General features: G+C 40.9%; 1 non-coding gene across 1 annotated transcript; it reads left to right on the top strand.

Annotated features, from left to right (window-relative positions):
* The first annotated feature begins 42,318 nt into the window (after positions 1-42,318).
* Positions 42,319-42,459, top strand: LOC123461770. Its single transcript, XR_006637838.1, has one exon. It is a non-coding gene; the product is annotated as a U4 spliceosomal RNA (small nuclear RNA).
* Positions 42,460-72,089: the final 29,630 nt, after the last annotated feature.

Below are 72,089 nucleotides of genomic sequence, written 5' to 3'. Positions count from 1 at the left end.
CTCTGTGTCTGTTGCTCTCAAATAAATTAAAAAAAAAAATCTTCATCCTAACACCCATGTTACATCACTTCCTGTTTCCATAAGTGGCTTAGAGGGTTCCTGGCAGTGTTCTGATTTTACTTTTGTAAGCTAGTTGGCATTATTCCATTGCAATTTTTTTTTGGGGGGGGGGTTGGGGTAAGATCACCCTCTGGCCCAGGCTGCCTGGAATTCACTATGTAGTCTCAGGGTGGCCTCGAACCCACCGCGATCCTCCTACCTCTGAGTCCCAAGTGCTAGGATTAAAGGCGTGTGTCACCATGCCTGACTGCATTGTAATTTTTAATACTGTCTCTTTGCTTCCATTTTTGAGGTATTGACCACATAGTGTTATGGAGGGGATCCTCTCTGGTCATTTTGGGGTGAGAAATGTCTCTTGTATTTGGACATCCATTTTTTTCTTCAGATTCAGAAAATTTCTGCTAATTTCACTGAATAGATTCTTTATGCGTTTAGTTTTCATCTGAGCTACCCTTCCATGGTTTCTTCAGTTTGTTCTCCTGACTGTATCTCAGAGTCAGTTGTTGTTGTAGACATGCTTTAAAAAAAAAAAATCTCCTTGTTGATGTTTAAATTTTCTCAGTCTCATCCTATTCCCTGGCATTCTTTCCTTTTTATCTCTTTTCATTATTATTATTAATAATAATGTTTTATATGGCTTCATCATATGTAGTTACCCTCTTTTCCCTCATCCCTGCCCCATTCCACTGGGGACCCTCCTCAGTAAGGTTTCAGGTGTTCCCTATAAGGTGGTGTTGTGAGAGCAGCAATCAATTATTTTGGTTGGGGGGGAGGAATGCCTCTGGGCATAGTGCCTCAACCTGTGGCTCTTACAATCTTTCCACCCCCTCTCCTGTAAAATTCCTTAAGCCGTGGTGGCTGAGTTTTAAGTCTGTTTCAGTGATGAGCTCTTAGGAGCTTCTGGATTTCTGCTGTGGTAAGTGTTGAGTGTCCTCAGGGTCTGTCTCCTTCACCCTGGCACTGACTATCAGGCTCAGCATGGAAGCAGCACTCTTGCTCACCTCCCCAATTCCTCTGTGGATTCAGCTGTGGCTTGGCTGAAGTGTGAGGGGTAGTTTATCTCCTCAGGTCTAGCTACCTTCTGAAAAAGAACAGATTCTCCAATGAAGAATTCTCCAATGAAGTCAGCATAGTTTAAATGGGATAAGTAGTATTAATTTAGGGAGAATTTGATATATGTAACCCCCCTTTTAGCCAAAGACTAGTGAGAGCTGGACGCTGGAGAGCATAAACTTTGTCTCCATAGGATTCTGATGTGGTTCCCAATTCTAGATCTGGGTTCCTTTACACTGAACAGATTTCATAGCCAATCAGAAAGCTATTGGTTACTCACTGAGGCTGTGTGCCACTATTGCACTAGCATGTACATCCTGTCAGGGTGTTTGCTTCTGAGTAGCTTATACTTCTGGTTGCTCAGACCATTGTTGACCACTTTCCCCCAGTAACTCATGTAGTGCTTTCCAGCACTAGAAGTGCTGTTTGAGGGACTGGCTTCCTTCCAGATTACAGCAAGGTCTCTTCATGCTCCATGATGGCAGCATATGATGTCTTCAGCAATAGGGTCTTACCTTTTGCCTCAGGTGGGTAATCAAGTGCTTTGATAAGAAACCTGTCTTTTGGGGGGGAACCTCATAAGTATCCCCTATCAACGACTTATTGTAGGTAGCAACTGATTACTGATACTAGCTTTCGTTACTTGGCCTAAGGTCCAGGTCTTCAATTCTGTTCCATTGGCCTATGTTTCTATTTTTATGCCAGTACCATACTGTTTTTGTTATTATGGCTTTGTAATATAGTTTTTAGATCAGGTATGGTGATACCACCAACGGTGTTTTTTGTATTTTTTTTTTTTTTTTTTTGCTGAGGATATGCGTGGATATCTTAGGCCTGATGTCATTCCATATGAATTTTGAAATCATTTCTCCAATCTCTGTGAAGAATGATGCTGGAATTTTTATTGGTATTGCATTAAATATGTATGGTGCTTTTGGTAGAATTGACATTTTCACAATATTAATCCTATCTATCCAGAAGCATGGGAGTTAATTCCATCTTATCAAGTTCTCAATTTCTTTCTTGAGTTATTTTTTTAAATGTTTTCATTATATAGGTCTTTCACATCCTTGGTTAATGTCATTCCAAGGTTTTTTGTTGTTGTTGTTGTTGTTACCATTGAAAATGAGACACTGTCACTGATTTCTTTCCCTGCATATTTGTCTTTTACATACAGAAAGGCTATTGATTTTGTGTTTTGATTTTGAATCATACAGCTTTTCTGAAGGAAATAATCACCTTTACAAGTTATGAGATGGAGATTTTCAGTTAACTTACATATAGGATCACGTAATCCGTAAATAAAGCTAACCTGACCTCTTCCTTTCCTATTTGAATCTCTTTTATCTCTTTCTCCTGTCTTATTGTTTGGGATAGGACTTCTGGTACTATGTCAAAGAGTAGAGATGAGAGTGGCATCCCTGTCTTGTCCTGGTCTGAATGAGAACTGCTTGAGTCTGTCCCCAGTAACTATTATTTGGGCTTTAGTTACTTTATATAGAGACTTTATTGTGTTTCTATATAAACCCTCCATGCCTATTCTCTCCAGTGTTTTGATCATGAAGTGGTGTTGTATTTTATCAAAGGCCTTCTCTGTATCAACTGAGGTGATCATGTGGTTAAGTTTCTTCATGTGCTGTATGAATTTTACCCTTAGAACTGTCTTCATTGTGTCCCATAAGTTTTGGTAAGTTGTGTTTTCACTATCATTCAATTCTACAAATTTTACGATTAATTTTTTTTTTAAATTTCTTCCACAACCCATTCATTGATTAAAAGTGTGTTATTCAAACTCCAGGAGCTGGTTCAGTTCCTGATGATTTGCTTGTTGTTAATTTGTAGCTTTAAAGCATTGTGATCTGATATGATGTAGGAAGTTACTTCAATTTTCCTAACTTTAAGGATGCATGCTTTATCACATAATATATGGACTATTTTGAAAACAATGCCATGGGCTGCTGAGAAGAATGTGTATTCTGTAGAATTGGGGTGAAATTTTCTGTAAATATAGGTTAGGTTTAGTTGATCTAAGGTGTTGTTGAGCTCTATTATTTTCCTGTTGATTTTCTGCTTAGATAATCTATCTATGGATGATAGTGGAGTACCGAAGTCCGTAACTATGATCGTATTGGTGTTTATTTCTGTTTTATTGTCAAGTAGGTTTTGTTTATAAACTGGGGTGTACCTGTGTGTGGTGCATATTTGGTGCATAGATTTATGATTGTTATGTCCTGTTGTTGGATCATTTCCTTAATGAGTAAGAAGCAGCCTTTGTTCTTTTTGATTACTTTTGTTTTGAAGTCCATTTTATCATATATTAATATAGTGATTACTGTTTGTTTATTATTTCCATTTGCTTGGAATATTATTTTCCATTCTTTCACCTGAGGAAGTGACTGTCTTTAGTGGTGAAGTGGGTTTCTTGAAGACATGAGATAGAAGTGTCCATTTTTCTAATCCACCCTGTTAACTTGTGCCTTTAGATAGGTGAGTTAAACTGTTAATGTTTAAGGTTATAACTGTGAGGTTCAATTTAATCCTTGCCATGATAGGGTGCTTTATGGAGTTTGGTGCTTTCTTATGTTTTGCACTTCTTTGAGCCTGCTCTAGTTTTCATTAATATGACCTTCTTGTAGGCTCTTGAGATTGGACTCTTGTGTGTGGAGTATTCCCTGAGGTTTTCTCTGTAGGTTTGGTTTTGTGTTCACATAATCACAGAGTTTACTTTTTCATGGAAACTTTGCCTTTCACCACCTATTATGAAGGATGCTTTTGCTGGGTACAGTACCTTAGTTTGGAAGCCATTGTTTTTTAGACTTTGAATTGTTCCATTCCAGATCCTTATGGCTTTCAGGGTTTCTGCTGAGAAAGCTGAGGTAATTCTGATGGGACTGCTTTTGAATGTTATGAGTTATTTCTCTCTTCCTGCTTTTAGCACTCTCTCTTTGTTTTCATTGTTAAGTTTTAACTATGATGTGCTTTGGAGAGTTTCTTCTTTGGTCCTGTGTGTGGTGTTCTGTGAGCTCCTTTGAGAGACTGGGAAATATTTCTTCAATACTTTTGTTGAATAAGTTCTCTATGCCTCTGGCCTGGATTTACTCTCTTCTGGTATACCAATGATCTGGATATTTGGTCATCTTATGGTTTCCCATAATTCCCTCATATTCTGCTCACATGATTTTTTAACTGAGCAAAGGCTTTGGATTCCTGACCAATTTCTTCTGTCATGGTCCAGCTCAGAAGTCCTGTCTTCCACATGATTAACACTATTGGTGAGGGGTTCTAGCAAGGTTGCTAAGAGCTCTATTTGATTTTGGTTTTCTTTTTTAAAATTTTTTTGTTTATTTTATTTTTATTTATTTGATAGTGACAGAGAGAGACAAAGAGGCAGATAGGGAAAGAAGAGAGAGAATGGACGCACCAGGGCCTCCAGCCACTGCAAATGAACTCCAGATGCTTGCGCCATCTTGTGCATCTGGCTAATGTGGGACCTGAGGAATCGAGCCTCAAACCGGGATCCTTAGGCTTCACAGGCAAGTGCTTAATTGCTAAGCTATCTCTCCAGCCCTGATTTTGGTTTTCTGTTGTGCTATTTCACATCATGCATCATGCCCATATTTTTTGAGGTACAATTGCAGTTTGAGGTCTTATTTTTGTTATTATTATTAGATATGGACATATTTTGCATGTAAACAACACAGGTTGGTACAATCCTTTCCCTTTCCCTCCTCTATGCCCCTTTTCTGAAGAGACCTTCTCTTTGGGGATGCAGGTCAAGCCAATAGGGATTGTGGGTTATGAATTATGGGGAGAGGGAATATTTCTGTGCAAAATGCCCCAACTTGTGGCTCTAACAATCTTTATGCCCCCTATTCTGCAAAATTCCCTGAGCCAGGATGGGAGCATTTTAAGTCTACTTCAGTGATGAGCAGTCAGTGGGAGCCTCTGGATCACTTTGATTTGTGTTGAATGTCCTCAGTGTCTACTTCTTTCACCCTCATACTGATATCAGGTTCACTGAGAAAGTAGCTCTCTAGCTCATTTCTCCAATTCCTCTGTAGTTTCAGCTGGGGCTGGGGTGGAGTACACTGGGTCATTTATCTCCTCAGGTCCAGTTCCCATCTTTAAAAGAGAAGCGTTCTCCAGCAGAGAATGAAGTCAGCACAGGTTAAATGAGAGAATTAAAAGGGTGTAGACCCTCTTATAGTCTAAGGTCAGTGAGTGCTTAACAATATGAAGCAGAAAATCATTATCTGGATATGATTATGACTTGTTTCCCAGTTCCAGATATGGTTTCCCTTCCACTGAGCAGATCTGTTAGCCAATCCAAGAGAAACTGGTTACCCAACATGGCTGTGTGCCACCATTTCACTTGTGTGAGTATCATGTCAGGTTGTTTGCTTCTGAGTCACTTAGACTTTGAATTGCTTGGACAGATCTTGGCCATTCCCCCCCCCCCCCCCGAAGCACATGTAGCACCTTCCAGCACAAGATGGACTAATTGACTGGAGACTGGCTCTGCTCTGGATTCCAACCAGAACTCTATAATCCATGCCAACAGCATTTGATGTTTTCAGCTGTAGGGTCTTACCATTAACTTCTGGTGGGTAATCAAGTGCTCTGGCAGAAGTTTGTCTTATTTGTTTTGGGAGATGTAGTAGGTCTCTCTGATCAACAGCTCATTGTGGATATGGAACACATCCTGTTACACAGGGCAGCATCAAGGGAAAAGAAAACAGAAAAAGTCAGAAAAGAAAGAGTAATGGGAGAAATTTGAGGTTAGGTTTCATCTCACCCTCTCCATGGACCTTTGATTCAGGTGCTCCCCATAAGTTCCTATTGAGGGTTCCACCTTTTAGTCTGACTTCCAGGATATAGGATTTTATGGTACCAGCTCAATTTAGGTTGGGTTTTGTATCCCCACCACCACCCTTTCCCTTCCCCCAAGCCCTTTACTCCTTGTTGTCCAAGCCTCAAGATACTTTTCAGTTTGTCAGCAACTTGGGCTGATCCAGGTTAGGAGGTGCAGATGAGTGAGATCATGTCATAGTTGTCATTCTGTGATTGTGTAGAATAGTCTGTTCCAAGTTTGACCATATTCCCACAAATTTCAATGTGTCATTCTTTCTTAAAGCTGAATAGAATTCCGCTGTGTAAATATGCCACATCTCATTTATCCATTCATCCAGTGATGAACACTTGGGTTGGTTCCAGTTTTTAGCTATCATGAATTGAGCAGATATAAACATGTTTGAGCAAATATCTCTGATCTGAGATGTGGAGCTTTTAGGGTAAATGCCTAGTAAGGGAATAAGAATCTGTTGGTATCTCTATATTCATCCTTTTCAGGAGTCTCCATATTGATTTCCACAATGGTTATACAAGCTTACATTCCCACCAACAGTAAATGAGTGTTCCTATTTTCCCACAGTCTTGGCAACATTTGTTTACATTTTATATTTTTATGTTTGCTATCCTTCCTGAGATAACTCCCAGTACCAGCATGTGGCTATCATCCACAATGATCTTTCGATCAGAGAGACCTACAAGGTTTCCTAAAAGAAAGATAGATTTCTGTCAGAGTACTTGATGAGCCACCAAAGTTAGTGATAAGACCCTACTGCAATTGTTGAATTTTTTGATGGCTTGCTTCCAGCTCAGCAATTCTTTTGATCGATGTCACACTGGTTGTTATGTTTTCATTTTGGGATTGAATTTTTGTTGATTTCTCCATGACTATACTGGAGGCTTCCATTGTGGGAGTAGCATCATTGGTAGAGATCTCTCAGTTTTCTGACTTCTGTTGGAATTTCTAGGTTGTGGTCTACCCATATTGGGGAAACATTTTATTCTACTGATAAGGAAGAAAGTATTTGTCCTTGTAGGATCTTCAGTGGATGTTCTGTTTTAAATGTGAACCAGATTTGTATAAGATTGGGTTATAACTGCAGATGCGCAGATTTTGGATATTTCAAGTACATCAAATTACATGGTTACTGGGAGGTGGGGAACTGGAAGCTCTGGCCTACTCACTCCACTTGCACTCACTCTTTTTTTTTTCTCTTTTAAATAAACTTTTATTGACAACACATGTACAGTTTACCATGATCATATTCCCTTCCCACAATTCTCCCTTTTCCCCCTCTTTTTTTTATTAATTAGTTTTGAACTCAGCAAATACAGTCAATTTGGTACCATTGTTAGGTTCATCCATGTCCTACCTCCTCCCCCAAGCCCCTCCTTATTGAGGTATATGTGCCATGCATTCTGGAGTTAGCCCACAGTTATGGGTAGGATAAATGTCTCTGCATATCATGACCCATGTGGCTCTGACATTCTTTCCGCCCCCTCTTTCTGCAAAATTTCCCTGAGCCATGTTGGGTTCAATTTTGGTCTGCTTCAGTGATGAGGTGTTGGGGGCCTCTGGGTCTCTGAATATCTGATTTGGTAGGATTTGATTGTTCTCTGTGTTAATCTCCTTCACCCTTGTGCTGGTACCAGGTTCACCAAGAAAACAGCACCCTTGCTTGTTTTGCCAATTGCTCTTAGTTTCATCCAGGGCCCTTTTGAGGTATGATGGGGTGGCTCTCTCCTTAGGATCTACATCTATCTGAAAAAGAGAAGCAGATTCTCCAGTGGAGAGTAAGTTAGCACCAGACAAATGAGATAACCCTTACTTTTTATAGAGAATTTAATAGGTGTAGGCCCTCTTGTAGCCCATGATTGGTGGTAGCTTGATAATGGAGATAATGGACTTATGTTTGGATATGGTTCTGACATGCTTCCTAGATCCAGCTATGGGTCCTGTACCACTGAGGGGATCAGTTAGCCAAATCAAGAGTAGTTGTTTTCCTACCATGGCTGTGTGCCACTATTGAACTTGTGTGGGCATCACAACAGGTTATTTGCTGCTAAGTAGGTTAGACCAGGAGTTGCTTGGACAGATATTGGTCATTTCCCTCAGTCGCTCATGTAGCACCTTCTGGCACTAGATATGCTGACTGTCTGGGGATTGACTCTCTTCCAACTTCCAGCCATGCCATTCCATTTTATGTGTCAACCGCATAAGGTGTCTTCAGCAGTAGTCTTATCACTAACCTTTGGTGGGTCATCAAGTACTCTGACAGAAATCTGTCTTTCTTTTAGGAAACCTTGTTGCACTCACTCTTTAGCAAACAGGGAACAGGGATTGGGGAACCTGGAGATGGGAAACTGAAGAGCCAGGGGCAAGATCCCAGCACCATTTGACCCAGTAAAATAGGGATTTTGTTACCCAGGGGCTAGTCAATCAGGAAGCCTGAGCAAAAGCCTGCTTCTGTTGCCCACAGACAGGGACCAGACTGCACCATGGCAGCAGCAGGGGTACCATGGCCAGGGAACTGGGAGGTGGAAATTGAACCTGGACCTCTGGCCAACTCACCCCATGTACACACCCTCCAGAGCAGGGGATTCAGGATTGGGACCTAGGGGCCATTCAATCTGGAAGCACTGACATTCTTTCCATTGTGCTTTTTTATTTTCAATGTGTTTGTATTTTTTTAAACCACAACTTCTTTAGTGAATTTTTTCTGACTTATTTTTAATGTTTCCATCCAAAGTGCCGATTTTCTCACTTATTTTTCTGACATATTCCTCTATGTTATTGAGCATTCCTGGATTGAATTTGTCTTGTTTTTATTCTTTCACATAATTGAAACTTAACACCTGTAAGCTTTTGAAATCTTCATCGGGCCTTCTTATCTTTGAGTTCAGCAGTTGAAGAGTTCTGAGCCTTTGGAGGAATTGTGTCGCCTGATTTCTCATGTGCCTATGTTTCTGTGTTGGCATCTACACATGCGCTGCTTTGGCTGTTGCCTCTGCATTTATTTTAAACAACTTTATTCATTTATTTAGAGAGAGAATGACAGATATAGACAGAGAAAGAGAGAGAGTAACAATGGGTATTCCAGGACCTCTAGCCACTAAAAATGAGCTGAAGACATGTACTACCTGTGCATCTGGCTTATGTGGGTACCGGGGAATAGAACCTTGCACCTTAGGCTTTATAGGCAAGCACCTTAACCTCTAAGCTATGTCTCCAGACCCCTATTCTGCTTTTATTTGGAGAATCTTCTTACTCAGCAAGGTACCTTTGGAAAGTCACTTCCTCATACCACTCAGAATGGAGAAAACAAACTCATGTAAATCAAGTACATCAAGCCATATATAAGTGGTATATAATTTACAAACAATAAGCTCTTCTTCTTAAAAAGAAGCATAAAAACCAGTAAGACAAAGTCAAGATACAAAAGTATGACAGGAGGGAAAAAAGGAAGCATAAAAAAAATGAAAAATGAAAATGAATTTAAATTTAAATGAATTTGCATTCCTTCTGCCTTTACCTCACAAACACCTGGATCACTATGTGTATCCTTTATCATGACTCTGTTTTGCTTTGTTTTTGTTGTTGTTGTTCTTGTTTTGAGGTAGAGTCTCTCTCCATCCCAGGCTGACCTAGAATTCTTTGTGTAGTCTCAGGCTGGCCTTGAACTCACAGCAATTCTCCTACCTTGGCCCCATGAGTACTGGGATTAAAGGTGTGTGCCACCATGTTTGGCCCCAACTGGATTCCTTTTTGAACTCATTTCTTTATTACACTTCTTATTTTTGCCAGTTGTAGTGGCTCATGCCTGTAATCTGAGAACTCAGGAGGATGAGGCAGAAGGATTTCTTCAAGTTTAAGGCCATCTGCAGCAATATAATGAGCCATCCTAGCATACCTTGCATCAAGAAAACATCAGCAGCTGGTCATGATGGTGCACGCCTTTAATCCCAGCACTTGGGAGGCAGAGGCAGGAGGATCATTGTGAGTTTGAGTCACTCTGAAACTATCTAGTGAATTCCTGGTCAGCCTGGAATAGAGTGAAACCCTACCTCAAAAAACAAAAAGCAAAACAAAAAAATCAGCAATAAAAACTTATTTTGTTCATGTATTTTCTTCCTGATTTCAGTTAGTTGAATGTATTTTATCCTTTCTCACTGAGATTTTTTTAAAATGATTACTATTGATTTTCAGTAAGTTCACTTATCTCCATTTCTGTGAAGTTGGTTTTAGGGCTACATTTGTTTCTTTTGGTGGTGTCAGTTTGCCCGATCATGATCCATGTAACGTTGCCCTGATTTCTGTGCAAATAAAGTAGTAATTCTTTCCCGTATTTACAGGCTAGTTTTGGCAAATTAGCCTTATTTGTTGTTGTTGCTGTTGCTGCAACTCTTCGCTAACATGATTTCCTCACAGTTGGTTTCAACCTTTCCCTGCTAAGGTCTGGGAAATTTCTGCCTAGCAAGGGTCCCACTGGGAGATGAGTCCATTTGAGACTCTGTGGAAGGCTTGCCAACCTGTGTTCCATACTGGATCCTTAATCACCCCTTGGCCTCGCTTGGCTCCTGGCTGAGAGCAGTGCCTGCTGCTCATAGTTGAGTGTGGTTGGGCCCAGCTCTTATAACTGATGCTGAGTTTGTAGTGGACTCTGCAGTTGTTGGGTCTGCTATCAAGGGTTTTAGCTGATTTGGGTTCTGTGTCAGTGCTGGGTAGATGGGACGATTTTTTAAAAAAAGATATTTATTTATATGACAGAGAAAGAGGGAAAGAGAGAGAGAGAGAGCAACTGGGCACACCAGGGCCGCCAGCCACTGTAAACAAACTTCAGAGGCAAACTCCAGACACGTGTGTCCCCTTGTGAATCTGGCCAATCTGGGTCCTGTGGAATCAAACCTGGATCCTTTGGCTTTGCAGGCAAATGCCTTAACAGCTAAGCCATCTCTCCAGCCCCAGGACTATCTTTTGAATCTTTGTGTATGGGGTGAAACTTCAATGAGTATCAGCTTCAAGGTTCACAGATACAAGGGCTCTTAACATATTCACTACAGCTGTGGCTTCTGCTGGATAACTGGGTGGCTTCCTGGGCTGGCTACACTTCTCTGCTGTGACTAAGCGGAGTCCATAGCAAACACCAAGAACTTCAGGCCTGCCTCCAAAGTTAGGGATTAGTGTGCATCCTAGTAGTTCTCCAGGTGAACATAAGTGCTCTCTGACCACGGTTGTGAAGAGGTGGACCCACTACAAAGGGCCATTTCTAGACTCACAATAAGACTAAAGACCAGGCAATCATCCTTGCAGGGACACTGAGGGGCCCTAAGTAGGCAGAAGGGACTTCTCCCAACCTGTAGACTGGAGGCAACAAGGGCTATTTGAACACCTAATAAGAAGCAGAGGTTGGCAAGCCTGCCATAGAGTCTCAAAGAGGCTAATCCCCATTGGGACCATTGCTGGCAAGTCTTCTCCCAGAAATGTTGAAACCAAAATTTAGGGTGATTTTAGTACTTTTTTTTTGTAATATTTTTTGTCCATTATTTATTTATTTATTTGAGAGTGGCAGACATAGAGAGAAAGACAGCTAGAGGGAGAGAGAGCAAATGGGCACGCCAGGGCTTCCAGCCACTGCAAACGAACTCCAGACATGTGTGCCACCTTGTGCATCTGGCTGACGTGGGACCTGGGGAAGCAAGCCTCGAACGGGGGTCCTTAGGCTTCACAGACAAGCACTTAACGGCTAAGCCATCTCTCCAGCCCGATTTTAGTACTTTTTATGAGACTGTTAAGGAAAACCTAATCTGCTGACACCAGTGTGTATAGTTAGCAAAAGATCTCTGTGCAGGCAAGTTTAACCCCACACCACAGCTCAGAGGCCTTAAGAGCTCAGGGACCTCTAACATTCTTCTGTGCAGCACAGGAAAGCAAGATTCTTTGGGTGCACTGTTGCACTTCTCTATGTTCACTGTACAGGTGAGCTGGCTCCAGGGCTTCAGCAGAGAGAGGCTTGTATTAAGACAAGTCCCCTTCAAAACCTAGGGCAGTAGGAGAGAGGCCAACAGGCATGTTCCAGCCGTTCACATGGGCAGGCCTTCCTCTCAGTCCTTAAGCAAGCAGTGCTCAGCCAGAACCATGGCTGCAGCATGTTAAAGACAATTTACCAAATATGCTTGGAGTCCACTGCCAAGGCCAATATCAGTAAGTGGACACACGGTCTGTCTGGACACTAGTGGGTGTGATCTCTCCCAGATCTCTTGTAACTTTAATAGTAAACAAAACCAAATAGGAATGTAGCCAAGTCCTTTGGGGCACAGACTTGCTTCTGAGTCTAAAGCAACAAACACAAGCAGTGTGTCTGCCATCTAGTTGTGCATTCACACTCTCAAAATGACCTTCCTGTGTCCTGGTATCGCTAGGGTTTTATAGCCTCCTACCGAAGACTCTCACAGTAAGTCCGTTCATGAATTAGTGCAGACTTCTTCTCCTTGTGGGAATACAATGGGTGACTTCCTATTCTGTTGTCTTGCTGATTATTTACTAATTTGGTAACAGAATTTTAAAGAGATGAGCTAACAGAAATAAACAGATAAGGCTATTTGCCCGAGGCTAGTCATTCAGCTGACAGGTAAAAGGAACTGGGTATAAACATTAGTGATCAGATCTTCACCCTACATTTACTAATGAGAATTCTAAAAATATAAGATATATATATATATATATATATATATATATATATATATATATATATATATATATACACATATATATGAAATTACAGTCTTTGAATTGGAGAGAGCGTTTCTTTCATTTGTTAATGTGAGTCCATTAAACTATTTATATACATAATCATTTAATATAGTCAACAACTATTTGCTAAGAATATCTGTGTGTATACCAGTTACTGGTAATTAAAAACACAAAACAGTTATTGCCATCAAGGGCATACTCTAATTTTTGAGAAAAATAATTCAAGTTAATGAAATACCATAAACTATATTCTGAATTTTTATGGGGGCCAACAAGAAAGGTACCTGTTGTAGACTGCAAAGGCAGGACTTTCAGAGCTTAGGTAGATAGGAGACGCTGAAGGGATATTTTTTTTTACGTTTTATTTTTTATTACTTATTTCTTTGAGAGAGAGAAAGAGGCAGAGGGAGAGAGAGAGAGAGAGAGAGAGGATATGGGTGTGCTAGGGAAGGCAGCTGCAAACAAACTCCAGAGTCATGTGCCACCTTGTGCATCTGGCTGATGTGGGTCCTGGGGAATTGAACCTGGGTCCTTTGGGTTTACAGGTAAGCACCTTAACTGCTAAGCCATCTCTCCAGACCTGCTGAAGGGACCTTTAAGAATATGTAGGAGTTGAAGCAAGTGAAGGTGGGAAGCCAGTCCAGATGGAGAAAGCCAGAAATGGAAGGCATGATTTGGGTGCCATTTGTCCCTACAGTAACTCATGTTGAAATTTGATTCCCAGTGTGATGGTGCTGAAATCTCACAGGAACTTAAGAGGTGATTAGATTTGGAGGAAGACTTAATACCTCTGGCTCAGGAGTGGGTTTGTTCCTAAGACAGAAGGTATAAAAAGCAAAGCAATCTTGGTGCTTGTCCTCTTCTGAATGTGTCCACATGCCTGTCATCATCTGCCACACTATGATACCTTCACCAAATACTTTTGGACTTTCCAGTCCCCAGAACCATAGGCTGAACAAGCCTCTTTCCTTTATAAATGTATAAATAACCCACCATGAGATATTAACTTATAGCCACAGAAAATGGACTAAGTAGAGAACTTCAAGTAACCACTACAGTGTGACTAAAATTCAGATTTTTTAAATAAAAATTGATGAAAGTGAGAAAGAGAGAATTTGTGCACCAGAGCCTCCAGCCACTGCAATCAAAGTCCCGATGCATGTGCCACCTTGTACACATGTGCAACCTTGCACATTCAAATAACCTTATGTGTCTGGCTTACATGGGATATGTAGAGTTGAACATGAGTCCTCAGGCTTTGCAGGCAAGTGCTTTAACCACTAAGCCACCTCTTCCACCCTAAAAATTTTTACTGAGAATTTTAATGCATAAACATATAATGATTTGACTGTATTCCCATCCTATTACCCTCTTCCATCTCCCATAAAATAAAAGGCTGCTGAGAAGTCAACACGAAATGAAACATCTCTATCACGCCCTCTAAGGCTCAAAAAAAAAATTATGGAATAAGGAGCAGAAAGAATGTAAGGGTGGGAGGGAATACTTTGAGGCACTGCCCTCTGGACAAGAACTGACTGGTGCATTCATGATCTCACAGTCAATGTCATTATCCCCAGAAGACCTGCACAATTCTGAGCCCATCATTTTGACATAGAGGACAGATGAAAACAAAAAGAATGAGACATCAAAACAGAAGAGAGACTACATAAAAAGAGGAGGGAGTTCAGGATTTAATGAGAGCAGAAAGGTAGATGTTGAAAAATGAACTTGGAAAATTAAGTAGGATAAAATCAGTGTCATATGTACTATATAAAGAGCTTGGGTGTTGATATGAAAAGAATGAGGTATGCTTGAAAATCTTCAGCAAAGAAATAACCTAATAATCTTAGGAGAATGAACTAAAGAGAAAGTAGAGAAGGGATAAAGACAGCAAATGATAAAGCCTAGAGCAAAATAAATGGTAGTTAGAGCGGTAATTGGAAAGGTCTGATAAGATGAAAGTCTCTTGTTATGGAGGAGAAAATCTCTTATTTTCTGATTATAGGGGATTAGAATGTGATTGCTGGCACCCATGTCCCCTAACCCAAGATGATAGCAGTCTATGATAGATGACAATGACACCAACATTCAGAAGTAAATAGAAAGGAGAGATGAACAGAATCCTTGTCAACATTAGAAAATGTTTGCTTTACTTAAGCTAACTTGTAGTTCTTGTTTATCTGCTTTGTGACATAAAACCATGTGCCCCTGCATAATACAAACAGAAAAACTCCAGCAGCTACTTTCACCTTGAGGATTGTGAGAAAGCTTGGTCCCATGGAAACCTCAACTCATTAACATTTTAGTTCACTTTCTCTTCTGACACATTCTACTTAGCTCTCAGTTGTCAACATATTAAACTCTATTAAAACACAATAAAGGTGAGTTTCACCATACGCACTCTCTCTAATGTTTATGGCAGCTGTCTTTCCTGTGACCCACTATCTCCTTGTTCCCTCACTTTTCATAGTCAAGCAACACATTCATTTATTTGGCAGTGGTTCATGTAGTGCTTACTATTTAGATACATAGGATATGATGGTGGGAAAAGATGGTGGGAAACAGTTCACATGGAGCTGTATGTTTCAGTGGAGTTGTGCAATGTAGCCAGAAACAGTAAAGAAACTAGGAACCTCCCCTCCATGTACTAGCTAGCTTTCCATTACTGAAACAAAAACAGCTAAGATAACCAATTTAAAGAGAAAAAAAGCTTATTTTGGCTAACAATTTCATGTTTTTCCACCCTTCCATTGTTGCTTGGCTCTGTTGCCTTTGGGCCTGTGGCAAGGCAGCCCATCATGAAGGGAGCACCTGACAGAGGAAGCTTCTGCCTTGGTAGCCAAGAAGCTAAATAGATAGAAGAGAAAGGTCAAGAGTCCTTCAAAGGAACATCCCCCCCTTACCACTCCAATGACCCACCTTCCTCATTTCCCAAATCTCCACTGCCTCCCAAAGTGCCATGGGCTAGGCAGCAGGCCTTCAACATGCGGGGTTCTGGGCCTCTGGAGAACATTCAAGATCCAATGTTCAAACCCCTCCATGAAAAATAGTTGAGTTTCAGGTACATGTTCACATGTTACTCCATTATTCTTGCCTTGAAATGCTGCTCAATGTTTTCTTGGCCCTTTCATTCTACCCCTCTCTCACCTACTCTCACAAATCCTTTAATTTTTGTATATTTCCATGATGATTTATTTCTGTTCCCTCATTTTAAAAATTCTATATTATCTAAATATTCAGCCTTTTAACTCCACGTTATTCATGTTGGGCTTAGCATAGTGATGGACACCTCTCAGCTACGTTGTGAATGACAATGCAGATAAGATGAAGGTGATGAAAAAGTGACTGTGGAGTAGGCTCTAGAAGATACTGAGTCTCTTGGATCAGAGTACAGCCCCATACACTTTCTCTGTCAGGGTAGATAGCAAATATTTTAGGCTTTTCAGGCAATATAAGCTCTGAAATCCTGTGCCCTGCTCAACTCTGCTGTAGTTTTAAGGCAGCCATAGACAATATGTCAACAAATGGTCATAGATTGCCTTCCAATAAAACTTATTTACAAAAAAAAAATTATTGGTCAGATTTGACATAAATACTACAGTTTGTCTATCCCTTGACTGGATTTCAGGGTTTTCAAATGTGGCAGTTTTGTATAACAAATTCAAGCAATCTCAGTCTAAATGTTGATATTTATTTTGGGTTTTCTTTTCTTTTTTTTTTTTTTTTTTTTTTTTTTAGGAAGAGTCTCACTCTAGCCCAGGCTGACCTGGAAATCACTCTGTAGTTCCAGGCTGAACTCAAACTCACAGCAATCCTCCTACTTCTGCCTCTTGCATGCTGGGATTAAAAGTATGTGCTACTATGCCCTGCCAAATAATATTGCATTTGATCAAAAGAAGGAAGGAAAGAAAAACAAGGCTTAAAATCCTACCATAAATCCTAAAAGTAAAAATCATGAGAAATTTTTAAAAAATTAAGTGTTGTTTTTAAAAAACACAAAACCATGTCACCACGAGGTTGTGCTAACAGGTGATGGTAGACAGTGACTGAAACGAAATTTTAGATTCAGAATATAAAATTCTTGCTTTCTGAGATTTAAGAAGGAAGTTATATGTGCCAGCATCAAAGAATATATTTGGAATTTGATAGTTTTTAAATCATAGTGTACACTTACCAAACCATATGTTAATCCATGCTGCCATTTTACTAGAGATACCATCTGTGAATTCAGGGCATATAACATTTCTTGCATGAGGATATTTGTGAATGAAACTTTCATACAATTAGAGTTAGGAATACCCATGTTAGTCAAAAGTTTTTAAGGGGAGTATGCTAATCCTGGTAGCCATGAGTCTTTTAGCTTGTAATATAATGAACTCAATCATGAAGAAAACTTTTCAAAGCTTTAATAAAATGTTCAATAAAATAGCAAGTCCCTTCTATCTGGTTTTATATTCATCAAACCTCCTACTGTTTAGTCACATGTTTCTCCTAGTACTAGACGCACAAAAACATTTTTCTCCCACAAGCTTTAACTGATAAAAAACTTGACCAATACCACTGAATGGAGATTAGAAATGTATCTAGCCCACCATAACAAGGATTTCATTTGGGTTAGATCAATACAACCTGGTGAAGTACAACCATTACTTTTATTTTACAGATGGGGAAAGTGAGAATAAGTAAATTGGCCAAGCTTGTAGGGCTAGGAAGTGATGATCTGAATTTTAATCTTGGATTGATTGATTGACCTTAATGCCATGTTATTAACCACTGCTCATCCTGGTGACAGGAAAGAATAAACCATCTACTGAAAACATTGAAATGGTCCTTCTTATGATAAGCTCAGCTCTCTTGAGCTTGACTAAAATGAATTAGTTGCTAAGTCTATAAATCCAGAACTCATCTTTGAACTCCACATGCCCAGCCAAACATTCCATTAAGCTATATAACTACCAATTTAACTGCACCATTAGAGGAGCTAATTTTGATGATGTTCCTAAAGGGTAAATGCATACAAATTACCAAAATAGCATAATGCTTAGAGCCTAATTACCTGGGATTATACCCCAATTTTCCCACTTACATCTTTGTGACTTTAGAGAAATTACTTAAGCCCAAGTTTATTCATCTATAAAATGGGATTTTTATTTGAATCTAACTCATAAAGTCAGAGAGGATTAGGTGAGTTATTCCATGTGACACACATATCCTGGTACCAAGAACACAGTGGATGAATAATAATTATGATCTTATATAAACACAATTTGGGCATTTGCATAGCCATGTTTAAAAACAGCCTTTCTGATGCACCTCTTCACTGAAATGAAGCCAAATGATTGATTTTCTCTGAGTAATATCCACACTTAGGGCAGAGTACATATCATAGCAAAGTTCCCATTTTTAAAATGTCCCTCATTTTTCCTTTGAGCTTCTCTGTACATTTTAGATAAGAGTAAAATGTAAGCTATCCATTCTCAGGGGTATTTGAAATAGGACACCAAACAGTAGAGATGTGATTAGCCAAGCCAGCTGTCATCCACTCACCAAGGGAGCTAGTTTCCCTGTAAGGCTCATGAGGAAATTTTGATTGCATAAGTAGGTAAATATGGCAGAAACTCCATCACAATTACTTGCTGCAGTCATGGAGACAAGAAGACGAAGGACTGAGCTAAAGCCAAAGGAACTCTATGCAAACTCTCCCTAGAGCTTCATTCAGGAGTGCGCCCTTCCCTCTGAAGCTGACACCACCCTAACTCCACTGGTCAGCTTGACCAAAGTCATCAATACAACAACAGTATCAGACATGCAACTGAAATGAACTTGAAAGCATTCATAAAATAGTGGCCACTTAATCTATCAGCTATGATACCTTGGGGGTCAGTCTTCCAGAGCAATCAGAAATTAACAGCATGAACACTCTAATCTGAACCTAACTTTAATATTTGACTTTTTGTCTACTTCTGACATTTTTCCAAGTGTGTAGTTAGAGATAGCAGTGACAATAAATGGGCCTTGATGTAAGTTCTAGTTTTTCTTTATTCTCCAGATTCTATAGCAGCATTCTAAGTCCTAAAAAGGAAGGTTTACAAAGTAGTTTTGCAAATGAATGAACTTGAAAAGCAGATAAACTTGTGTCATGTGAAGGGATCAGGTGTTCTGTATTCTAACCACAGAATTTAAAATTATCTCCTGGGGCTGAGAAGATGGCTCAGCTGCTAAAGGTTCTCATTCAAGCCATTTTGTATCTGGAGAAGCATGTTGTAAGGAGTCCTTCCCTTCCCTTGGTTCTTACATTCTTTCTGCCACCTCTTCCACAATGGACCCCAAGCCTTGGAAGATGTGATAGAGATATTGCAGTGCTGGGCACTCCCTCTGTCACTTCTCAGCACCATGGTACCTTCTGAGTCATTCCAGAAAAGAGAAGCTTCTCTAACCAAAAGTGAGAGTAGCATTAATATATGGGTATAAACATTATGAGAAGTGCTTACTGGGAAGTTTGGTGAGCATAGTACATACATTTAGCCAGACACCAGCAAGGCATTAAGTTCCTAGGACTCATGACTACCCCTGTTGTGAGTTTGCAGTTTCAAGGATGTATTTGCTTCCATGGAGTGGGCCTCCAGCCCAATTATAGAGTGGTTGGTTTCCCCCATAACAGACATGCCACTATTGCACCCACTGGCTCATTTGGGCTGGCGGGACAAATTTAAGGCTTCCAGTATCCACTGTTGAGTATCTCCACCAGTGATTTCTCTCTCCCATTGAACTGCATGCAGCATAGCTTTTTCCAGTTTCTGTCAGCTGGTCTACACGGAGGAGGTTTTCAGCTCAGCTCCAGCAGGATTTCTCAGGGACCTTCCAGTCCAAGTCTGTTGAGCCTTCAGGAATAGGGTCATACCATCTATTTCTGGTGGGAAACCAACAGCCTCAGCAATGGCCTATAATGTTTTGGGGATATCAGTGACCTCCATGGCCAACAACTCCCTGGAAGGTATTCCATCCCTGGCTCTGAAAATTTTCTAGTAACTATCTATGACTTCTGCAAGTACTCTTGTCCAAAAAAAAAAAGTAGGTTTCCATATGATTTATTTATATCCTCTTAGATTTTTATTAGCCCTCCCATCTTTTCTTTACTCAATCTCTTCCCTGACCTTACTTAGGCTTTTTCACCCCCATTAATCTGTTCTTCTACTTTCATATATACAATACCATCTTATTAAGTCCCCCATCCCTCCCTTTATATTCCCTTTATATCCCCTTTCTAGTTAACTTGCCTCCATTACTGAGTTTTATTTCTACTCACAAAGAAGTCCAATCATTTGTAGCTAAAATCCACACATGAGAGAGAACATGTGACATTTGGTTTTCTGGGCCTGGGTTACTTCACTTAAGTATGATCCTTCCCAGATCCATCCATCTTCCTGCACATTTCATAATTGCATTTTTCTTTACTACTGGGTAGAACTCCATTGTGTAAATGTGCCACATCTTCATTATCCACTCATTAATTGAAGGATATCTAGGCTGGTTCAATTTCCTAGCTATTGTGAATAGAGCAGCAATAATGGTTGAGCAAGTATCTCTAAGGTAGTATTATGAGAGAGAGAGAGAGAGAGAGTGCTCATGGGCCCTCCAGGGCATTTAGCCAATGCAAAAGAACTTCAGACACATGCACTACCTTGTGCATCTGACTTACATGGGTCCCCAGGAATTGAACCTGGGTCTTTTGGCTTCACAAGCAAGCACCTTAACTACTAAGCCATCTACCCAGCCCTAAATATTTTCTGAGTATGTTATATATGCCAGCCATTGTGCTTGTCTACAGATACATGAGTCAAGAGTATAGTTTCTAAGATTATAATTTTAATAGGTAAATAAATGTATTTAATATTAGGTTACATATAAAAGAATTGGCTTATAATATGGATATTGTGTATACTATAGAAGAGCATGAAGTGAGAGAGGTCAACTGTGTCAAAGAGAGTCAAGGAAAGTCTCTGAGAGAAAAAGCCTTTGGCCTGAGTAATAAAACCTGAGCAGTACTTCACTCTAATAGGCTAGGTGAAAAGAGCACAAGGAAATTCCATTGAGACAAAGACTGGCCAAAAAAAAAAAAAAAAAGAAAAGAAAGAAAAGAAAAGAAAAAAAAGCTACACATGGTTTCAAAAGGGGATACAATTTCACCAGTATTCGTCTATTAACCCAGATCCATTACTTCCCTATGGCCAGTTTTTCAGGAACACTGAGGCATACCTTGTTCATACTTGAGTAGAAATGTAGTCACATAAATTCTTGTCTGGATAGGCTCTAAAAGTGAACTATAAATTAATGTTTCAAATATCAGAGTAATTAAATGTGCCTCCAAGTGAGAAATTGTGCTAATATAAGGTGTATTTATTTGGAGGGCATTTCTAAAACTGACAAATCTAATGTTATTTGACATAGAACTGTAAAATTTAACCCTCTGGAAAAAAATATACATAAGAATTTCAAAAATACTCTTTTAATGAAAGATCTTTTCTAACCACTTGGTTGAAAGTGTGTTTTTCCCTCTCTTTTGGAGTAATTTTCCCATAGATAAATAAACCATGTTTTAGTATGTAGAAATTTTACATTTTGTTCATATTTTTGTATTTCAATTGCTAATATGTGGTCCCAAAAATGGTTAATGAAAAGGAAAGTGGAATTAATAACCAATAGACTAAATAAAACAAGTTGAGTTCAATAGCATATAACTAATAAAATCCTATTTTGTGCTGTGTAAAACAAGGGCATTGAAAAAATATAATTTGGAGATGTTGACTTTGGCTAGTTTAATGTGAGCAATGAGGTGGGAGATAGAGTTCTATCATTACAACATTACCTGTTTAGCCTTAAAGTAGTATGATCTGTCACAAAAATTCTTTTATGGCCCCCTATAGTTATTTTGGCCCAATGTTCCTGAACTAAAAATCTGGATATGCTTTCTGATTAAAAAGAATTCTAATGAATGAAAAAGGTGTTTTTAAATGAAGTATAAAATAATTGCACCATCATATTTCATTAGATAATTTCACATTTATCTTCTTTGATACAAGAAAATTTTCTTTAAAAGAAGTATTCCTAGAATAAAAATTTGTATTCAGTGATTTATGACAAAATTGTCCTCCCAAGAAACACAGGATGGGGGGGGGGGAGAGATTGCTCAGTGGTTAAGACTCTTGCCTAGAAAGCCCAATAACCTAGTTTGATTACCAAGTATCCACATAAAGCCATGTGCACAGATTGGTGCATGTATCTGGAGTTCGTTTCAGTGGCTAGAAGTCCTGAATTTCCCATTTCCTCCCTTTCTCTCTCTCCTTGAAAATGAAAGGATATAATTATTTTAAAAAAAAAACAACAAAACAAAACAGGAAGTAGACAGGGACATGAGAATGATGAAGGGGAAAAAGTTAAGTGAGGACCCATTCTCAAAGTCCTCGTGGCATCCAGGGATTTATAGAGTGTGAGTTGCACTTTTAAGTTACCCTGGCGAAGGTAAGGCTTTCAGTTTCCAGCTCCCACTGCACGAGGACCACGAGAACCACGGAAATACAGGGAATCTTCCAGGCATTTGTGGCTCTGTGAGCATGTAGGTAAAGAGCTCTGTGACAGCCTCAGTGAAGTTGACTAAAAAATAGACTTTAATATAGTTTTTAGGTGTCAGAGAGATTGCTTAGTGGTTAAGGCACTTGTCTGCAAAGCTAAAAGATCCAGGTTGGATTCCTCAGAACCCTTGTAAGCCGGATGCACAAGGGGGCAACTGCATCTGGAGTTCGTGTACAGTGGCTGAAAGCCCTGGCAAGCCCCCCCCCCACACCCCATTTTTGGCTCTTTCTCTATCTCTCTTAAATAAATAAGTAAATAAAAATACAGTTTTGAAGATAAAATGAAGGACAAAGAAAGGAAGGAGGGAATCAGGAAGAGAGAGAAGAGAGGGGAGGAGAGAGAATAATAGTGGAAGAAAAAGGAGATTTCAGTGGAGCACCAATATAGGTTCAATGAAATGAGACAAATTAAGAAAATTTCAAGTTGTTTATGATCATTATTTCATTTTTCTTACTTGCCTTTCTTCCTGTTAGAGAAACTATTTGTTAACTTTGTTATCCACAGCACAAAGGGAGACTGAATGACTTAGATGGGACCGGCATGAAGCATAAATCTCCACATTTTATCATTCACATTCTACTCACTCTTCTCTTCTGTGTTTACCCAGGACAGCTTGGCATCTGTAAGTAACATAGTCTAAAGGAATGCTGTCCTAGCCCATTAGCAAAGTCCTATCATAGATTGTGGTTGACTCTTTTTGTCATTTCTTTTTTGAATGCTTGTCTAAATTCAAAATTTTGTAGGCCACGTCGGGCCCTTTTGGCATGTGTGGTGATAAATTAAGCTTCTATGTGAAAAGGTAGGCTTGTAATAGTTTGACTTTTTATGGAGGGGGCTAGAGAGAACTGTAGGGTAATTTGCATGCATCAAGGGGCCATGATTAACTTAAGAGTTATCTATGCCTCCCTTGACATTGATGAAACAAGACTATACCCACAGGCAATGGCTCAAGGTCACACTTTGGATTTCCCTTCAACTTTGATTTCCCTTCATTTGATCCCTGCAAATGTCTGTTGGTAAAGTGAGCTCACTTTGTACTGAATGACTCAGCTAAATGAATACTGATGCTGTGCAGCTTCTCATACACCGAGCTCCGGCAGACATCTCCATGGTAGTCCCTGCACACAGAGCCCATTGGTATATAAGGATTCTAAGTCTTCCTTGCTGCTTTTAGAACAATTTCCATCTTCTTCACTGAGTAGCTTAAAAAGAAACAAATACTATGCTGATAAAGTTCTGTGCCTCAAACCTTTTCTGTTACATTCTCAAAGGGCACATCCTCAAATTTCCATGACCTGTGAAAATGTTACATGCATGTGAGATTCTCAATTGATAAAAATTATTTATAAGCACAAATGTCAAATAAAACAGTAAAATAAAATAGAATGTATTGTGTTTGTGAAACTTTTCAATGAAAAAAATCACTGGCTTAAATATTTTTCAAAAAGCACTTATGTGCACATTGAAAAAGCAAAATAAAATCTTATCTCTCTCACTCTCCAACAGAAAACACCATGGAAGCCTCTTGTGCACTGAACAAGGTCATGTATTATGTGTATTCACATACATATTTGAGGGTTCTAGCTCAGTGGTAGAGCATTTGTCTGCAAATGCATGTTTATATTTCCATGTTTTCTATTTTTGAATAAATATTGCACATATGTTTTAAGTTATTCTATCACTGGTAAATACAACATCCACAATTTACACACTAGCCTATAATATCTATCTTCTTTCTTTTTAAATTTATTTTAATAAGAGAGAAAGAGACAGAGAGAGAGAGAGAGAGAGAGAGAGAATAGATGTACTAGAGTCTCCAGCTACTGCAAGTGAACTCCGGACCCATGTGCTACCTTGTGCATCTGGCTTACATGGGTACTGGGGAATCGAACCTGGGTCCTCAGACTTTAAAAGAAAGTACTTTAACAGCTAAGCCATCTCTCCAGACCCTATCTTATTTTCTTCAAAGACTTCATAATTGTCCATAACACAAAGGAACCGTAATTATTTTTAACAAGTTATAATCATATTACCTGTTTGGTATAACAATGATTCAATTAGCCTAAACCCTTGTACACACACACATATAAATTCTTATTGTGGCTGGGGAGATGGCACAATGGTTAAAGGAGCTTGCTTGAAAGGCATGACTTCCAGGTTCAATTCCCCAGTACCTAGGTAAAGCCAGACACACAAAGTGGCACAAGCACGTGGAGTTTGCAGTGGCAGGAAGCTCTTCTGTCCCCATACTATTCTCCCTCTTTCTCCATATACATCGCAAATAGATAAATAAATTCAGGCTAGATCAAAGAATCAGCACTTTATAAATGTTGAGTATTGCTAACTTGTTTCCCCAAATTGTACCAAATTCCACTTCCCTTACTAGTATCAAATATTACTTTCATCTTTTATTATTGCAAATTTATATTTATCCTTTTTTCTTTTGATTGGAATTTGTATTATTTCTATGAGTTACCTATTTTATGTTTTGCCTTTTTAAAAAAATATAGTAATACAAATTGTACTTTTCAGATTGATGTGTAATAGGTCTTATTTGAGAGAAAGAAAGAGGCAGATAGAGAAAATGGGCAAGCCAGGGCCTCTGGTCAGTACAAACAAACTCTAGACACATGCACCACTTTGAGCATCTTGCTTATGTGGGTACTGGAGAATCAAACATGGGTCCTTAAACTTCCCAGACAAATGCCTTAACCACTAATCCATCACTCCAGTCTCAACTTTCACATTTAAAAATAAATGTTGCACTTTTCAATGCTTTCTCAAAAACTACTTTTGGGTTTGTAGCACCAAGCAGCAAGATAGATCACAGTGCTACAGAAATATCTCTTTAAGCCCGTTTAAGCCTAGAGCTCTACATATCAGGAAACCCCCACTATGAGCAATTGAAGACATTTCCAGCTACCTCTCTCCTTCAGCCATAAGAAAGCAGTTTTCTCTCCACCTACCTATCCTCTTGGTGTATATCTCCAGTTTTTCCAACATTCCTCTGTAACATGATTTTAAGCTCTTTTGGCTTTCTACCATGCCACCCTTTAGTGCTTAGTCCAAAATGCAGCACTCCAGCTTTCTTCTGATTAGCTCCATATCAGAAGCTAAGGCAGCAATGCAGCTATTTGTTGCTGATTGGAAGCAAGGTGCTCTTAACCACCACTGACTCATTTTCTGGTAACAAGCTCCTGCAACTCTTGGAAGGTGGAGTGACAAGGGTACTTTTAAATGCAGATAAACCTGTAAGCCTGTCTATAATTCCAGAATGGGGACTGGTCACTAGACAGACTGAGCCATGATTAGGGAGTTAGAATCTTCAACCTCTAGGGAGAAGATAAAGACTGTAGGTTAAGTTGATCACAAATGGCCATGATTTAACCAGTCAATCATGCCTCCATAACAGGACAGGGTATAGTGGACTTCTGGATAGCTGAACACATGGCATTCCACGGAGAGTAGCCAAAGAAGGCATGGAAGCTCCATGTCCTTTTTCCATACCTCACTTTATGAATCCCTTTTTTTGTTCATCTGTGGACTTTAGAATGTCCTTATGATATGCCACCAAATCTAAGCAAATGTTGATTTGAATTCAGCAGCAAGCTGTTCTAGCAAATTAATCTCAACCAATGTCCAGGAATCCCAGGCTCAAAAGCACTGTGATCATGGTAGCATTCAAGTGGAAGGCAGTCTTGCACCACTGATCCCTCAACCTGTGGTATCTGATGCTATCTCCAGGAAAATGGTGAAAAACAGGGAACATCCTGCCTGCATCCTCTGGAGAATTGCTTGGTTGAAGTGTGGGGAATAAGAACCTTACATGTTGGTTATCAAAAGTGACTGTGAGAGATTAGATGAAGTTTTCCCTATATATAATTCCATAAGGTAAATGTTATAATTATACAGAATTATGGCATTAACATTGGGAAAATACCCTTTGTGGTCCTATATGTCACTAGACAAGGAGGTGAACTTTGAATATCTACATCTAGTTCCAATTTTATCTTCTTTATTTGTTAACTATGGGATTTGGGAAATGTTAATCAAGTTTCTAGTGTCCCAGTAACCTCATCTATAAAATGCAAATCATATAAGGAATAAAGTCCTCATAGCACCTAACTCCTAGGGTTGTTATGGGGATTCAGTGATTAATCCAGGCTATAGCAAGAGAACCCAGCTGGTTACTAGGAAGGCCAGGAAGCATCGGTTATTTACATGTATTTAGATACGTGAGGATTACTGAGAGGGAGTTGGGTAGCTTTGTGAGGCAGTTAGGGTGACTGGGTCCCTGAAAGTACAAGCAGAAATGTCTGCCCTCTGCAATCTGCACTTGCTACAGATCAAAGGATGATCTGACTCCTTATCTCTTGCTTATATCTGTTTTTCCACAAACAACCTGGGCCCCTCCTGAGAGGGAGGTCCCCTTTCTTAGGACATTGTGGTTGCTCAAGTTTAGGCCCTAGAACTTGGTGTCCTCGCTAGCCTCTTCCTGAGACAGTCCCTAGCCCAGACCAACCAGCTGTCTTTCTGACTCACCTGAGCCAGGAAATAGGCTCCACTGCCATAAGGTTATAATTATGTTTTACCAGAGGACGGCAATCTCTCTCTGAGCTGTCTGACCACTTGTGAACCTCCAAGTGCTGGTTAGTTTTCTGAGAGAGGAGAAACCTCTGATCACTATTGCCCACATGGGCTCTTTACCTCTTCCTGCCCTCCACATGGCAGGAGCTCTTTGGACTTTCTTTTTCTTCCTCTCTAACTCTCTTTTTATGGTTTTTCCAGGCCCATCACGTGGGCTCTCAAATCACCTGAGTATGTTTATTTTCCTTCCCTTGGTTTTGTACTTTCCTCAATAAATATGATAATTTAATAATTATCTTTCTCAGTTTAATTTGTGCAGTTCTTTGGCTAGATGCAAACACTAACACATAGCTTGGTGTTCAAGGGTTTTCTTGAAACCTTAACACCCTGTTTCACTACCTCACACCATTCAGGAATTGTCTGATTATATGATAGCTATTTACTGTACATGTACTACAATTTCCTCCCTGTAAAATGGAAACAGTAATCATACCAACCCCATAGGCTTATGACAAAGGCTGCATGGAACAGTAGTACAGGTGAAACATTGAGGACAGTGCCCGTACACAGGAATCACTGAAGTATAGCGTCATTGCTGTAATTGTCATTTATAGCATCACTGACTCCATTTCATGTCCTGTGCATCATTCCTACTGCTAGTTTAAATTATTCAGGCTTTTATTTTCAAAGCTGAACTCTTTGACAAACATTGAAATGAATCTTTGGTTCTTTGAAGTAAATAAGATGAAATAAAATTTTAAAATTTTCAGGTATAACGCCCCATCAATTTAAATATTTTCTTCTACAATAGACTCCTAAATATATTGCTTAGAATAATATTCAAAGTGTTAGCAAATCTTGAAAGCAGGCTTTGACCCTTCTAGTCATATGTCATGTTTCTTTTATTCCGTGGAGAAAATTCTGCTGCGACCTCAGTGGCTGTGCTGGGTTCTGCAGTGCTTTGGCCACTCTGGAACTAAAGCTGACTTTTTGCACTGTGAATTCCACAAGCGCCCATTGTTAGAACATGATCAGTGGATACAGAAGCCTTGCCACCACTTCTTTCGGTTCTTTGAGTACATTTGAATTGTCAGACAGTTCCCTCTCAGGTGCCGTTGCAAATGGATGTTTTGAGAAGGTGAACAATCATTGGTGTCCTCATCTGCTTGCTGGGAAGCCCTTTCCTGGCATACAGACAGAGAAGAGATGGCGTGCCAGGCTCCTGCCACCATATCCCATGCTCCCACTCGCTTTGATCCTGCTCATGTCGCTCGACACTCATCCGTAGACTCCTTAGGTTTCAACTCTCCACTCAAGATTTCTTTCTCTGGGTCCTGGCTCATGTTTGTGGACCATTCTTCTACTGCATACTGAGGAGACTCTGACCTAACATTCATCTCCCCCTCTCCCTCACTCTTACCTTCTCACACAGATAGCTCACAGGTGTAGTCATCTTGTTCCGCTGTTCCTCTTCATAACACTCCGCCCAAAGGAACTAACATAGTCATGAATCGCAAGGTTGGCTATTGCCTTGAAAATTAAGCATAAATAGAGAAAATTGATACATCTATCTATAGATCTTGGGTAGAGTATAGGCGTCTATATGATTGACAAGCCCCCAGTGAATATACTTAAGTGTGAGGATTTCATTTTATACATGACTACCACATCAACTTTTCTAAGTCATGGTTTAGAAAATACCAAGTTGTTTTCTCAAAATATGTTAACCTTTCTTGAACATCTACAAATTAAATTCAAATTTCCAGGTTGATATGCAGGGTCACTATAATTTGGTTCCAATGAACATTTTGGGGGTTTTGTTATTCCCACAGACATATGAATCACACATGAAGACATTCCATAGGCTTCCCGGCCTCCATGATTTAATGAGTGCCCTGTCTGCCATCCAGACTGCCCTCCTACTACCTGCACTAACTCTTGGTAATCTTCCTCATCATGTTTATGCATGTGCATGTCTGTGTTTTCTCATGTGTGTGCCCATGTAGGTCAGTGGACAAAGTTAGGTGTTATCCTCAGCCATACTGTCCACCTTTTTTATATCGGTCTGTAGCTTCACCAAGTAGGCTAGACTGACTGGACACTGATCCCCAGCGAGCCGCTTGTCTCAGCCTCTGCAGAGTTGAAATTACATGAACATGTATGCTCCCAGGCCCAGCATCTTTATGTAGGTTCCAGGATTTAGATTCAGGACCTCATGCTTACTCCCTACTAATTGAGCTATTTCCTTGGCCTCCTCCTCAGCTTTTACTATGTATCAGAGCCTTTAAGAACCTTGATCCTTCACCTTCATCTCTAAATGGAATCTTTCTTCATCTAGTCAAGGAACATGAAACCCTTGTGGTGATGAAGGCGCTAATGATACAGTTTCTTATAAAACTAGGCTGTTGGGTAGCTTACACCTACAGAACTTGGTTGATCTTTCCTTATGTTTCTGGCTTTGTACAGTAGTATTTGTGTGCATGTCATCTGTCCTCCTTTGGACAGTAAGTTCATCTATCTTTGCCCTGCAGCAACTGCCCTGGGGTTGTGCACATAACTGGTGTTCATCAAAGTCTATTGGACTGAAGTGACTCCCTCCACAGGGGTGAATGCAAAGTAGATGGTCAATACTAATTGACATTAGGCACTTCAACAGCTGCATATCATTCTCTGCTATAGAAAATATGCTTTATGGATATTGAAGTAGAGAAAAACAAGCAAAAGGCTGTTGGGTTTCTAAGGATAAATTGTGTTTCCCTCAAAGTGTCCTTAATATGAGCATCTGAAAGCAGAGTGCTTTGAATTACCCTTCAGAGGAAGCTCCTGAAATAATTACAAACCCATGGATGATTTATCAGCCACATTGGTGAACTGAGATAAGAGGATATGTGCAAGGTGCACCGTGTCAGCTGAATTTTCAGGAATAAAGCTTAAGAGTCTCCTTTCTTAAAAACCTCCTGATAGGCAGGTCCAAGAAGAAATAATAGTAATAAAAAACCTTGGGGGTATGTGACTAGCCTCTAAATTCTGCAATAAAGGTGCTTTGTTGGACATTAGTGTCAGCATGTCATAGCATCAGCTCATTTGATGTGGCATAACTCCAGTAAGTCTTCCTAAAATGTCAAAATACAAGCTATAGTTCTTTTATTTTTCCTGTGGAGGAAATAGGACTTAGTAATAAATTTCTCCACTGTACACAGGCTGCTGGACAGGTCTGTTTCTCAGCTCCCAAGCTGGTTGTCAAGCAGTTATAGCTCATGGAACTTCCACAGGTGTCTGGTGATTGGTCTCTTGTGTTTACTATGAGGCATAAAGGCAGAGTTCTAAGGGATATGCAGGGCATATAAGGAAGGAGAAATATGAAGGAGTTCTGTGACTCTAAAGAAGGGTTTAGCTGCGTGATGCCTCTGTGCTCAGCACTGTGTTATGCAGAGTAGAGGTTCAGTGAATATTTGTTGGCAGGTGAATATGGAATGCCAGCTTCTCACAGCTGAAATTGACAATGGCTGGGCCAGATGCCTTATGGTCCTCTAGAGATTGCCCATGAGGATACCCAAGAGGTAGAGCTTCAAAATACATACTGAAGGGCCAAGTGTGATGCTGCATGCCAGAACTCAGGAAGCTGAAGCAAGAAGGATGCAAGTTCAAGGTCAACCTAGTCTACATATGAGATTCTGTCTCAAAAATAAACACGCAGAGACTAAGGAGAGAGCTGGGACACTAAAGTGCTTACAATGCTGGCACAAGCATCTGGGTTAGGATCCCCCAACACCTATATAAAATGCTGGAAATGGCTGCAGGTGCCTCCAATCCCAGTACAAAAAGGAGGATCTCCAGGGCCTGTCCTGTTAGCTTTACTGAATCAGTGAGCCCCAGGTTCAGTGAGAAAACCTGTTTCAAAAATAAGGGCTGCTGTGATGGCTTAGTGGTTAAGACATTTGCCTGCAAGGCCAAAGGACCCAGGTTTGATTCCCTAGGACCCACATTAGCCAGATTCACAAGGGGGCACACACATCTGGGGTTTGTTGGCAGTGGCTGGAGGCCCTGGCACGCCCATTCTCTCATTCTCTCTTCCTCTTTCTCTGTCAAATAAATAAATCCAAAATATAAAAAATAAGGTGGAGGGGCTGGGGATATAGTTTAGCTTTACTTGCCTGCAAAATCTAAGGACCCATGTTCAACTCTCCAGACCCCACATAAGCCAGATGCACAAGGTGATGCAAGCATACAAGGTCACATATGTGCTCAAGGTTTCCCATGCACACAAGGTGGCACACATGTCTGGAGTTTGCAGTGGCTGGAGGCCCTGACATACCAGTTCTCTCCCTCTCCCTCTCTCCTCTCCCTCTCTCCCTCCCGTTCTCTCTCTGTCTTGCTTACTCTCCCTCTTAAAAATAAATTACAGAAAAATAAGGAGGAAAGATATTGATAAAGATTCCTCATGTCAACCACTGCCCTCCACATGCATGCACAGATGTGTGCACTCACATATATATGAACATACATGTGCATGCATGAATACCACATACACACAGAAAAAAAAGTAAAGAAGGAAATCCTAAGGAAAACATTTCAAATTTTATTGCCAAGTCTCTCTGTCATAATCTGTTCAGAAAGATAGGTCTTACTAGCAACTGTAAGGTTCTCAAGAGCAAGGTACACAGTAAAAACACCTTGCGTATTCTCCATACCATGTACTTCTGAGCAGGCTCAATGCATCTTTATTAGCTAAGTATGAGTAAGAACAAATGGGCAAGAGGAACCTGCTGTCAGAGAGCGTGAGGTTACATTCAAGGTAAGTGGGGAAGGATTTTATGACGCAGTAACATTATGGCAGACCCAACAAGGGAGCAAAGCATGAAGCCGTGAGAACATGAAAACCCATCATGCTGCAGGGAAAGGTCCTGAGTGCCATCAGTGCAGTCAGGTGTGCACTGAGCCTTCTGGGAAGCCAAAGGAGAGTGGGAGGCAGCAGACAAGTGAACAAGGGTAAGAGTGGTTGAAATAATGATTTGAGTGATGGCAGAGCACCAGGAAGTGACTCTGGATACTGTTCTTGGGGTAATGAAAAGCTATTGGGGAGCTTTTATAGGAAAAGAAAGAACCCAGACCTTGTTTTATAAAAGGAGCCATCACAGGAGGAAAGCGATGGAAGCAACAGGAGGGTTACCTGAGAACTGGGGTTCCCCTTTGTGGGTTCTTAGTCTTCTTTGCAAAAGAATTTGGAAACAGACTCACAGGAAAGCTCAAGGACAATTTTATCCATGCTTGAGAGATAAACAACAGGATAGGCCAGCTATAAATCTCAGCAGCTGCTGGGAAGAGGGAGATAGATAATAAGATGAGGGAAGTTTTTCTAAACATTTTTTTTTTCTAAACCAATTTAGTTTTGTAGACATAAGTTCAAATCATGGCCCCTCATCAGAGTGACCTTCACCAAGTTCCTTATAAACTCTGTTTCTCCCTGAGATTGTAGTACTTTCCCTGAGTTGTTAAGATGGTACACTGGTGATACTTTTAGCACATGCCTCTCAGTGACTGGTTCTTGTTCCTGTTGTTGCATGGTCTTCACGACCTCCCAATCACTCTTCAGCTGCACACCCACTTATTTGGGTGCTTAATCTTCAGTGGATATTACTCACAGAGATATCTGATCACTAGCAAGGATCATTTTTATATTCTTCACATTCCTCAAGTGCCTGGCAGTATAATGAATGCTAGTGGGATTGGGAGATGCATTTGCTGCTAGATACACAGCTCTGTATATGGGGCATTTGCTAATTGGCATGCAGGTGTAATATAGGAGCAACTTGCTGGCTGATAGGCAGGAATATGTAATATGAGTGGAATGGTACTTGGACTACAAAGGTGATTAAAAGTTATGTGGGAGCCAGGCGTGGTGGCGCATGCCTTTAATCCCAGCACTCGGATAGCAGAGGTAGGAGGATCACTATGAGTTTGAAACCACCCTGAGGCTACATAGTGAGTTCCAGGTCAGCCTGAGCCAGAATGAAACCCTACTTCAAAAAACAAAATAAAACAAACAAACAAAAAAGCTATGTGGACCTCACCACTCCTTACTATTAAGTTAACAGGGCTACCATTAATAGAGTACCACAAAACTAAGTGACTTAACAATAGAAGTTTATTGTTTCACAGCTGTGGAGTCCAGAAATAAGTCCAAGGTCAAAGTATGAGCAAGACTTGCTTGTTCTGAAGACTGTGAGGAAAATCTGTTCCTTGTTTCTCTCCTAGTTTCTAGAGTCCTCTTAGGAATATTTGGCAGTTCTTGGCCAATGAAAAGTAGTCATGCTGGGCGTGGTGGAGCACACCTTTAATTCCAGCACTCCAGAGGTAGAGGTAGGAGGCTTGCTGTAAGTTCAAGGCCAGACTAGGACTACAGAGTGAGTTCTAGGTGAGCTTGGGCTAGAGTGAGACCCGACCTTAGAAAAACAACCAAAAAGAAAAAAAAAAAGTGATCACCTGATCTCTGCCTTGTTTTTAAAGCATGTGTGGCTATTATCTTCTCATTTCTGGTACAAAACATCCAACTAGAAGCCGCCGACAATTTTGGGGGGAATTTTCATCTTGGTGGGGAAAGCATGACAAGCTTAAGTAGAATAAAACAACAGGGTGTCACATCTTCCATCTTCACATGTCAGCACGGAGGAAGGAGAAAAAATGAGCTTGCTATGAATACTCCCTGGGGCTAGACTAATACCCCTCAGGGTCTGCCCCCAGTGACATGCCTCCTCCACCAAGGCTCAACTTCCCAACGTCTCCACAAGCTGTGGTTAGTTAGGAGGCGTAATCGCAAATACATGAAGCCACTGCGGGAGATATTTTACATGTAAGCCACCACACTCCACCCTTGGCTCCCATAGACTTATGGGCATCTCATAATGCAATACACCTTTAAAAGTCACCATAATTTCTTCCCCCAAACTGTTCAAAAACCCAAAAACTTATCTGACATTCAAGACCATCTCTTAAGTCTCTAAGTGTGAGACCTGTAAAATCAAAACACAAGCTATATACTAGCAATATATAACAGTACATAGTAAATATTCCTATTCCATCAAAAAAAATGAAAAAGAAGGAGTGGCCAATAGCAAGAAAATATTTGACCATTTCAAGTTAGAAAACCAGTAGTGAGCCAGGCATGGTGGCACACGCCTTTAATCCCCGCACTCAGGAGGCAGGGGTAGGAGGATCACCATGAGTTTGAAGCCACCCTCAGACTACAAAAGGAATTCTAGGTCAGCCTGAGCTAGAGTGAGACCCTACCTCAAAAAGACAAAAAAAAAAAGAAAAGAAAAGAAAAAAGAAAAAGAAAGAAGAAAGAAGAAAGAAAGAAAGAAAGAAAGAAAGAAAGAAAGAAAGAAGAAAGAAAGAAAGAAAGAAAGAAAGAAAGAAAGAAAGAAAGAAAGAAAGAAAGAAAGAAAGAAAGAAAGAAAGAAAGAAAGAAAACCAGTAGACCAGTAGGGCAAACAGCAAATCCTGCAGCTCCATGTCTTGCATCCAGAGCCCATGCTGAAATCCTCTGGACTCTGAAAGGCTCAGCCCTCCAGCTGTGCTTTCTGTTTCCTGAGCAGAATCCACTCTAATCTATCAGCTATTCTTAATGGCCATACCATAGTCCTGGCATCTCACACATCCTAGGGTCTCCAGTGTAACCCCTGATTTCATCTTCACAGCTCCAGATCATATCTCCCTCCCCCATCCCCTGCTTGGTCTCTATGTAGGACGTTCAATCCACTTCATGACTCTCTATTTTCATCATCTTAATGTTTGTAAAACCAATACAAAGTGGGCAATAGTGCCAAATTTATTTATCCAGGGGAAATGAAGCCCAAATTTTATGAACAGGAAACTCCTTTAGCATTCTTACTTCAGATAATCCATCTAGTCTCCCAATGCAGAGCAGCTGGCCCATCCTCAGTAGTGGTAATCTCCTAAACAATTGCTGCTGAAATGACCTAAAATCAGTCGTTACTTTCTTCCGTGCCAAATTTTATATCTATCATGTCTTTCTGCTCTGTCTTTGCTCCATCCAACACACAGTTTATTACTTTAAATTCAACATCGCCCAATTCTCAGAACACTGGCAGAATATAGTCAGCTTCTTTGCCAGAATATCACGTGAACTTCCTCCAGCCCAGTCCATTACAAAGTCCTCAGAAACCTCATAAGGCAAACCTCCACAGTCCACACCTCTCTATACATCTTGGTATTTCAGACTCTCACCAGAATGTCCTCTCCAGCTCTAAGTATTAGGAGACTTCTCTAATCCAAAGTTCCAATTCCTTCCCTATTCCTTCCACAAACTAGTTCCAAAAGACTAAAATCCACATGGCCAGGGTTATTGTAGCAAGGCCCCACTTCTAAATACTGATTTTCTGTACCTGATACTTTCTTGTTGTTGAGACAAAATACTCAGCCAGAAGCAGCTTATGGAAGGAAAGGGTTTATTTTCAGCTTATAGTTTCAAGGGGAAATTTCATCATTGCATGATGACAAGCCTGAGCAGGAGAAAAAAAAAATGGCATCATATTTTCACACAAGGAGAAAAGGAAAGAAAGTGAGTACTTTTGTAAAATATTTTTTATTCATTTGAGAGACACAGAGACAGAGAAAGACTTAGACAGTGAGCATGGGTGCTCCAGGGCCTCTTGCCACTGAAAACAAACTACAGATATATGTGCCATTTTGTGTCTCCAGCTTTCCATGGGTACTGAGGAATCAACCTGGGCCATCAGGTTTTGCAAGCAAGCAATTTAACTACTGAGTCATCTCCCCAACCAGAAATTGAGTTTTCTGTGAACACTCAGTAGGACTGTCTAATAAACTTCAAGCACTTCTCCAATGACAGCCTCCTCAATCAAAGGTCCACCTCTCAAAGGATCCACCATCTGGAGAGTAAGTGTGTGGTTTAATCACAAACATGTTATGCCATGGGATACATTTTATATTCCAACAACCACAGCATGTGTGTGCAGCTGCACGTGTGTTTGCAGGTGCAGGTGTACCTGTGTACAGGCCAGAGGCCAACTCTGGGCGTCATTCTCCTAGGAAATATGAGTTTCACATGGGCCTAGAGCTCACCGAGTAGGCTAGACTGGCTGGATAACAAGACTCTCCTTTCTCCACCTCTCCAGCACCAGGATTCCCCAGGTGCAAGCATACCTGGCAATTTATGTGGATACTGGAAATCAAACTCAGGTACTCGTGCTTGTGTGGAAAGCACTTTACCCTCTGGCGATCTCCCTATCCCTGCTCTGTACATATCTATGTGTGTGTGTGCTATATGCATCTGTATATTTTTGTTTGTATATCATGGTGGAGCCAGTGTGCATGTGTGTTCATGTGTATGTGGAAGCTACAGACTGACATCAAGTGTTTCCCTCTAATGCTTTTCACTTTATTTTTTTTTTTAAGCAGAGTATCTGTCTGAACCCAGAACTCACTGATTCAGATATTCTATCTCAGCCAGCTTTCCCCCAAAGATCTCTCTGTCTCTGCCCACTGCACATTGGGATTATAGGTCCATGCCACCATGCCTGGCATGGCTTAGTTATAATGTGGGGCTCACTCTACTCCATCATGACCTCATCATAACTAAATGTCTGTCCCACCTCAGCTTCCTAAAATGACCAAATTTTGAGGTACAGGTACACTTGGATGTCATCTAGTCAACATCTGACAAGCCTACACCCAGATGTTACCTATGGTAGATGTCTGTATTCTTTCTTTTAATATTTTATTATTTATTTATTTATTTGAGAGGGAGAAAAAGGGTAAGAGAGAGAGAGAAAGAGAGATTAAGAATGGGCCTGCCAAGGCTTCCAGCCACTGCCAATGAGCTCCAGGCACATGTGCTACTTTGTGTAGCTGGCTTATGTGGGTCCTGGAAAATTGAATCTGGGTCCTTTGGCTTTGTAGGAAAGTGACTTAAATTCTAAGACATCTTTCCCACCCAGATCTCTGTATTCTTATCACTGCTGGTGTCACTTCACAATTCAAGCCTTGTGCTCTAGAAAGGAAGAAGGTCAAGTACCTCAGAAATATTCTAGATATAAAAAAAAAAATTGTTTCTAGTATCCTTTGATGACCCAACCATCATTTTACCTTAGTAACTGACCTTTCCTCATAGCAAAAGTGTTCAGACTAAGAGCTTCCTTCTTCCCTCCAAGCACAGCCCACCCCACAGCAAAGGATCCCATAAACTGAGCACTCATACAAATGATGAGTATACGTACCACAGGGCAAAGTTAATGAAGAGGAATTTCATTCTATGACAATTTCCACACCTGTCCCGCCTCCAACTTATAGTTCCAACATATGGCTGGCTTTTTAATGTCACTTTAATGTTTTCTCTTGTATTTAATTATTTAAAGATTTAATAACAAACCTCTGTGAATCAGTAGCACACAGGGACACATTTCTTTGAGTTTTTGCTTGTTTTCTCCTGCTATTGCCTAAGTGTTCATTTAAGCCACTGGAAACTAAAAGCATAAAGCTTAAAGGAGAAGATAAGGAGAGCAAACTGCAGGTATTCAGGACAGTGTATCTGTAGGGGAAATCAAATTGTCAACAGCATCTGATTTGGATCTCTTAGCAGCAACATGTAGTAGGGATAAGCAGGGATCACTCCAAGTAACCTTAGATCCACTTTGTGTCTAATAATGTTAAGGCCAGTGGCTTATTTATCATTTTTTTCTTTTTACAAAATTTTTGTAGTTATGTACTTACTCAGTGTGTAAACAGCCATGTTGGTACCATCGTTAGCTTCCTCCCTGTCTTCCCCCTCCAAAGGGATCCTCCTCATTGTGGAATGTGGGTCATGTATTTTGAGGTTAGCCATCAGTTATGGGGAAGAGACAATGTCTCTGTGCATAATGTCCCAACTTGTGGCTCTTTCTGCTCCCTCTTCTGCAAATTTCCCTGAACCATATTGAGTTCCTTTTAGGTCTACCTCATGATGAGGTCTTGGAAACCTCTGTTTCTCTGGGTATCTGGTTTGGTAGAAGTTGAGTGTTCTCTGTGTCTATCTCTTTCACCCTTGTGCTGGTACCAGGTTCACCAAGAAAGCAGCACTCTTGCTCATTTCCCCAATTACTCTATGGTTTCAGCTGGAGCCCTGGTGAGATGCGATGGGCTGACCCTCTCCTCAGGATCTGTGTCCATCTGAAAAAGAGAAGCAAATTCTCCAATGGAGAGTAAATCAGCACTGATACATGGGATAACCATTACTATTTTCGAGATAATTTAATAGGTGTAGGCCCTCCTGTAGCCCAAGATTGGTGGGAGCTTGATATTGGAGAGCAGACTTATTTTTCTGATATGGTTCTGACTTGTTTCCCAGCTCCAGATATGGGTTCTGTTCTACTAAGTGGATCCATTAGCCAATTTAAGAGCAGTTGGTTACCCCCTATGGCTGTGTGCCACTATTGCACTTGTGTGAACATCACGTCAGGTTGTTTGCTGCTGAGTAGTGTAGACTATGAGTTGCTTGGACAGATATTGGTCATTTTCCCCCAGTCACTCATGTAGTACTTTCTGGCACTAGACAAGATAACTGTATGGGGACTGACTCTCTTCCAGATTCCAGCCAGGTCTCTCCATGTTCTATACCAACAGCATATGGTGTCTTTGGCAGTAGGGTCTTACCATTAACCTTTTGTAGGTAATCAAGTGCTCTGCCAGACTTATGAAACCATGTAGGTCTCTCTGATCATCAGCTCATTGTGCATGTTAACTACATGCTGATAGTGGGAGTTAGAAAGCAGCACCAAGGGAATAAAAGGAAGAAAAAGATGGGGAATATAAAAAAAGAAAGACAGAAGAGAGAGAGGGAGAGAGAGAGAGAGAGATAGAGAGAGAAGGAGAGAAAACAGGAGAAGATTAAGGTTAGTTTTCATCATACCCTCTCCAGGGCCCTTTGATTCAGGTGTTCCCTCTAAGGACCAGATAAAGGTTCAACATTTTAGTCTCTCTTTCACTTTGTAGGATTTTATTGTATCATTTGGGCCCATTTTTGTGTCCCAACCCACACCCTTACCTCTCCTCCCACCCCATCTTCCCTATTGTTGGGTCCTCGAGATGCCTTTTATATATGTCAGCATCTCAGGCAGATTCAGGTTAGGAGCCACAGATGAGTGAGACCATGTGATGACTGTCTTTCTGTGACTGGGTGAATTCACTGAGAATGATCTGTACGAAGTTCGACCATTTTTCTTCAGATTTCATTGTGTCATTTTTCCTTACTGCTGTGTAGAATTCCATCATGTAGATATACCACATCTTGGCTATCCATTCGTTTAATGATAGACAGCTGGGTTGATTCAATTTCTTAGCTATTATTATGAATTAAACAGCTCTAAACATGCTTGAGCAAATCTCTCTGAACTGAGGCATCGAGCTTTTATGGAAAATGCCCAATAAGGGAATAACTGGGTCTGTTGGTAACGCTATGGTCAACCTTTCTTGAGTCTCCATATTGCTTTCAAGAGTGGTTGTACAATCTTACATTCTTAACAACAGTGAATGAGAGTTCCTATTTCTCCACATCCTTTCCAGCATTTGTTTTCATTTGATTTTTTAATGTTTGCTATCCTTACTGGGGTAAGGTAGAATCTCATAGTTGTTTTAATTTGCATTTCTTTGATGATTAGGGATGTTGAAGATTTCCTTAAGTGTGTGTTTGCCACTTGTATTTCTTCCTCTGAGAACTCCCCATTTTGTGAGTAGGTTGTTTGGCTTTTTACTGCTTAGGTTTTTGAGTTCTTTGTAGATTCTAGAAATTAGGCCTCTGTCATTAGTAGAGCTGGGAAAAATTTTCTCCCATTCTGTGGGTAATCTATTGCCTCTGCTTATTGTATGTTTGTTATTGAAAAAAAAAATTCAGCTTCTTGAGATCCAAATGATTTAGTGATTGTTTAATGTCCTGAATTAATGGGGTTTTGTTCAGAAAGTCTTTTCCCACTCCTACATCATGAAAAGTTCCTCCTAATTTTTCTTTAAGTAGCAGCAGAGCTTCTGGTCTTATATTGAGGTCTTTGATCCATTTGGACTTGATTTTTGTGCATGATGAAATGTGTGGATCTAGCTTCATTTTCCTGCATATGGTTATCCAATTTTTCCAGCACCATTTGTTGAAGATGCTGTTTTGTTTTTTTTTTTCCCAGTCTAAACTGTTAGGATCTTTGTCAAATATCAAGTAGCTGTAGTTACTTGACCCAAAGTCTGGGTCCTCGGTTCTGTTCCGCATTGGTCTATAATCCTGTTTATCTGCCAATACCATGTTGTTTGTGTTACTGTGGCTTAGCAATATAGTTTTAGATCCGGTATGGTGATCCCTCCATAGGTGTTTCTTTTGCTGAGGATGTGCTTGGATATCTGAAACCTTATGCCATTCTATATGAATTTTGAGATCATTTTTTTTCTATCTCTGTGAAGAAAAATGTTAGGATTTTTCTTGGTATTGCATTAAATCTGTATCTTGCTTTTGGTAAGATTGCAATTTTCATGATGTTAATTCTGCCTATCCAGGAGTATGAGAGGTTCTCAAGTCCTCCTCAATTTCTTTCTTGAGTGTTTTTATGTTTTCATTGTATAGGTCTTTCACATCCTTTGTTAATGTAATTCTAAGGTATTTTATTTGTTACTAATAAAAATGGGACAGTATTGCTTATTTCTGTTTCTGTATCTTTATCTTTTTCATAAAGAATGGCTACTGATTTCTGTGCATTGATTTTGTATCCTGCTACTTTGCTAAAGAAGTTAATCACCTTTAAGAGTTTTGAGATGGAGGTTCTCTGGTCACTTATATATAGAATCATGTCATCTGCGAATAGGGCTAACTTAGCTTCTTCCTTTCTAATCTGTGTACCTTTTATTTTTTTTCTCCTGTCTTATTGCTTAAGCTAGGTGGGGTAGTGGGTGGGGAAGGCAGTCGCCTATGGAGGGTCCTGGTAGTAGGAAAACTGAAGGAGGAAGGGAAGGGGAATGTTAGCCTGCTGATCTGGGGCACAAAGGGGCAGTGGGTGGGACAGCCATCTCAAGTGGAGGTCCCTGGTGGCAGGAAAGCCTAGGGATGGGGGAACACTAGCCTGCTGACCTGAGTCCACTTAGCCTGCAGTTAGTGCAGGAGGAATCTGGTGGCAGACGGCTGGGACTGTAGCTGGGAAGGCTGCTTGCGGGGATTGGGGGACTGGTGGGTACTAAAGAGCGTGGGAATCAGCAAATTCCCTGCTTTGGTCCTCCTCACTCTCCCACTGGAGGTCTACTAGAATCTGCAGTCCCCTAAAAACACCAAAGAACCCCAAAGATCCTACCTTTCCTTCCTGGCAAGGTGAGGCATGTTAGGCAGACACCATCTTGACTGGAAGTCCCCCCTCAAAAAAAATAACCAAAAAAAAATTGTGGAATTGATTCTGGGTGTTGGAAGGCAAGGAAAGGGAAATAGAAGTATTATTCTTGTCCTAGCAACAGAAATGGCCATTTTTCAAAATAGCACTTTAAAACTTTTAAATGATTTTTTTTGCTTAATATTTTCCTTCATGTGTGTGTGTGTGTGTGTGTGTGTATGATTTGTTTTATATATAGTGTATACATATGTACAGGTATGTATCCCATGTGTGTGCCTGGGGAGTCCAGAAGAGAATGTTGAATGTACTTTTCTATTGCTCATCCCTGTACCCCCATAAGTATTATCTCTCCCCAACCCAGAGGTGCTGCTTTTCAGTCAACAAGTCCCAGAAATTCTCAGGTCTCCCCACTCACACACACACACACACACACTACGGACTGTGTGTAGCCATATGCAGCTGTTTACATGGGTTCTTAGGTGTGGAACTCAGCAGCCTCCGGCCCTCCTGCTTAAGCAACAAGCACTGTTAACCACTAAGCCATCTCCCCAGCTCTCCTTTCCTTATTTCTAGTGATTACCTGAGTAAGCATGCGCTTTCCCTCTACCTCAGTATCACAACAACCACAGGATGACATTAATTAATGAACATATTTTATATACATATCTTGATCATCAAATGTGCTAGAGACTATTTGATAGGTACTAAGTATCCATCCAGAAACAATGTCAACCTGTCCTCTGCCTTCCTGGCCGCTACCTCCACTCTTGGAAACAGAGTTTAAAAAGAACAATTAGAGCTCACACACTCAGATGTGGGGAGAACAAGATACTATGAAAACCCAGAAGAGCTCCTACCAGATTTTCAAAAATCAGGAAATGCATCCTAACGTGGATATAAAAAGAAAATCAACAGGAGCACAACTGATGAAATGAATTGAGAAGGATAAATGACTGAGACTAGGTAGATGCCACCACTGTTAAGTCACTGTCTACACATTTAAAGAAAAAGTAAAAATGTAGCTTTGCGCAGTGGCAGTATCGTAGCCAATGAGGTTTATCCGAGGCGCAATTATTGCTAATTGAAAACTTTTCCCAACACCCCGCCATGACGACTTGCAATATAGTTGGCATTGGCAATTTTTGACAGTCTCTGCGGAGACTGAAAAAAAAAAAAAAGTAAAAATGAGGCAAGTTTTGTACAATAACTCTGGCACCCATCAAAAATCATTAACCCATTGATTTCTTCAAGAAAGGGTGCCTAAATTTTCATCAAATGTTTGTGATGCTATTTGCTTGTCCAGCTAACATGGCCAAGAGGCACAACTCTGCTTTTGTAGACCATGAGACTCCCAGGACTAGAGCCTCTTAAATTTGTTGGGATTCCAAGTTTTAAACTATCCAAAGGGTAGCCCCTCATAACTCCTCCCTCTCAAAAAAAAAATTAAAAATAGACCCAAGTGATTGTCGCTGCCTTTGAACTGGGGGTTCAGGTCTCTTAAAATTCTTCATTTGCTCTGTTCTGATTTCCCTTTCATTACATTTCCCACCTATTTAAAGCTGTGACGCTTATTTGAAAATCAAAATTATATGTGCAAAAGAGTACCATATAACACCATGGATTTTTCTTTCTAAATTAGTTCATTTTGGTTAATTTTCTGATTTTAACAATGCACAAGTTTGTGAAATACATTCAAGGTTCAAAAAGATAGTAATAAAAAGAAATTGTATTTATTATTATTCAGGGGGTACCTTTAGGTCTTAATGGGAAAGGACACTATTACTTAAGATTCTGAGCACCATGGCAAATCTTACCATAAGCTGATATAATTTGCCCATTTTTCTGTGAAATGAGACGAAGAAACAACACTGCTGACTTTGGAAAATGTTATTCAGATCAGTCTGTAAAATGAAAATAAATAAAGGGTAGACAGAAAGAGAGAATGCTGGGAGGAGTTGCCATTTTGAACACAATGAATAGAAGGTGACATGACATTTAATCAATCTCTTGAAAAGAGAAAGAAAGAAGCCATTGGTGTAGGAGTCCTGCTCTAAAAGGAGACCCTCCCCTGAAAGGCTGACAAAGCACATTGAAGGGCTGAGGTGAGTAACGGTAATGAAGACCAGTTATATGGGATGGAATAGATCATGGAAAGATGTTTCCGCTTTTTCTTAGCAAGAAGAGCGGCCATAAAGCATTTTAGGAAGAGTGATGACATAGCTGAGCTGTTGTGTTGATACCACAGTGGGATGAGAGCATACACACCAGTTAGGAAGATGACTGTAAAAGGTCAGGCAAGAAGTGACAGTGCCCAGGGCCGGAGCACTTCCCGGAGGTCGGATCTAGGCTGCCTTCAGTATTTCACAGAGGTGCTTGTATGTCCCTGTTTATTGCAGCACTATTCTCAGTGGCTAAGTTATGAACCAACCTAAATGTCCAAAAGTAGAAGAATGGATAAGGAAACTGTTATATATGCACAATGGGAATTTTTTTAAGTCGTTTAAAAGAGCAAGGTTATCTTATTTGCAGGAAAACAGATTTAACCATAGATAACCATATTAAGACAATCTCAGAAAGACAAACATCATGTTATCTCTTACTTATGGTTCCTAGATTTCATACAGATATATAAAATTGTATGTATATGTTATATTGAGGGGAGACAGAAATCGGCTAGGCAATAAGGGAACAGAACCCCAAAAGTAAACGGTATCTTTCCTTGAATCAAAATGGGAAATGTCACTAAGCTTACAGAATCCTGGAGGTTACATCCCCTAGGGAAAGATTTCTAGATTAAGCTTGCACCCTTCCTAGATGACAGAAAATCTGATCTTTACCTAAAATTACTCGCAAAGCTGTAAAATTTGGTCTTTGTACATAGTAACCTGCTGACCTGGTCTTGCTCGCATAGGCACTCCCCAGAAAAGCCCAGATCCGAGTCTCCAGGAGGGCTTCTCAAGCCCCTTCTTGCCTCCCTGGGAAGAGCTTCACCTTGCCTGCCTTAGCTGTTGTAGGCTTAAGACCTCCTTCTCTTCTTCCTCCTAAAGCTTTAAACTATAATGAAATCTTTCTGAACCTTACCCTCTGGTCCATAGATTTCATTCTTTGAAGTGAAAAACATATACCCCAAATTATCAGTGTGTTGGCATTAAAGGAACCCAAAATTCCTCCATCAATATGAAAGTATAATTGAATGCCAGGCTTGGTGACGCATGCCTTTTATCCCAGCTCTTGGGAGGCAGAGGTAGGAGGATTGCTGTGAGTTCAAGGCCACCCTGAGATTACATAGTGAAATTCAGGTCAGCCTGAGTTACGGTGAAACCCTACGTTGAAAAAACAAAACAAAACAAAACAAAACAAAGTATAATTGGAACTGTCTAGGGAAGCAAAGCAGACAATGGGAGTGGGGAAGGAGGAGAAAATGGAAGGTAGGAGATATGGGATTGAGGATACTCAACATACAAAATATACCTGTAGAAAAACTTTTAAGTAATGATAAAAATAATATTTTAAAGGCAGATCCAATAGATTCCATCCATATTTTGACAGCAGAGTTGGGGTTACTCTGAACTTCCAACTGCCATTTCTGGCTGGAATTGAAGCCATTGTTTTCCTAAACCTATTAATTTTCCCCCTACTTCCTCTACATGGATAATGTCAATTTTCTGAAGGTCCCAGTCTGTCCTGGGCTCGAGCTGGATCTGAAATACACACAGTACCACCTGGCTGGCACCATAATATCAATTGACATCAATTTTACCATTCTCTGTTCCCACTAATCCCCCACTTTCTTTGAAAAAATAAATCTAAGTGACTCAAAACCATTTATAATCTTTTTCATTAGAGCCTTTCCCTGTTACCTCATTTCAAGTTTATTACTCTGTGTGAAGCAGTTTTGCCTGAACTATCCACTTTCACCTTCTGAACTGTTAACACACTCTTTTTCAGACCCTGCCATTCATTTCATCAGAATCAAAAATATGCAAATCAGCATCTCCATGATCTTCATCACCATGCTCTAGCACATATCACCACAGTTTCTGTCCTGTGATTGGCTGCAGGACATCATCCAGATCAAACAAGGAAGCCCAGTGCATAACAGAGATCATCGCAGATCTTCATCAAAAGAATATCCTGCCTGATGAGGTACTGTGTTTCCTCATCTAAGAGATTAAAGAAGCATGAAAAATGCTGTAGAAAAGATCATTTTCAGTTGAAGAGGGCACTAAATTATAACATTGGTTTGTGGTGGATTACATGTCTGGCTGTACAGAATTTTCATATAAAAATATACTGTTTTCTTTTATCTAAAAAAATTATGTATTTACAAATATTTATATGTTGTTGTTTGATTTGTTTACTGTATTTCTGAGAGACACCAGCGTTAGTTACTTTCTTGTTACTCCAAAAGAGTTTGAAAGTTTTATTGCTATTTTGGTTTTTTTTTTTTTTTCTGTTTCTTTGATTGTATTTTGAGGTAGGGTCTCACTGTGGTCCAGGCTGACTTGAAATTAACTGTGTAGTCTCAAGATGGCCTTGAACTCACAGCAATCCTCCTATCTCTGCCTCCCGAGTTCTGGGATTAAAGTCCCAGCTCATTGCTATTTCTTATATATAAGAACATAAATATCTTATAAATGATAGCTCATTTATAGTTTTTTCATGATTTTAGATAGTTAATCATTAAAAGTTGAATGCTTTGCCGGGTGTAGTGGTGCCTGCCTTTAATCTCAGCACTCTGGAGGCAGAAGTATCACCGTGAGTTCAAGGCCACCCTGAGACTACAGAGTTATAGTTCAGGTCAGCCTGAGCTAGAGTGAAACCCTATCTCGAAAAACAAAGCAAACAAACAAAAAAGTTGAACATTTTAATACATTTTACCTGGAATTCTATCTCATTTGATATTAATATCATATACTCTGATTATCTTTGAGCATTTGTTTTTTATCTTATTTTTAATTTCTTCATTTGTTTGAGCCTTACGTTTTTAACTTCTATCTAATAATATAAATATTTTGTTATTAGCATAGATCCATTCTATAAAATGATAGGATTCATTATGTCTATTTACTAGGAAAATACATAGTTGATACCCACATCCACTTTTATGGGTGAATCCATCCTCTCTGTGTCTTTCACAAAATCATCCACATATATGGACTCTTAGCAAGCACAGAGCTATAGAGATGGCTCAGTGTTAAGGCGCTTGCCTGCAAAGAATAACCAACTGAGTTGGATCCCCCAGTACCCTCATAAAGCCGGACCACAAAGTGGCACATCTGAAGTTCCTTTGCAGAGGTTAAAGGCTCTGGTACATTCATTCTCTGCCGACCCCCTTTTTGTCTCCTTACAAGTAAAATAAAGATAAGTGAATAAGCAAGTACAAATAAGTAGGTGAGAGGTTTTTTATTCTCTTTTGTACTTGTTTGGCTATGCAGTAGCATGTGTTGGTCTTACCCTTCTTGGATTTCTGGGTTTATGCTCATTTTTATAATTCTCCTGTCATTTTAATAGGATTGTGGAAGGATAAAAAGTAAGTGACTTTTCCTCCTCAGACATCTTGAACTGGAGAGTTGTACTATGTTTATTTGTTCATTTACTTGCCTGCCTATCCCCACTAGACTACAAAGCCTTCAGTGCCAAGATCTTTGTATCAGTTCATTTTTATAAACCTGGGCTTGACACAGAGAAGATACAAAGCAGAGGTTTACCCAATGAATAATGGATTATAGTAAGCAGGATGGCTATAAACAAATATTTTATTACATTAAGTGTGCATATATGAATAACAGCGAGTAGCCTCTCTTGAACTTGACAGAGTGAAGGGAGGTGAAACCTTTACCATAGCAGTCTCATCATGCTGTGCGGCGAGGGGAGCTTCACAAAGCAGCTGTTTATAAGAGCTCATGTGAGGCTGCACAGAGCCTAGAAAGGAAAGAACCTGAGCTGTAAAAGATTGTATTATTCACTCATTTTTACAGAAATTATAAGCTGATATTCCAAGTCCCCATTTCCCTGAGGGCACACTTCAGTAGGATTATTGGTGTTCACTATTTGGTAATTAGGGCCTCAGTCAGTCTCTGTGAGTGGGGGTGCGGCTGTGCCTCAGGATATTTCTGTCTAGGCTATGGCTCTTACAGTCTTCCTGCACCCTCTTCTGCAACAATCCCTGAGCCTTAACAGTTCTGATAGCAGTCTGTTTTTGTGTTGACTTCTCCCAATCAGATCTAAATTGTGTGTGTGTATATATGTATATATACGTCTATGTGTATATACATATATACACACACACAAAATCTAGATTCCACATATGAAAGAAAATATGATATTTATCATTCTCTGGATTTTTTACTTAACAGAGCCATCTATTTTTCTTCAAATGACATGATTTTTGTTCTTCTTTATGGATAAATTAAACTGCATTTTGTATATACTTTCTTTACCCATTCACCGGCTCTTAATGGTGTCCCAACAAACATGGATATGAAATATCTCTTTAGTATTCTATGTTCCCAAAAGTGGTATAAGGTATCATATGTTAGCTATATATTTAGTTATTTGAGGAAGTTCCATACTAATATTCAGTGACTTGGCTACTTTATACTCCTTCCAGCAATGTAGAAGTGTTCCTTTTCCTTCCACCCTCACCAGCAGTTATTGCTATTTGTTTTCTTTATATATGTATATTTTTATTATTTATTTGAGACATAGAGAGAAAGAGAAAGAGACTGGTAGAGAATGGGCATGCCAGAGCCTCCAGCCACTGCAAATGAACTCCAGACATGTCTTCCACCTTGTGCATCTGGCTTGCATGGGTCTTGGGGATCAAACCTAGGTCCTTTGGCTTTGCAGGCAAGAGCCTTAGCCTCAAATCCATCTCACCAGCCCTGATACTTGTTTTCTTAATGATAGCCATTCTGATTGTGGATAGATGAAGTCACGATGTAGTTTTGATTTGTATTACCCTGATGGTCATAGATATTAAGCATTTTTTCATATATTCATTGGTGATTTGTACATTACCTTTTGAGAACTAATTATTCAATTCATTTGACCATTTACTGATTGGATTATTCATCTTTCGCTGTTTAATTTTTGGGTTCTTTATATAGTCAGAATTACGTCTCAATGGCTGTGCTGAACTTGCATTTATAAGCAGTCCCAGCCTTCTCCTGTGCCTTCTACACTTGATCATTTCCATTTTCTCTAAATTTCACATTCAATTTCATTTCTCTTCCTACATCTGGTTTATTTTCCAGATTCCCTGATGTAGTCAAAGCTGCTCTGGCTCAGCTCAGTCCTCAAACATGGATGAAGAATGCATCCTGGGCTGGAAGAATGGCTTAACAGTTAAGGCATTTGCCTGCAAAGCCAAAGGACTGAGGTTCGATTCCCCAGGACCCACATTAGCCAGATGCACAAGGGGGCACATGTGTCTGGAGTTCGTTTGCAGTGGCCAAAAGCCGTGGCATGCTCATTCTCTCACTCTCTCTCCCTCTTTCTCTGTCAAAACAACAACAACAACAACAACAAAAGAATGGATCCTCATTGCTACCCTTTCTAAACTGTGTCAAACCACTCACATCCCAGCCACATAATTATGAAGTAACTGGTGACATTGTTTGTAGAATCTCTATTGCAATAAAGTTTTCCTTTACCCAGTTTAAGAAGAGAAGAAGAAGAAGCATACAAGAGGGCAGGAGAGATAGCTCAGCAGTTAAGGCACCTGCTTGCAAAGCCAAAGGACCCAGGTTTCATTCCCCAGGACCTATGTAAGCCAGATGCACAAGATGACACATGCATCTGCAGTTTGTTTGCAGTAGAGGCCCTGTCATGCCCATTTTTTCCCTTCCCCTCTCTCTCAAATAAATAAATAGACATTTTTTTTTAAAGAAGCATACAAGTTTGTATATATTTTGCCTAAACTGTCTTGGTCTCCTATTTAACCCTAATAAAGTTAGTATAATAATGTAATAATGGACTTCCTGCCTCAAACCAGGGATAATAGTAACTTTAAATCATCATAATATATTTTCAGAGCTTCCAAGCAGAATAAGTAGTACCTAGTACGTAAGGACCACAGTGACTATGAGCAAAATAGTACAGAGAAAAACAAAGTGAAAGCACCGAAACTTCACTGACTACTGTCTACCTCATCCTCTGCCTGAAAGAAGCAATGAATAATTCTGTGTGTATTAAGATAAAATAATTAATTTGGGCTTGAAAGAAGACTTAGTAGTTAAGGCACTTGCCAGCAAAGCCAAAGGGCCCAGGTTTGATTTCCCAGTACCCATGTAAAGCCAGATGCACAAGGTGGCATACACATCTGGAATTCACTTGCAGTGGCTAGAGGCCCTGGCATGTCCATTCTTATTCTTATTCTCTCTTCCCCCGACCTCTTTTCTTTCTCTTTCAAATAAGTAAAATAATTAAGTCGTTTATTTAGATTTCCTGTAATATATAGATAATATAGAGCAACAAAAATTGCTTCATCACCACTATAAGGCATAAAATTTATGATTGAATACATTTCTACATATTATTGTGAGTCATTCTAACAGATAGTGTTGCCAAGCATTTCCTATCTGAAGAAGAGATGCTACTTCCAGTTCTTTTTAGGCAGAGTTTAAAGAGCTGGAAAATATATGCTGTGAATTTCTACTCATGGCAAGAAGTATTTGCATTGAAATACTACATTTGTAACTCAGTACTGAATCTTGATTCATTCTCTAGACTTGTGAAAATGGGACAGTTTGTGGGGACAAGCAGGATATGTGAAATTAACTGAAGGAAAGTAAAATAAGTGAGGAAATAATCACTGTAGAGAAATAGATATCCTAATGATATGTTTACCAAGTGTGTACACTCAGGGAAATACAGAGCACATGACATCCATTAAAGTATTAGAAGATATAACAGTAACTTTCATTTACATTCACTTTATATGCTCTAAAGAAATAAAATTTACAAATATTATATGACTTAAAACTGTATGTTAACAACGTATGAGACAAATATGCATGTATTATAGTGCTATGATCCAAATCAAAAACTTTTTCAGACTACTTATATACAGAGGTAATTTTAATGAAGGGGCATTTGAAAGGCATGAATAGAGACACATACAAAGGGCATAATGTATGCCGTGGCGTGGCCAGAACATTAGGACTGGAGTGTACATGATAAAAGAAAACGGTAGCCAAATTATGATAGCCACAGAAGCACATGCATTTAGTGATTGCTCCTCAATAACATATCCCCAGGGTCCTCTGTTCTGAGAGAAGCCCTAACCAACCAGCAGAGAAGACTGCAAGGCCGCTTCTGTCCCATTGTACTCCCCCAGGGAAATCCTTCTGATTTTCTAAAACTACCCCATTGCACTTAGAAAAATCTACTTTCTGTGAGTTTCTGTCTCACCTGACCCCTGCTTATCTTCACAGTATTATGTTTTCTCACTCTGGCCTTACTTCCCGTAGCGGTTTGAATCTGGTGTCCCCCATAAAGTTCTATGTTCTGAATTCTTGGTCCCTGATTGGTAGCAAGTTAGGAGGTGAAGCCTTCTTTGAGGAGGTATGTTGTAGGCAGGCTTAGGGGTGTTATAGCCAGCTTGCTCTTGTTTCACCTGCTGTGGCAGAGTTGATGCCCCACCTCTGCTTGTGCCAAGCTTTCCCTTGCCATTATGAAGCTTTCCCCTACACAATCTCGGGGAGGAAGAAATTTATTTCAAGCTGACAGATGCACGAAGAGGTTTCATAAGTAGTACAAGAAGCTGCTTCCATACATCCAAGCAAGAAGAAAAACCATCATCAGCCAGCAAACACCAAAAACAAATCAGCATCAAGCAGGGACCTAGGCAGAGTTCAAACTCTCTGCATACCTCTGGTCTGGAAATTAGATCCACCCCAGACACACCTTAGGGCTTATAGCAGTTTGAATAGATGGTTGCCCAATATATTGAGTGATTTATTACTTTGTATATATATATTTAATCCCCCTCATCCCAATTTTGTCAGGTAAAAGATTTATTAAGAAAGAAATGGTGTTAGAAAGACTTTTGATTATTTCACTAGTCACAGATTTTAATGATGGGTCAAAGATTTCCAACTATTTGTCTTTAAACTATAATTGAACTCTATACCCCATGGAGGCAAAAATGATTTTAAGAAAGTGGGAGAGAGGAATAGCATCTCTCAGTGAGCTAGCAAAGAAAAATGTATTGACTAGGAGGCCCTGAATGGCTTCTGACAACATAATGAATGGGCAAAAACATGTTTCATTAAATGCCTACTGTGTGCAAAGCACTGCCCAAGCTTACCAGCAGCATAAGGAGTTATTCCTATTCATAAGACAGAGTGTGCAAGCATAACGGCAGCAGAAGTCAAGTTCAATCAAACGAGATGCCATGTTCCAAAGATAGAGAAGGCGCCCGCACAGGTCAATTTTCTAAGCATGTGGCTATGGAAAGAGCAGAGTGCAACTCAGTTACAGGAAGAAGCACCAGGTCAGGGGAAGGGTGTGTTCAAAACTCAAGGTAACATGCAATTAGGTAGATTTCAGTTTTCTCAACTTGACATTGTGTTGTGGACTTTTCAGCCTGTATTAATAAATTTGCATTTCACCTCAGGCCTCTAGGAAGCAGCGTTTCTTTGGTATCATCAAATTGACTTTTCCTCAAAGGCTCTTTTGGGAGCACATGTCAATACTGAAAGCTCCGCATCCAGGAAGAGCTGAGGAGGACACACAGAAAGTGCCCTACTGATGAATCATGCCTTTATTGCCACAAGCTTGCTCAGCGGCACATTGATCCAGGGCCTCCCAGGATTCACTTGATCCCTGAGAGCAAGATGCCTTGCTTTGGGAAACCTTGTGAATAACTGATGGAAGCCTGGTGCATCAGTGGATACCTGTGGGCTCACTGGTACCCTAGAAACCTTAAAGCAGTAATACAACATCCTAGAATCAGTTTACTCACTCTGGGTAGATGACAGACGACTCAGATTTAACTCAGAGTATTTCCATATATTAGTCATGAATGAGTTGCACATTCACTTGGTTTACATTGTAGGTAATTGTATAGATACTTGAGGAATGTGTCAGCCACTGCTCTCCTTGTCACTTCCAAATACTTTGCAGGACACAACTTAACAGAGAAGAGACTTATTTCTTTCTCAAAATTTCATATGGTTTAGTTTCTGGTAACTTGGCTCCAAGCACTTTGGCAGAATATTATGGTGAAACCAGCAGGTAATAGACACAGTTCTTTACTTCTTGATGAGCAGGAGGCAGAAAGAAAGGGCTACAGAAAAAGTGTAGAGCAAAATATATCCCTTAAGGACATGCCCTTAACAACTTACTTCTTCCAAATAAGCCTCACCTCCTACCTCTCACTATCTCCCAATAATGACATCATGTTATGAATCTATCAAGAGATTCATCCATGTCAGAAAGTTTTTGATTTAGTCATCTTTGGAGATGCTCTTATAGATATATCCAGAGGTATGCTTCACGCATTTCCTAGGCATTTCTTGTTAAAATCAAATTGAGAATCAAGACTAGCAGTCACAAGCGACATTCCTCAAATTTCAACATAATCTGGGTACATGGAATAAATTAGTGTATTTTCTATAAATTGATTAGGAAACATGAAAAAGTGCCAAGGGAGGATGCATTAATATTCAACTATTAATATTATAAAATGTCTAAGACAATTAACTCATAAAGAGAAAAGATTTATTTTGAATCATGGTTCTAAACTTTCATTCCAACATCAAGTGGCCCTATTTCTCTGGGCCTGTGGTGAGGTCAGTATATCATGATGATAGCATGTTTTAAGGGTCCGAGAATCCCTAAAGAAAGATCCCAGACTCAAATAGTATGTAAAAGCAAAGAGTGTTTATTCTTCAGAGTCAGCAGGGGTCAATCATTTATGCAAAATGGCAACCCTGGGAGGAGCTCACAGGTTCCTTTTAAGCACAACTAGAGAAATTTTGGTGGGCTTAGGTACTTTTTAAAATGACTGGCTAGTCAAGCAGTAATTACAGTTATGCATTTCTGATTGGTTGGGGCAGGAGGGCTGCAAAAAGGTGCAAAAGGGACATGTCTCCAGAAACTGACTCAGCCCCTGGGTGGTTTTCTTTTTTCACCACATGTCAGGATCACTGTTGATTAGAAACCTGCCCTTTCTCAGAAGTCTTGCCTGCCTCCCCGGGAAACTGGAACTTAGGCCTAGTTAGGGTGGCACCTTACTGAAGCCTGTCATGGCGTCAGTTTGGACCCTTCATTCCCCCCCTTGAGTATGGCCCGATCTTGAATCCTTGAGATGTATCTAAAGGTTGGTATTGTTGTCTTGGGACCATTAGTTGTACCATGGCTATGTGACCTTTAATAAATTTGACCAGAGCATGAATGATGCAAGGTCCATAGGTGAGGGAAAGCTGTAAAAGGACAAGGGGACCGGTTAGGGCAGAAATTAAAATCATTAACCAGTGGCACCACTTGAATATGGAGTCATACCATCCTTGAGATTGCTCTTTTTCTAATTTTCTTTCATGTAGTCTTTTTCTAAATATGGCTATGGATCCTTTTGTAACACCAGAGTGATTAACGTAGAAACAACATTCTTCCTCCAAGGCAGGGCAGAGACCACCTTGTTGGAGGAATAGTAGGTCTAGTCCCCATCTCTTCTGCAGTACCACCTCAGCAAAGGAGGAGAGTCCTATAAGTGGGTGATTGATTTTTCTAATTGTTCTAAATCTGCATCAATGGCTGACCTTAGGTATTTATAGTTTTTGCTTGAAGCACCAGAGTGGAGGTGCCAATGCCTATTGCCCCAGCTAAACCAAGGCCTAGAAGAGAAGGCAATAAAGCAGCAGTCATGATTCCTTGTTTTGGCTCTAATTGTGAAGGAACATCTTGGTTGGGGTACTAACTATCCTGGGCATCAGCTATACTAACACACAGAAGTGGTTTGTGTGCTTGAGGACCTGGACATGGACACAGGGGGTTAATCCTGTAGTACAAGACCACCAGCTATCTTCAGGGGCAATTAAGTACCTGGAGGCTGTGGGAAATTGGGTTTGGCTACTTAGATGGGAGCAGGGGTGGGGAATCTGATCTCCAATGCAGAGTCCCTGTCCTGTCACTGACTGGAGGGTTATTTTTCCTCTTCCTGATTGCTGCCAGTGGCAGGTCATTGCCTCTGCAGCCATGGAATAATTTTCTAGTACTGCTACACCTTCATAGAAAAGGGGTTGTGGGTCAAGACACAACCAGCAGGCCTTCGTAAGTTCAGGCCTAGAGGAGTTGAGGACCTTATAAGTTGCCTCCCATAGTTCCAGTGGCCAGATGAGGGATGACAAGTCGCTGGTTCAGTGTTGGAGAACGGGGATGGAGCTCTATAAATTTGTATGATTAGGGTGGGGGCTGTGGTTCTTTGAGGCGGCCTTTGGGGTGAGGCCAACACTTTGTTGGGCCCTAGGGGTGGGGGGGCTATTGGGTCAACTGCCAGTCGAATAGTGAATAGAGCATCAGGATCTGTTCCCATCATGTATTGTTTGAGTCCCCATGTCCTACCATAGGTCCAATTTCGAGTCCTTTTCCCCTTCTCTGTAAATCTGATGATTAGGGGGTTGCATTGTTTTTTCTTACATGCTTGGTTTCTAAGGGGTTCTCCTGTATGCTTCCCCTATGTGGCCCTCTCTGGTGTAATTAAATGGATGTCTTTGTTGGCAGATGTCCATGTAAAGGTGCCAGTTGTTTCACATACCCAGGAGGCGCAGTAGTACTGCCCAGGGCCCCCACATATTGGTTTTTGTTCCCTTGTCAGGCTATACCCAGGACAAACACAGATAGTTAAGAGTAAATTTCATTGCCTCCTAGCTGGGTAAGTGCACCCAAAAGGGGAAAGGGTTGTTGGTCACTGGGTTCCCATTCACCTTCAAAAATGTCACGTAAGGGCTGGAGAGATGGCTTAGCGGTTAAGCGCTTGCCTGTGTAGCCTAAGGACCCTGGTTCGAGGCTCACTTCCCCAGGTCCCACGTTAGCCAGATGCACAAGGGGGCGCACGCGTCTGGAGTTCGTTTGCAGAGGCTGGAAGCCCTGGCGCACCCATTCTCTCTCTCTCCCTCCCTCTATCTGTCTTTCTATGTCTGTAGCTCTCAAATAAATAAGTAATTTTTTAAAAAATGTCACATAAGTCTACCATGAGTCTGGCCACCATGTACACAGTGGGGCAGCCAGGAGGTGGAGCTAAGAATAGTTCCGGTGGTGGGGTTAGAGATTACCCAGGTGAGATTATAAGGCTCATGTGGGTCACGGTGATGGGGAGGGGTGAGGTTCATGGGGGACACCCAAAGTTCTGGACAGTAAGCAAACAGAGTAAGAAACATAACCATAAACATCCTTAGCATCATTGTTGAGTCTCTAGATTACAAATCCCCAGTTTGAGTGGATCCTGTAGGTGTGCAATGGCTTGCCACAGTCCTGGCTTTTCTTCAGGTGCACAGTCGTCTGGATCCACGTGTGGGTCAACAGGATTCACATGGGAATGATCTATCCAAGCGAAGACACTGTCCACCTTAATAGAAGTTGGGGTGGTCAGGGTCACTGTGAAGGGTCCCTTCCAGCCAGGTTCAAGAGTCTCTTTTCGGTGTCTTTTGATGAGCACTAGATCTCCCAGCCTGAACTGATGGGGTGGAGGTGGAGGTGTCTTCTCATAGATGGTCTGCAGCTGAGGCCAGAGGTGTTCTTGCCCCTGAAATAAAGCTTGTAGGGAGGAGAGAAATCTTTCATCATCAAATTCGGTTAACATTTCTGCTTTTGTATTGGGCAACAAGGGTGGGGGCCTTTCATACATGATTTCAAAAGGGGATAGCTCCATGGTATATGAGAAGTTTCGAACTCGGAAGAAGACAAAGGGAATGAGAGACACACAGTCACTTCCAGTTTCAAGGTTTAATTTAATTAAGAACTCCTTTAGGGTCTGATTCATCCTTTCTACCTGTCCTGAACTCTGGGGACAATACACACAATGAAGTTTTCAATTTGTCCTCACAATTTTAACTATAGCCTTGGTTACCTGTGAGATGAAGGCTGGTCCATTGTCTGACCCCCAAAAAACAGGTAAACCATACCTTGGAATGATGTCATCTAACAGTTTCTTGGCCACAGTTGTGGCAGTCTCATTCTTAGTTGTGAAAGCCCTGGTCCATCCTGAAAAGGTGTCTATAAATACTAGTAAATACCAGTATCCATATAAACAATGTTTTATTTCTGTAAAATCAATTTCCCAATTTACTCCTGGTCAGGTTCCTCTCTCCCTGATTCCTGACTGAGAAACTCCGCTTTCTGCATTCGCTAGGCAGCAGGCATGGCATCAGGCTATGGCTTCTGCTGCCTTTTGTCTCAAGTCAAAAACTTTAAGGCGGGCCCATCCAAGTACTTCCTCAATCTTCTGTTGTCCTAGATGAGTGCTCTGGTGTATTTGTCTGATAAGTCAGCAAAGTCCAGTGGAAGGACTTGTTCCTTATAGGCTTCCATGCAGGTCTTAATCCTCTGTAGTTCTGAATCAGTGTAATTTGGTGTCTCTGGCAAGGTTGGTGTCAACAATGGATTCAATTTTGCCACCAGTGTGGTAGCGACCTGGAGGGCTGCCTCTCATGCAGCCTTGTCAGCCCTGTTGTTCCCTTTAGAAGCAGGATCCTCCCCTTTCTGGTCCCCAGGGCAGTGCATGATTGCTATCTCTTTGGAGAGCCAGATAGCTTGTAGGAGGTCCAAAATGTCCTTTTTATTTTTAATAATTTTTTCCTTCTGCTGTCAATGGTCCCTTTTCTTTAGAAATGGCCCCATGAACATGTACCATTGCAAAAGCATAACGGCTGTCAGTATAGATATTAAGTCTCTTTCCATGGCCTAGTTGCAAGGCCTTGGTCAAGGCTATCAGTTCAGCTTTCTGGGCAGACATACCTGGAGGGCTTCTGACCATACAGTTGTTTCTTCCATTGTCACTGCAGCTCCTGCATACGGGACACCATCCTTAAGGAAGCTGCTTCCATCTGTATACCAGGTCAGCTCCGCCCCTTTAAGGGGAACGTCCTTGAGATCTGGTCGGGTTCCTTGTAAACTGCTCAAGATCTCCAAGCAATCATGTATGGGACTGTCCAGATCCAGATCAGGCAGCAGTGTTGCGGGATTGAGGGCCTGACTGGCAGCAAATTGGACCCGTGGGGGTTTTTGACAGGAAGAGCTTCGTAATGAGTCAGTCTGGCATGGCTGCAATTATTCAGAGGCACAGGGGCTATCCCATTGCCACTGGGTCTAATTTCTTTGATAGGTAAGCAATCAGCCTCTTCCAAGGGCAGAGAGTATGAGTCAATACCCCTTTACTACACCTTTGTTTTCATCAACGTAAAGATGGAAAGGTTTGTGGATGTCTGGCAAAGCTAATGTCAGGGTTCAAGGAGGGCCTTTTTCAACTGGAGGAAGGCCTTTTCTCTTTCTGGGGTCTGCTCAAGGGAATTTTCCTGTCCCCTCTTGGCCTCATAGAGAGGCTTGGCAATCTCTGTGAATCTGGGTATGCAGAGTCTACAAAACCCCACCCACTCCAAGAACTCACGTATCTGTCACCGGGTTCTGGGGTGGGGAATGTTGAGGATTGTGTCCTTGCAGGCTTGAGACAACAGGCGTTGCCCCCCTTGAGTATGTACCCAAGGCATGTTACTTCCCTCTGGCAGAGCTGCGCCTTTCTAGCTGAAACTCGATACCCCATTCAGTCCAGTTCTCTCAGCAAGGCCTCTGTGGCTGAGCAGAGGCTTCTTCATCCAAGGCTGCTACAAGAAGGTCATCTACATCCGAGTGCTTAGCAGAGTGTACAGGTACAGCACCGTGGGGTGGATGTTCTCCACCCGTTCATGTACCAAGAAATAGAGCAAGAAGGGCAAGATAGCACCCCATGATCTTCTTTGCAGATATGCTCGCAATGAATGATCCAAGGCCCTCCTGCTAGGCCACATCTGTCTAAGGCTTTCCCACTTCCCAATAACAACTTAAAAGTTGACCAACCCTTCAGTACATAGTCATGTGGAGTCATTCAATAGTCAAACTTCCACAGATGCTCAAGCTAAAAGCCAGGCATGTGCAGGAATTGAACCCAGTATAAAAGTCAGCCAGCGTAGCAAGTGGCCAATGGTCAGATCAAAGTTTCAAATTATTTCACTATATTAATTAAGGACTAGTATTTTATTTGTACTAAATACAAACAGACTTTGCTGGCTAGTTCAGCATTTAAGTAGCTTTTTTTTTTTTCTATCTGAGTCTTACTCCAAAGATTTTCTGTCATCCAGTTTATTTGGAATTCCTCCTAAACACAGGCAATCTTCTTTAACTGTATATGCCACAGTAAAAATATTTTACATCTCTGAGGAAAATAGGTAAAAAGTTTTATAATACACAGATACTTATCAATTTGTGATATCATTACATCCCAATAAACCCATCATAGGCTTCAAATACCCTAAGCAGAAAATGCATTTACTACTCTGAACTTACTGAATGTAATACTTAACAACATGGTGCTCTTCAGAGTATTGGTGGTTTACGTTTGTGATCCTGCAGCTGGCTGGAGCTGCAGCTTGCTGCCACTGCAGGCCTTCAGGAGAGAGGGCCAGGATGCACATTGCTAACCTGAGAGAAGACTCAAAACATGGCATATGGTTGCTTATGAATACATCACTATCACCCATTCACAAAAATTGTTAAGAAGAACCATTGTAAGTCAGGGGCTGCGCATCCCAGGAGACTGTTTTTTCCAAATTTTTCCCTATAACTACTCAATTGTCATCCATATGTTATTGACCTTTGTTTCTAGTCTCACGTTTCCCTGCCAGGACGCTCTGAGTGAGAACAAAATAGACTCGCAGCCTATGACTCTCCCCTTCCTCCATCCACCCCACTGCCCAGTTAACAATGAACCTGAAAGTCCTCTTGGTTTGTATGGTCAACATAAGCCAACCAAAGAAAGAAAGATGTGCTATAACCTTGGATCTTAACTTGAGAGAGTGCCTTTTCTCCCAACAGAATCAATAAATAAGTTGACTATTTTGTTGCAGTTGATCCACAAATGTCCACCTCTGGGTAATGTACCAAGAAAGGGAGGGACACAATTCTGTGGTTTTCAGAGTCGTCCATCATAATTACTTCTGTGGCATATGAAAAAGTGCTGATACATGAGCCTTACTGCGCACAGATTAAATTATAATATGTTAAGTGTAGGATCCCTCTTGTTTTCCACAGCTACTACACTGTGCTTTTCTCCTCCGAGGAAAAAAATCCCAGACCAGGGGTGAGAACTTGCTCCCGGTTACCTAATCCCTGGCTAGGGCTAGTCCCTGCTTCAAGTCCCCTGATCCCTTGTGTTTTAGTTTGTTCAACAAAAATTTTATTGGCCTTTTTATATTCCATTCTATTAGGCTATTTTTGCTACAAAATTCATCATGTTTTTAAAGTTTATTATTTTCAATGTTTGCAAATGGCTCAATTGAAAGTATTCTAGAAAGTTCTCATGACATAAGGTTTATAATGAATTCACCAAATCCTCTAATGATGACAGAGATTGTCTTGGGCAAAAGACATAGGAAACATCTAATCTGAGCAACAGGCCTGCAGGAAGAAAACAAGCATCTCAAATGTCAACTTTCAGTGTACTTGCAAAGGAATATGTAAGAACAATTTACCTGGCTTGCTGATAAAACAATGCGGCCATGGCAATTATGACTGAAGACTATTCGAATATTGCCAATTCTTTTTAAAATATTTAATTGTATACTGTGAAAGAATTAAAATAAACTCAAGAACTTACTAGTCTTTTATGTATCACATACCCACATCTAACATGTGCTTGTCTATATATCTTTTAAAATACACATAGTATGCATCCATTGCACTTAGATATGTATTTGTACATTCAATTCGTGTATTTTTTATTAAACAAATCATTATTGAGTGCCTGGTCTATGTCTGTGGATAGTATACACAAACAACACAAGTTTCTTCTTTGTTATAACTTACATTGTAGTGAAGACAGACTATAGACAAGGGAAGTAACGTGTAGTTATTAAACATGAGGTGGAAAAAAATATTTCAGCAATGGTATTAGAAGGGATGAGAAAGACATGTGCTTTAAATACAAACCCAGAGAACACTACCTTATATCTCTTATTTGGCTTTAGGTCCAACTATCTTTCAAACCAGGATGATTAGGAAAGATAAGTGAAATTTTATATAAATCCTTGATAAGGTGCCTTGCAAACAAACAAGCAAAAAAGTAAAACCTAATTAGTAGAGAAAATAAATACCAGAAATTGGAAAAGTAAGTTAAGGCAGCCGCCGGTCCATGTCAGATGTAGGATCAGAACTCGAACTCGGAGCTTCAGCCTGCATGAAGGATGCCTGCTCTGCCATGGCGGCTCTGTACTACTGTGTTGGAAATCGCCAAGCTTGGCTAGATTACCTCATCACCTCCTGGGAGGCCTGGATCTGTTTTGTAACCTGGGCCCCTGTCAGGAAAAACATGTCCAAATGCTCAGCCCAGTAGTGTTCACCTTAATAATAACTCTTTTGAGAAAGAAATTTTCGTTGTCATGATATTTTTATATTTCCCATTTTCTCTTCAATTAAGTTTGCTAATCAATTATTTTTAATCATCACTTTTCCTATCAACCTCAAAGACCCAAACATCCGCCTACTCCTTGAGCTAAGATCCTTAGAGCAGGGTCACACTGCAAAGCTAGGGGCACCTCTCTTAGGAATCTCTTCATTTTGCAGCTAGAATTGCATGTTTCAGCCCTGCCTGACACCTTAGCTTCAGGGCTCAGAACTGAAACTAATTCCTGTGCCAGAGAACGTTATGTGCTTAGTTAGCAGCAAGGAGAGTATTGTCTAAATAATTAGTTGCAAGCTCAAGTTCTTCCTGAACTGTGCTGAGTTCCCAGACTCCACCCTGAAGGATCCTTCTTACCCCTGTTCATATCTGTCCCAAAACATGCAGTTCTCCCTGTGTGGGCTTTCAATTTTTCTTTCTGATTTTCTCTAAAGAAAAAAAGAAAACACAACAATTCCTAGATGCAGTGTAATTTCTAAAGATTTATTTTGATTAAACAAAATTAAAAATGCTTTTCCCTGAGAAGCTAATCCCCCAAGTAGGTGCACCGGAATGTGTCCTTGGCATGCCGTTTCTTACATTCCTACATGCCATCCCCAGTCGTTTGTCTGAGCTTGCCTTCCATCTTTGTTTCTGTCTGGGGGCTTAGTCTATGAGACAACAAGTGGTGCAAATTTTGAACAAAGCAAGCTTCAGTTTATGGAGATTGTTGGACCATATCAAAGCATGCCTGTGCAAACAGTAGAAAAAAATTACCCACAATATTCTCACTTTATTTTGGTCAAGTAAAGCTTGCAGACCTAAACCAGACAATAGCTCAGAAGTAGCTTCAAGATCAGTATGTACTCCTTACCAGCCATGAATTTCACGTTCTTTTCAGGATTGTATTGTGGCAACAAAATATGTTGTTGGCACCTGCAAAGAAATGACAATATGTAAACAAAGACTCATAATAATATAAAATAAAAAGGGAATTAGTGATGCTCAAATGCTCAGACATAGAAGGCATACAATTCTAGAGCAGTGTGGGAGCATCCTAGCCAACCTCTGAAGAAGCCGAGACTCCCCAATAAGTACAGGAGCTGACCCCATCTGGATCTCACTGAAGCAAAATGAAGGTCTCAAGATAGCTTTGCCATTCTACTACCAAGCCACATTGAATATTGGACCTATGAGGTGGATTGCTAAAATCTGCTCAATTTGTTAGCAAAATAAGATTTTAAGTAAACTACAGAGCAAAGGAAATCCCATCAACTATTGAATGAAATTATTTATGTGGTGTAGAGGATGAAACAACAAAAATATGAAGCTAAATTAGAGTAATCTAAACTTATAACCACATATTAAAATCCAAACAGGCAAAAACTTTCTGAACAAGTCTCCAGTAGCACAGAAAATAGCCCCAAGAATTAATTAATGGGACTCCAGGAAATTAAACAATTTCTACCCAACAAAAGAAACCATCAACAAAGCAAATAGAGTAAGTATAGAATGGGATAAAATATGTGTTAGCTAATCTTCAGAAAGAGAAGCTAATTTCAAAAATTTATAAAGAGCTACAAAAATTAAACAGCAACAACAGTCACCCAAGAAGCAGGCTAACAAAATTAAGACAATTCATATAAGCACAAATAGCCAATAAGTATTTAAAAAGGTTTGATATCCCTAGCCATTAGGGAAATGCAAATTAAAATCATTTTAAATACTATCTCACCCCAGTCAGAGTGGATAACATAAAAAACATATATATCTGATGACAAATGCTGGCAAGGGTGTGGCAGAAGGGGAACATTGATTTACTGTTGGTGGGAGTGCAAATTAGAGCTATTATGGAAATCACTATTGAGGGTCCACAAAACATTAAAAACACCCAAGTGTGGTGGCACACACCTTTAATCCCAGAACTCTGGAGGCAGAGGTAGGAGGATCACCAAAAGTTCAAGGCCATCCTGAGACTACATAGTGAATTTCAGGTCAGCCTGGACTAGAGTGAAGCCTTACCTCAAAAAACAAAAAAAATTAAAAACAGAATTGCCATATGACCACTCCTGCTCATATACCCAAAGGACTCCATATCCTACCACAGAGATGCTTGAACATCCATGTTTATTGCTTCTGTAGACACAATAGCTAGGAAATACCAACAGACTGGATGGCGATCAACTAATGAATGGATAGAGAAGACTCAGTACATATACACATTGAAATTTTACTCAGGAGTAAAGAAAAATGAAATATACCATAAAATGGATGAGTTTGAAAAGAATTATACTAAACCAGGTGACCAAAACCCAGAAAGTATAAAATTGCTCATTTTCTCCTATATGCAGATCCTAACCTGTAACATTTATATGGGGGTAAAACCTAAACATCAAGAACAGTGACCAAGAGCAGGGAATAAGAGTGACATGGATCAGGTGGGGAAGGGTAGAAGGACTCATGTGACATGCACACAGAAAGGGAGGGATACAAGATGGAATGAGGGAACGGGGGAGATAAGGGAAGGAAAATTACTTAAAACAAATTGTTTGAAAGTACCATAACATACCTAAAAGTCCATATGGTGACTAAAATAAAGTTTAAAAAGAGAAAGAAATATTCTACTGAATGGTCTTTGCTGTCCACCCATATACCTTTCTTTCCTCTTTCTTCATTCTTTTTCCTGTCTTCTCCTTTCCCTTTTCTTTTCCCTTTCTTCATGAAGAACCAACCCAAATTAGCCAGTAACCTTAAAATCAAATAGTCCACTTTGAAATAAAATTTATGCCATTTTCCTTTAATTAATCAACTGGCCAATGTGAAGAGTTGCTCAGAGGCAGCTTCCGGGTTTGTCTGTGGTAAGCATGCTGTCAGAGGTCAGGAAACGTCAGCACATGCTAGGTGTGGTGGTGCATGTTTTTAATCCCAGCACTTGGCAGGGGGTGGGGGGAGGCACAGGTAGGAGGATCACCGAGAATTCCAGGTCAGCCTGGGCTACAACGAGACCCTACCTCAGATAAAGAAAAAAGAAGAAGAAGAAGAAGAAGAAGAAGAAGAAGAAGCAGCAGCAGCATCGGCACAAATGGCATCCTTCCTCTCGTCATTAGAATGAGACACTTAACCTGATTATGGAAGTATTTTCAATGGCTGCTTCCAATGACTTCGTTTAAATCGTTGTCATCACTGGTAGAGCTGTCAAAGTCCAGTGAACGAGGGTCCATAATTTGATCCCCATGGAGAAATCAAAGCTGTGGGAAAGGGGAAGCCATCAATCCACTCAACCCATCCTCCTCATTATCCTGCCCGTGTGTGGCGCAGCACGGCCTTTTCTCAACTCCATGCTCCATCCACCCTTACTGTTATGCACTATCCTGAGGCAAATAAAAAAGTCCCCATAAAATGGCATCATGATATCAGTCTTGTGTTTTGGGTTTCATTTTTCACGTATGTGTGTGTAAGGGGGGGTGTATATGTATGCATATGCATGTGCCTGTGCCTGTGCATGTGAAAACAGGATAACATTGGGTATCATTCCTCAGGTTGTCCTACTTTGAGGCAGTATTCCTCATTGACCTGAAGCTTACCACATAGGCCAGACTGGCTTTAACAAGAGCCCTATGGCTCCACTTATCTCCACTTCCCCAGTGCTGGGATGACAAGCATGTCACCACGCTTAGCTTATATTACATGGGCTCTGGAGTGTGGTGGTTTAAATGTGAAATCATCCACAAAACCTCTCGTGTTTGTGTAAGCCTTATACTTAATCTTCAGTTGGTAGAGCCTTGCCAGAGTAGGTATTGCAGTCACGTTCTCATTGCTGGTAGAAATCACCCAATCAAGAGCAGCTTGTGGGAAAAGGTATATTTTGGTGTACAGGCTCTAGGGGAAGCTCCACGACAACAGGGGAAAACGATGGCATGAGCAGAGGGTGGACATCACCCCCTGGCCAACATAAGGTGGGTAATAGAAACAGAGGAGTGTGCTAAACACTGGCATGGGGACACTGGTTATAACACCCATAAGCCCACCCCCAACAATACACCACCTCCACAAGACATTGATTCCCAAGTCTCCATAAGTTGGGAACCTAGAATTCAGAACACCAAAGTTTATGGAGGACACCTGAATCAAACCACCATACTATGTATGTCAAAGGGGTGAGAGGGTGCACTTTGAGATATATTAGTCCAGCTCTACTGGGTGTCCACTAGCTAGCTCATTCAGACTGCTATTTCCTGCAGCTATGACGTGAAGGACAGCCCAGCTAACTTCTCTGTCATGCTTTTCCCACCATGATGAAATGTATCCTTGAAACTGCAAGCCAAAATAGATTCTTTATTTCCATAAGTTGCCTCTGTCAGGTGTTTTGTCCCAGCAACAGGAAGGCAGGTGCTACATGGTGACTGAACTCAGGCCCTTGTGGCAAGCACTTTACCAACTAAGTTATCTCATCAACTCCACATGTTTCTTTACATTGGACAACTTTTCAATCTTGTCCCAGTGAGAGAAGATTCTACATTCCTACTATTCCCTTGTTAAGACCCAGACTCCAGTTTATCTTTTTATTTTAGTCAGTCTTGTGACTCTGAAACATACTGTGGAAAGAAACAATTGAAAAGGAGATGGGATTCATTTTGGCTCATGGTTTCAGAGGCTGCAGTGCTCTGTTGCTGTGGACCTGTGGTGAGGCAGCATCATGGCTACGGAAGCGCAGGAGAGGAAACTTCACCTCATGGTGGTACAGAGCACAGAGCAAGAGGAACAGGCAGGGTACAAGGCATGACCTACAAATGTGTGCCCACAGAAATGTTCTTCCTCCATTCAGGACCCAGCTTCCACAATTTCTGCCCCCTCCCAATAGGCCATGCCATTATGACTGGGTCAGGATTCTCACAAAGCGATCACTTCCCCAAAGTCCTGCCACAGAGTATTAGTTCACTGGAGACCAGGCTTTTGATCCATGACCTTTCAGGTGATAAACTTCCCATCCAACCCATAACACGTCTCCGTTTTATTTCTCTTACCTGTTCTAATCTGGGGTGATTTCTAACATTCTATTATAAAGTTCCAACCATTACGGCTTGCTCACTTCATAAACTCTGGCAGAGTTTGTGCCTGCTAAGTAGTTGTGCTTGACATACGTGTTGAGAGAAGGAATTAGTAAGGGCTCATATTTCTGCTTTTTTTTAAAAAAAAATGTTTTTACTTCTATCTTCCCTGACGCTTTGGATATTTGCCTCATGTCTGATATTTTTTTTTTTGAAAACTTTGCCACATGATTTTTCATGCACCTTTTGGCTGTATATTCTGCTTTCGTGATAGAGCTGAACATTGGGTTTTTTCTAGCTGTGTCTCCCCCACTCCCCCAGGCAACGGAGGACATTTCAAGTGAGCATATCATTAGAGTGATTTTTCAGTGGCTAACCAAACTGTCACGGACATTTACCATGGACAAAGAGTAAAGGTTTTTGACACTGCTCAGTACCCAATACTCTGTTGTTTATTTACATAAAATATTTAAAGGCTTCAGTGTGCATTTGAGAAGTTCCGCAAGAAATCAATAGGGGATTAGCAGGCTTTCTTTGTGGAAGGGGGAACACCATATTAGTTCTGGAAGTAGATTTCTAGAGCACAAGTTGCTTTCAGATACATTAGTGCTTTTAGAATAACAATTCTGTATGTGGGCAGCAGCTCAAGGCTGCTAGAAATAGTATGAAAGAGGTGGCTTTACTTATTTTTGTTTCTAGTGGCAGTGCTCCCTTTTAGGTTTGAAAGTTTCCACGCCCTTGTGGAATATGTTCCATAGAATCTAACAGTTTAGTATATCTGGGTTCCAACATCGAGCTAAATTAAGAAAGATTATTTTAATTCTTAGAACTCCTAGCAATAAACAAAAGGCGGAACTCTTTTCAGTAATATTTTTAAGCTGTCTTTCTAGCAGTTCCCTTCTTGTTGCTGGGACAACCCAACCAGATGTAGCCCATGGGTGGAAAAGGTTTATTTCAGGTTTATAGTTTCAAGAGGAAATTTCATCATTGCAGGGAAAGCATAGCGTGGGCAAGAAGCTGGATCGCATCTTGCCACATATGTGGATGGAAGAACTGTCATTTAAACTGGGCTAGTAAACCTCAAGGTCCACACCCACGGACACACCTCCTCCAGTCAGGTTGTACCTCCCAAATTGTCACCAACTAGAATTTGAATATCAGGCTTAATCATAAGCACGTAAGGCTGTGAGGGACATCTCATTCAAACCACTACAGTGCCATGAATAGATGATAGCAGAGTGATTGCTGGACTTTATCACGTTTGGGAGCCTAGGGATATTTTGGTGAATTGATTAAGGACTTATCATTTCTGTGCAATGTACCAGCTTGCATGACAGGCTCCTTTCAGGAATAAAAATTTGAAAGTCTTAACATAACTGTTATTTTAAAATACTATTTGTTATAAATAAGTCCTATATGCTGATTCTAATTTGTTGTTTATTTGATGTGAAAGGGATTTAGGTAGAAAGTAGGATATCCCCCAAAATTTCTCTGCATAGTCTTTTTTTTTTTTTTTTTTTTTTTTTTGGTTTTTCAAGGTAGGGTCTCACTCTGGCTCAGGCTGACCTGGAATTCACTATGTAGTCTCAGGATGGCCTCGAACTCTCGGCGATCCTCCTACCTCTGCCTCCCAAGTGCTGGGATTAAAGGCATGCGCCACCACGCCCGGCTTGCATAGTCTTTTTGAAAGATATATATTACTTTGAAAGTACCCCATGCACATTCTCTGCATGGATTTGTGGGCACGGCCATGACACCTGTTGGCTTCTGCTATATGTAGTCTGTGAACTATGGCTCAAGTGGAGAGGAAGTTTGCTGTTTCCTCAGAGAACGCTTCCATGGAAAGACAGGGAAAGATGAATAGGAAAGCCCAGTAAGAAAAGAAAGAAAGTTCCTGTGGTGGTTTGATTCAGGTGTCCCCCATAAACTTAGGTGATGTGAATGCTAGCTCCCCAGCTGATAGATATTTGGGAATTAATGCCTCCTGGAGGGAGTGTATTGTTGGGGGCGGGCTTAAGGGCTTTATAGCCAGTTTCCCCTTGCCAGTGTTTGGCACACCTTCCTGTTGCTGTGGTCCATCTTCTGTTGGCCAGGGGGTGATGTCCACCCTCTGCTCATGCCATCGTTTTCCCCTGCCATCGTGGAGCTTCCCCTCGAGCCTGTAAGCCAAATAAATCTCTTTTTCCCAGAAGCTACTCTTGGTTGGGTGATTTCTACCAGCAATGCGAACCGGACTGCAACAGTAAAGTGGTACCGAGGAGTGGGATTGCTGCTAGACACCTGACTATGTGGCTTCAGCCTTTTGTAGCTGATTTTCAAGAGGAATGTGGAAGGAGTTGAAACCTTGGCCTAAGAGATGCCTTGCAGTGCTGTAAGTACAGCTTGATGGTCTATCCTGGTCAGAGCTGCAAGACCTGAAGGCAGTAAGAACTATGGACTGTGAGGTTTGGCTTATGAGGGTGAGAAAGAGCTTTGCCTGGACTGGGCTAGCAGTTTGTGTGAGAAGCTTGCTCTTGTGCCCATGTCCTGAGAAGTTATACAGGGTTGCTTTGCGTAGAAATGAACTGGTGTGTGCAGAGGGATATGGCACAGAAAGGAAAATCTTTGGGTGAACTGTTGCCCGTTCAGCTGCAACTGAGAGATTACAACCTTTGAGACTGGGCTAGCTGACCTGTGCTGGGGCAACAAAAAGAATGTCGACTCTTTTGAAAGGGCCTGAGTGCTCAAGGAGTGTCCTGTTCTTCAAAGTCTGCTTTATTCCCCCCTGGATTAACAAATTGGCACCCTACCTGGTATCGTGGAGTATAAGAAATGCTGGAAAGAGGGTCATTGAGTTTGCAACACGGTCTTGTGTTTTGGAAATGGCCATGGGCAGTGTGAAGCAGGTTTGCTTTTAGCCTGCATAGAGACCCCATGGGGCCATGAGGATGAACCGTGGCTTGCAGTGGAGACCCAGTGGAGATGTCGGGACCATGAGATGGCTGCCAAGGAGCTGCCGGCCCCAATGAAGTTTCCCAGGACTGTGAGTAGCCTAGCTGGAGGGGTGGAATTGGAATGCCAGAGACTTGTTGCTGGTTAGAATTAGCAGACTTGAAGATTTGTCACTGGTTAGAGTTGCTGGACTTGAAGCTACAGAATTTGATATTTGCCCTGGTTGTTTTAAATTTTGTATTGGTTGAATGTTTCTTTGCTATGCCCAATGCCATCTATTGCAGTGTGAATATTTATTCTGTGCCATTATGGGTTTTTTGAGGTTATTTTTTGGTATTATGGTTCAGTTAAAAGATCTTGGACTATGGGGATATATGAACATCATTGAGATTGATTAAAAACTATGGGGACTTTTAAAGTCAGACTGAATGCATTACATTTTACATCATGTATGATTATCAGTTTATGGGGGCCAGGGGCGGAATGTGGTGGTTTGATTCAGGTGTCCCCCATAAACTTAGGTGATGTGAATGCTAGCTCCCCAGCTGATGGATATTTGGGAATTAATGCCTCCTGGAGGGAGTGTATTGTTTGGGGCGGGCTTAAGGGCTTTATAGCCAGTTTCCCCATGCCAGTGTTTGGCACACCCTCCTGTTGCTGTGGTCCATCTTCTGTTGGCCAGGGGGTGATGTCCACCCTCTGCTCATGCCATCGTTTTCCCCTGCCATCATGGAGCTTCCCCTCGAGCCTGTAAGCCAAATAAATCTCTTTTTCCCAGAAGCTACTCTTGGTTGGGTGATTTCTACCAGCAATGCGAACTGGACTGCAACAGTTCCTGAGTGAGTAAGTCCAAAGGATGTAAGTCACTTCCGGATGAACATTTGCTTACTAAAAGCCAAGTGTTGATCACTGCTGCGAGTTCTAAGGATTAAAACAATCTTTTACTTTAGCTTAAAGTTGAAAACCAGATAAACTGTTAGATTCTAAAAGTAAAATATTTACTGAACATCACTGGCTTTTTAGAGTGCCAGAGAATGGCCGGCCTTAGAAGTCTGCAACCTCAGGATATCATTGGCACATTACCAAATGTATTATCTAATACATTAGGATTTCTTGGCCTGTTGATGCTACTATAACCAAAAGGTTTTAGCGCATGTAATTTAAGCATAAGAGAAATTTGTTTCTTATGCTTCCAGAATGTGGGAAATCCACGATCAAGGCGCCAGCAGGTTCGGTGACTGGTGGAGGTGAAGCACTCCTCCCCCACAGACAGCGTGCTGTTGCTGGGTGCTCCTGGGGGCAGATGACGAGGACAAGAGGATGAGTGTTCTTCCGATCTGCTTTCATAAAGGCGTCAACACCACTGATGAAGGTGGATCCCGCATCGCCCCCACCCCCGCCGCCCCAGCCCCTATCATCATGCTGAGTTAAATTCTGACACGTGACCTTTGAGGAACATATGCATGCAAACCGCAACGATGGGATACCAACAATCCAACAATTAAGCCAGACTCCTCACTTGTCTTCATATGTGCACATGAAGCCAGCAGGGATGTGACTTACTCACGGCAAAGTGAAGCAGACAGGGAACTGTGCTCTAAGCTTTGTGACTCACTTTCGGGCCTGCCAGAATGGCTGTGGACTCTCTAGTGCCTGCTTAATAATGGGGTGGGGTGAGATGGGGAGGTGCTGGGCTTATCTTAAAAATTTTAGCAAAAGAGACACAAGGCACACTACAAGACATGTTCAGATGAAACCTTAGCTTTATTATGTATCTGATGAAGAGATTGCATAAAATCAATCTTTATACATTACATTCTAAATTTTTACAATGATACTTAATCACTCTTTCTATATGGTTGGTACATTCAAGACAGCTATTTTGCCCTGGTTCTCCAAACTTTGGCGGTCAGTGGAAAAGAAATTTAAATGGCCTTTATATTATGTATGTAGACAGGCCAAAAACAGAATTAGTTTCCTACTTTTTAATATTTTATTCACTTTTTGAATTTATTTCAGAGTGACAGAAAGAGAGAGAGAGGGCAAATAGGCACACTGTGGCATTTAGCCACTGCAAATGAACTCCAGATGCATGCACCATCTTGTGTTTTTGGCTTATATGGGTACTTAGGGGTCAAACCAGGGTCCTCAGGCTTTGCAGGCAAGCGCCTTAACTGCTGAGCCATCTCTCCAGTCCCAGTTTCTTACTCTTTGATACCTGTCACAGTGGGTAAATTTCATTCTTTCCTAAGCTCCCACGAATGTTTGAAGGAGATGGTATTTTAATTGTCTCTTGTTGCACAAATAACTACCACAAACTGGGTTGGGAAGATGGCTCAGTGGATAAAGTGTGAGCTGTGCAAGTGTGACTTGCTGGCTTCCGGTCCCCAGGACCTGTGCAAATGTGAGCGCTACATCACAAGCACCTATGCAGAGAGGGGGGTAGAGGTACAACCGCCACCTGCAAGCTCTTGGGCCAGCTAGCCTGTCATCTTGACATCGGCAGAGTCTGCTCCTTGTAGGAGTAAGAGTCCCACTTCCTGACTGGCTATCAGTCAGCTAACAGGCTTATCCCTGAAAGGCCCCTCACATTTCTTCTCATGTGCTCTCTCCTTCATTGAAGCAGGGATGCACTTCAAACATACTTCATACCCCGAGAGTCTGACTTCTCTGACCAGTTAGAAAAATATCTTTTAAAGGGCTCATGTGATTAAGTTTCCTCATCTTAGAACTAATTACTTTAAAATCTATATCACATCCATGAGATAACCTAAATGCAGTCCATTAGACCAGCACTTGAATGAATGACTGGGAGAATGTGTGTGTATCCTGGATGTCAAGAACCGAGGTGGGGAAAGTCGCTAAGCACAGGAGTTTCTCACCAGGTCTAGACTTCACTCTGCTGCTATGGCCTGGGAAGGAACAGAGCAGCTGAAGTCAGCTGTACATGGGGCCCCACCACAGTGAGTCTGCTGAGCATGAGGTTTCTGGCCAGGGCCAGACTCCACTTCTGGGCTGCTGCCTGGGAGCGGTCAGACCAGCTGAAGGTCAGTTGCTAGCAGGGCCATGCATCATAGTGGGTAGACACTGAGCAAGGAATTATGTGCCAGGGCTGGCAGCCATTCTGACCTGGTGGCCTGGGAGGAGAAAGGTCAGATGAAGATCAGCAGTGAGCAGCT

Source organism: Jaculus jaculus, chromosome 6, assembly GCF_020740685.1.
Source record: "Jaculus jaculus isolate mJacJac1 chromosome 6, mJacJac1.mat.Y.cur, whole genome shotgun sequence".
In the NCBI taxonomy this organism is placed as follows: domain Eukaryota; kingdom Metazoa; phylum Chordata; class Mammalia; order Rodentia; family Dipodidae; genus Jaculus; species Jaculus jaculus.
The sequence above is the reverse complement of the archived record's forward strand: the minus strand, read 5'-3'. Positions and strand labels throughout refer to the sequence as shown.